This window comes from Panthera onca, chromosome B1, assembly GCF_046562875.1.
Source record: "Panthera onca isolate mPanOnc1 chromosome B1, mPanOnc1 haplotype 2, whole genome shotgun sequence".
Taxonomy (NCBI): Eukaryota; Metazoa; Chordata; class Mammalia; order Carnivora; family Felidae; genus Panthera; species Panthera onca.
This window is the reverse complement of record NC_138342.1, coordinates 105,738,033-105,810,121: the sequence shown is the minus strand read 5'-3', so window position 1 is coordinate 105,810,121 and position 72,089 is coordinate 105,738,033. Positions and strand designations below refer to the sequence as shown.

Sequence of the window (72,089 nt, the reverse complement as noted above, 5' to 3'; positions counted from 1 at the left end):
GGAAGAGAGTTATTTCCTTCAAGAATATGATTTTCAACTTGGGCTAAATGGAATCATTCATCAAAGAGTAACTCTTTAATTAAAATCTTTTTTTTCTATTGTGGAAGTAATAACAATAACCAAAAAAACCCAAATAGCAAAAGAGTATACTTCTACATGAAATTACATCCTCTTCCTTGGTGGTTGGTGATGAGTAGAGAATTTTCATGTCAGGAGAGCAATCCGAAACTTCTAGGTCCAGCTCTTGATTGTCAAAGCCTAGCCTCCATGTGGCTGCCGCCACCCTAGTGCTTCCCTCCAGTACGATCAGAGACGTAAATGATACAAGACTAATGGGTAGTAGGGTTACCTACCCAAAAAATGAACATAGAACACAACATATAATTAGATTATTCGCTTAAATATAATGCTTTATGAACTTAAACTTGTTTCTTTTTCTTTTTTTAATGTTTATTTATTTTGGAGAGAGAGAGCACAAACAGGGGAAGGGCAGAGAGAAAGGGAGACACAGAATCAAAGCAGGCTATAGGCTCCATGCTGTCAGTACAGAGCCCCACGCTGGGCTAGAACTCATGGACTGCAAGATCACGACCTGAGCCAAAGTTCGATGCTCAACCAACTGAGCCACCTAGGGGCTCCATAAACTTGGCTTCTCCTATAGAATGCCATTCTTCTCAGCTCACCCTTCTGCTCAGCTAGTTACCCTTGAATAGTAAAAAGTCTTAGCAGACATTTGGAACCTAGCCATTTCCTCAAAGTCTAGAGACAAGAGAAACAGTCTCAGGAAGAGAAAGAGGGTCCCTTCAGCACGTAGATAATACCTGAATTTGATGTTTCAATATCCTATCATAACATTTGACATCAGTTGCTTGACATTAAGAATAATCCTCTTCAGGGTAGACCTTACCCTATAGCCAAGGGATGGAGCCCTGCTCCATTTGCGATGTCAAAACAATTTACGATGAATGTAATATCCATCCAAGAGAGACATATGGAATGGGGTGGAGGGTAATGTTTTTTGTATTCCTAATAAGATTTAATTCTTGAAAAAACAATATTGCAAAATTTAGGCCGGTAGAAATAATTGTGAAAGCTGAAGCTGGTATTTAAAAGTATTTTAAGAAATGAAACTATAAGTGATGCCTAGCTACACTTACCATTTTACAGCACTTTAATTTGATTTCCACTTGAATGATCCTTTGGAAGGAAAACTCTAATGTCTTCTTGTTTTAATTATGTGTTTGTTGTCTAAGAGAATACTGTTTAACTTATCCTGCTAAACCACTAAAATAATGCCCTAGTCTTCCACTTTGTAATGATGATAATAATATTCTATTTTTGCCATGAGTAGTTTTCCTGTTATGTGTTTATATCTCAGTTTTAATCTTTCATTTTCTACTCATTCAAAAGTATTCAATATTAATTGGATTGTTTAGTTCCTTTACATTCAATATAATAACGTAATCATTCATGTCTTTCACCTTACAATTTGTTTTCACTTTGTTCCTTGTTTCTTTATTTCACCTGTCTTGACTTATTTTGGATTAATTAGTATTTTTAGTCTATTATTTCCCTTGAATTAGTCTCTTAATAATCAATTTTTATATTATTCTTTTATATTATTCTTTTATATTATTCTTTTACATCTACCTTATGTAAATATTTTCACCATTCTCCATAAAATGTAAGACATCTGACATGATTTAATTTCATGCATTGTCTCTTGTCCTTTTTGATGTTATTGCCATTTATTTTATTGCTGCATAAGTTAATTTCACAGGACATTGTGCTATTGTATTTTTTATTGAACGATAAAATACATAATGGTGCATGAAATACTCTGATCTTAGGTTTTCACCTTGATTTTATACACACAAACACACATGTACATACACACACACATACACTCACGAACACACACACACATACACACAGAGGTGCTATTGTATTCGTCGGTAGTTCACTCTTTGTAATTGCTGTATACTGTTCCATTGTATAGATATACCTCAATTTTTATCCATTATTTTGTTGATGAACTTTCAGGCTGTCTGTTATAATTGACCACCTTTATAAACATGTCCTTTTGTGAACATATTTCATCATTTTTCATTGATATATGCTCAGAAATAAAATCGCTAACTCATAAGATGGATGTACTTTAACTCTAGGAGAGAAAAAAAGACAAAGTAGCACATACATTATTTTTATGGTCATACCAGCAATGGGATAGCTTTAGTTCCACATTCTTGCTGGAACATGGTTTTAGTCAAATTGTTAAATCCAATATCTGGATTACTCCTGGAACTGCTTCTATTTTTTTCTTTTAATTATCAGCCATTTTTTCCTGGGTATTCTCCTTTCCACAAATTTTTGTTAAGAATACGAGAACTATAGAGCTTCAGAAGACATTGCAATTTATTTCCTAAAATAGCTCTTTTTGCTGTCAAGCCTCTGTCTCTATCTTTCTTGTACATGAAAAAGATAGGCTAAAAATCATAAAAAGTTCACTGAGTTAAATGAATAAACTCACAATTACAATGTACAAAATCCATAGCTCTGTCGATGTTAGAGTCATTTTGCTTTTTAAAACTTCTGGGGCGCCTGGGGGGCTCAGTCAGTTAGGTGTCTGACTTTGATTCGAGTCATGATTTTGGAGTTCATGAGTTTGAGCCCCACATTGGGCTCTGTGCTGATAGCTCAGAGCCTGGAGCCTGCTTCGGATTCTGTGTCTTCCTCTCTCTCTGCCCCTCCCCTGCTCGTACTCTCTCTCTCAAAAATAAATAAACATTAAACAAAAATTAAAACTTCTGAAGAAAATCAGGAGAGAAGGAACTTCAAAACTCTAATCATGAGGAGATTTATAGATATAAAATTGACATTCTAATTTTTCAGACTCCTCTAGGATAATAAAATAGTAGACACTTAGGAAGGATCTTATAACAAAAGTTATTACATATCTGGGAACATTATTAATGAGTTAGCTTGTTAACTACAAAATGTAATTAACATTTGTGTAGAAGATCATAAATCCAGACCTCCCATACTTCTCAGTTCTCATCCTTCCCATTTATAAGGATGCAATAATCAAATAAGTTTCTCTGTTTGTCATCTTCTTTTTCATTAATCATTTTTAAATACTGAATATTTTAAACATTGTTCCTATTTACAAATTTGTTTTCTTACTCAAGTCACTGATCTTTAACATGTCTTAGCTTCCTTATCTGTGAAAAGAAAAAACAAACAGTCAAACTATAACATTTTAGGTCTTTGGCTTAGAGAATATGTTATTTCTAATGATGTGTCAAAATGGGATATATGATACCACTCAGGCTTAAATCTAAAGTCACCCACAGCTTACTCTACTTGATAACTTTGAATATGATACTATTTTTGATTGTTAGTTGGTATCCAGCGGTTAGTGGTATAGAGTCCTATGGGTAAATTTCATTTTTATGGTGGCAGATCACATTCCATGTGAGTGTAGCTTTTCATTGCTCTGAGAATTTCTGTATTCTTGAACACACACCTAAAACCAAAACTGAATCCCAGGATGCTTTTAGTTTTTGAATATATTTCAAATGCTGTATTTCTAATTTTTGAGTCAAAGCAACACCCTCTAAATATACTCCTTTTACTTTTATGCTATATTTCTTAACAACAAATCACTTGCCACACTGCTGTTGTGCTTCTTGTTAAATAACTTATGGCTTCGCTCAGCCTTAAGGCCATTAACTGTACGAGTGTTCTTGTAATAAGGTATTATTTGTACTATATTGGAGTGAGTTATAAGGAAAGATCATATATCTCTCCTCTCCCCTTGAATTTGGCAACAGGTTGGCTCTTTGGAGCAAGTTTGACTTTGATGCTTCGTGTTAGCTGGGTCACCTGAGAGTGGTAAATCTCCATGATGGTCATGTGAAAAGGGATTATATGTATGAACTTATTACACAAATCTAGAGCATTTCCTCATATATACTAATGTGAATTTTGTCTTTCCACCTTTGGCTCTTCACTCTACTACCCACCCATTTTTCCCTAAGAGAAAGTCTGTTCTTGCCAGCCTATGTTCCAAGCTTTTGGTGACAGAAAGTAGAAAATGTAAGCATGAAAAGATAAGATCAAAGAAAGAGTTGAAAAGACTATAGTAGTGTTATTTGTTGGAATATTTCCCAGGCCATCTTAATTGCTGAAAATGGGAATAGAAATCAAAGAAAAGAGAAAGTAAAGTTTTATTCCTTCAAAACGAAGAATAGAAAACATAAATGAAACCAAACAACAACAGAAAAGCCAACAAAACCCCAGAAATTGTTAATTTTATCTATTAAAGTAAAAAAAGAACCAAGACAGAGAGGATCTGCAAGTGAGCAGCCTAAGCAAAGATTTTGAGGATGTGAGAAAGTTCAGGTGTGTGAGAGAGTACAAACAGAGAGAATATGGGATTATAAGAACTTTCATTTTAGATTATGAATTGGATATCCTTTAATATTTTTATATAAATACACTTCAAGATTTTTAATCAAGTATTATTGTTAACTCAATTGTGTTTTTAATTGGATCACTAAAATGAGCCTAAACCACATGGGAGTCCTCTGGAGTCCTCTATGACTTGAACACATCACCACCGATTTGCCTGTTGCCAAATTCAGTGGTTTGTTTCTCTTTCTGCCCTCATATTTCTTGATTTCCTGACAGAATTTGGCAGGAGTCACTCCACGCTCCTTCTGGAACACTGTTCTTTCTCACTTCCTATAACATCATTTCCTCCTAGGTTTTTTTTGTTTTGTTTTTTTTCCCCCAACTCTGGCCTCTCTTTGAGCACTTTCCTTTCTCCAGTGGTCCCTCAAGATCAGTACTAGGTCTCTTCTCTGCCTCCATACTCCTTCTCTTAATTCTTGGTTTTAGAGACCAACCATCTGTACTTTGATGGTTCCCAAATTTATATCTGTAGTCCAGAATCAGATAATTATACACTTGAAAATTTCCTTGGATATCAGCTAGGGTCTTGATATTAAAATTCAAAAGCTAAATTTCTGCTTTTACCCTTAAAGTCTCATCTACTGTATTTTAGCAAATGGCGCTACCATTCAAACAGTTCCAAAATCTAAAAATTCTTTTTTATTTGTTTTAACTTTGATCCCCAGACACAATCCATTAAGTTCTGTCAATTCTCCTTCCAAAGTATATCTCACATCTGCACCCTTCTTTCTGTCTTTCCCCACATGCCCCTGGTAACCTCTTCATGTCTCTACATTCTTCCTCTATCACTTTCATTCAACTCCATTCCAAGCAATTATGGAATAATATTTTTTTTTAAAAAAAGCATAAATTGGACCATATGATATCCTAGTACAATTTCTCAATGGCTTATTTTTTTTAAGTTTATTTATTTAGGGGTGCCTGGGTGGTTCAGTTGGTTAAGCACCTGGCTTGGGCTCAGGTCATGATCCCACAGCTTGTGAGTTGATCCCCACATGGGGCTCTGCTGACAGCTCAGAGCCTGGATCCTGCTTCAGATTCTGTGTCTCCCTTTCTCTCTGCTCCTCTCCAACTCATGCTCTGTCTCTATCTCAAAAATAAACATTTGGGGCACCGGAGTGGCTCAATCGGTTGAGCGTCCGACCTCAGCTCAGGTCATGATCTCACAGTGTGAGTTCAAGCCCGGCATCAGGCTCTGTGCTGACAGCTCAGAGCCTGGAGCCTGCTTCGGATTCTGTGTCTCCGTCTCTCTCTGCCCCTCCTCCGCTCATGCTCTGCTCTCTCCCTCTCTCTCTCTCTCTGTCAAAAATAAAAATAAACATTAAAAAAAATAGCTTCAAAAAATTAAACATTAAAAAATAAATAAATAAATAAATAAATAAATAAATAAATAAAGTTTATTTTTTAGTTTTGAGAGAAAGAGCAAGTGAGGGAGGGGCAGAGAGAGAGGGAGAGAGAGAGAATCCCAAGCAAGCTCAGCACACTCAGCACAGAGCCTGACGTGGGGCTCAGTCTCACGAACTATGAGATCATGACCTGAGCGGAGATTGAGTTAGATGCTTAATCGACTAAGCCACCCAGGGGGCCCTCAATGGCTTCTTGTTTTCATTTAGAGGAAACCTTAATTTCTACTATTGGCATACATGACCCTAAATTGTCTCCCTCATCTTAACTTGCTCAGTCTCATATCATGTTCCCTCTTTCCACATTCCACCTACCTTGACATTGTTTACTTCTTAAAATGTGCTATTTCTCTTGTTAGAGCATTTGAAAAAAATAGGTTGTGCTCTCATAAAGCTTCCATTTTGATTAACTATTGTTAAAGAACTGTCAAATAACTGGACAAAAGTGAAATATCACCTTTGATCTTCCTTGATCAATCTTAGTAAAAATGACTTCCTTCTATTATTCTTTCAGGGAAATCTATGTACTTCATAGCATTTAGGCATTTATAACTGATATGTTGGTTACTTGCTGTCTTGTTCCTGATTGAATGGGAATTTCCGAAAGAGAAGGGAGTTTGTTTAATTTACTGAGCACACTGCTTGGCACAAAGAAATCATGCAATAAATATTAGATAGATAAAAAAAAAAAAAAAACTTTTTAAAGATGAATTTGTTTCCTTTGGTCTACATTAGAGGGTGTTTGATGGGTCTTCAACACATAGGTTTTTAAAATAGACATTTTTTAGGAGCACAGTCTTTTTCAGAACTAATTAATTACTCCTAAAACCACTGCAACCAATTATATAGTATAAATTCTCTTCTAGTCACTGCATGAAGCTCTTTTAGATGCTCTATGCCATTAACTAGTATTGTTTCTATCTCCATTTAATGGAAACATAAATTAAAGCTTAGAAAAGTTAAATTAAGCCTTCTGGATTTGAGGGGCACCTGGGTGGCTCAGTCAGTTGAGCATCCAACTTCAGCTCAGGTCATGATCTCAAGTTCCTGAGCTTGAGGCCTGCATCAGGTTCTATGCTGACAGCTCAGAACCTGAAGCCTGCTTCAAATTCTGTGTCTCCCTCTCTTTCTGCCCCTTCCCCATTCATGCTCTGTTTCTCCATCTCTCTCAAAGATAAATAAACATTAAAAAATTAAAATTGAAAAAAAATTAAAAACCTTCTGGATTTGAATCAGGAAAATAGAGTTCTATGATGCCATAAAATCTCATAGTATTTGCCCTTTTAATCTTTGAGGCAAGCCACTACATCAAGCAAATATCCAGGGAACATAATGACTGAATTTTTCCATTTTTCTTGGTGGACTTCCATGGTGTTCAGCTGTAGGGCTCATCACTCCCTACCATAACAGTCCACATCCAAGGATCAAGAGGATGTAGATACAGTCTCCAATCTCCAACTTTTCTTTTTTTTTTTCTTTTTTAAACTTTTTTTAATGTTTATTGTTTTTGAATATTCTTAATGTTTATTTATTTTTGAGAGAGAGAGAGAGAGATCATGTGAGTGAGGAAGGGGCAGAGAGAGAGGGGGACACAGAATCTGAAGCAGGCTCCAGGCTCTGAGCTGTCAGCACAGAGCCTGATGCGGGGCTCAAACTCAGGAACGACAAGATCATGACCTAAGCTGAAGTCAGACGCTTAACTGATCCACCCAGGCACCCTCCAATCTCCAAATTTTCTACCTTTCATAACTAACATATGAATTGAGGTTGACTTGCTTATCATTTAAGTCTCTTTGATAACTTTTGATTTCCTGATGGGGAAAATTTTTAAAGAACTAATTCTACCATTTAATCTGGTACTCCAAACTTTAAGTTGATATTCTTACTTCACAATGATTAATGTGTCTAGTGAGCCAGTCAAAATTTTCTGTTCAACACATTTTGATTATGTGAAAACATTGTTTTCTCATTTTAGAAAAGAGAATAGCCAACTCGGAGGGATTGTCCCATTGTTTGGCAGTCTTGCATTTTTGTCTCATCTGATCAACAGAGAAAAACAATTTAATCTGAAGTGAGTTTAGTTTTTTATAAGAAAGTCAGTTGTTAGTCCAGAAATCCTGGAAAGAGAAGATCTGTGTTAACATATCTATCTTTTGTTGTGCTAAGTAGCACATGATTGAACTTAGCAGCTGCCTACTCTAACAGTGAGATAAAGTTCATGATCACTAAAGTAAACCTAAAGCATTCTTGTAAAATAAACAGTGTATGTAGACACATCAACACATTAACTAAATTAAAATTATTATTTAGCCAACTTTTTAAATTTAAAAATTTAAAAAATACACCATTTATTTTTTTAATGGAGTCCAACTAAATCCTTCAGATAGGATTTGAAACTGAGTTCTTCCTTGCTTTCAGTGAATCACCTCATTTTCTTTTGCACAATTTTTCATTGACCAAATAGGAATAAGTAATGTTTCTTTTAAATGAGCCAAATTGGGCGTTATGAAAGTAATTAAGATATTTTGAGTTTCTTCATAGATCTTAAGGGTCAGATTTTAGTTTTATTCATATTCCATATAGCAGCTAATCTTCAGAGATGGGCCATACTTTTCTGGTGTGTATTCCCTTGTGTGCTCTCCCCTACTAACTTAGATCTGGGTTGACTATGTAACTTTTTTGTTTTTAACCAAAACAATAGGGGGAAAATGATACTGTGTGATTTTCGAGGCCAAGACACGAGAAACCGTGAATCTTCTGCCTCAGTTTCTTAGAACACTCCCTTTGGGAGAATTTAGCTGATGACATGGAATAATCCTTACCATTCTGAAACTGTCATGCCATGAAGAAGGTCATGTTAGCTATCTGGAGATGTCACTTAGAAAGAGAATACCCGGCCAGCCCTCAATTCTTCCAGCTATCCCAGCTCTGATCTAGATATTTGAGTGAAGAAGACAACTTAGATGTTTAGTGCACCACAACCTTCAAATACCTCCAGCCACACCCTCCACCTGTATGTAACGCCATGAGCGACCTTCCTGTGAGCACCAGCCAGCTGAGCCCAGCCAACCCTCCAAACTTGAAAGACAATAATAAATTGCTGTGTATACTTCTACATTTGAGGTGATTTATTACAAAAAAAAAAAAAAATAGATAACTAGGACACTCTGTTACTAAATGTGAAAGTGACAATAGTTTTTCAGAAACTACTTGTTGCAAATAGGCATTAAGTAAATAAATAGCAATTGGAAATGTGTCTCATCATATCTCTAAACTTGCACACATTTTTGGTTCTTGGTAATAAAGATAGAACGTACACACATGGTCCTGGGAGGAACATGGACATAAAATTAAATCATATGTCATACATAATTCAAAGCAAAATCAACAAAAATACTCAGATTTAGAAGTTAGAAAAGAAAAGCTACTGGATTTTTCACTCTGCTTGGCTGCTAGAGGAAGAAACATTTTCTTATGCTTTCTTTTTTCTACTTTAAAGTTTGTGAGAGGCTATTTGATTTACAGTTGGGAGATATAATTAAATAAATGTGCTCGAATATCAAGCATGAGCAGATTCCTTTTAACATTCACTGTTTCTAAGATCACAAGTAACTATGGTAGCACAAGAGTAGATGACACATTCCTCTGTGGAGGCATTGCACACATAGTCTTAAAAGAAAATTGTCTTCTGTTCAGGAGCAATTTTCTGTCACAAAATCAGAAGTGACAGAAGGGAATTCAAGGCCCATAATATAATGTTACATTTTCTCCTGATGAATTATAATTGTGCATGGAAATTTCAGCATAAATAAAAAATTAAGTATATGTGATATAATCAGTTTTAAGACATATTTTATTGAATTCAACTTTAAAAACACTTTAAGAACAGGTAATCTATTTTTATATGTAAGATAAACCTACTTGTATCCCAAAGATATATAACTTCTATGTTAGCAATATTAACTATAAAATTATTTTAATGTCTGAGTCCATACTGCTAGATTTATAGCAGCTGTTAACATATTAATATTGAAAGTGGTGGGTTGGCTTAAAATTGAAGACATATTCCAAATTCCAATGAGTGTTTCAATATGCAACAAATATTTTCTTAGAATTTTGGCTGATGGGTTGAGAAAATTCTGATTCTGAAATCAAGCATAATTTGTTGATTTTCAACAGTTGTTTCCTTTACTCGATTTGGCTTTCTGCTTCTAACACGGAACAGATGTTGTGGATATAAAATGATTTTTTTTTCAGAAGTAAAAGTTTTACAAATTCATTTTTAAAGGTATGTTCAGAATCTTTCACCTGACTATAGTTTCCAAATAGCACTCCCAAAATGCCGAACAATATTTCTTCATAGCCACTGTTAAGAATTAACTTCAGAATAAGATTTGCCTCCAAGAGAAATGTTTTATTGTTACAATTAATACTCCAAACTTAACATACTTAAAACTCTGTGGTTTGTAAAATAACTGCAAACCAAAACAAACCAAACAACAAACAACTAACCAGACCCCCCCCCCCCCACACACACACACACAAAAGAGAGTGAGAGAGAGCTCTAGTTGTGAATCCTTGTGCTGGTATAGTAATACGTGTTCTAGCTTAGCTAAGCAAACAAACTCTTTAAACATTTACAAAGCCATTTCTTTGTTATAAGTAATGGATATGTAAATCAAATAACTATACTTTCAGAATTTGCCCCCGACTTAAGAGATGAAGTAGTTCTTGCATGAACAGGGAAGGGGCAGAGAGAGAGAGGGAGAGAGAGAGAGAATCCCAAGCAGGCTCCATGCTGTGAGCATGGAGCCGGACATGGGCCTCAATCCAACAAACCATGAGATCATGACCTGGGCCAAAATCAAGAGTCAGACACTTAACTGACTGAGCCACCTAGGCATCCCCAAAGTACTTCTTTTGTAAAAAATACAGCATACATAATCAGAAGCCATTACTAGTATCCTCAGATATGTTTCTAAGGGTTTTATATGTATCCATTCGATCTGAAAATACCTTGTTGCATAGGGACTGACTCAAGTTTACTCTGATTTTCTATTACAAATGTTTTGTATCCCCACCTACAACTGTAAAATTCATCTTTATGCAACTCAAAATTCCAGTAAAAGCTACTCCTGCAATAACAATGAAAAAAAGATAGTAAGAGATGCAGCCATGCCCTGATGAATCTTTGTTTTCTAGATGTTCTTGACTCGGCATGAATGGGAACCATGTGTAACATTGTGATGTGAACAACAAAAGAGAATCCATCTCTCTAGGTCCTGTATGGAAGGACAAGAAGCCTTGCTGATGGGCTGTTTCATGTAGACTATAACCTTTACAATTTCACAGTTCGTACAGAAGAGGTTGGATAACCTTTGTGAAGGTTTGAATAAGATTCATGTTCATAAAGTTCTCAAGCTCCATCGGGGCAGATAAAGATCCACTTTAAGACATTGAAATGTATTGCAAATGACCACCCCCCCTCCATGTTTTTTACTGTTTATATTAGAGGTTCTTTAAGTCACATTGAGAAAGCTATTATCATGAAGAGTTCCCTCCCCTTAGAATACCGCCCCCTGAAAAGAGGAGTCAAGAGAGTTTTGAAACCTCAGAATTGCTGAAAGAGATGGTACACTGCAGTCTTGAATATGTTGTCAATATGTGGCCCAACAAATCAGAGTTCCTTACTGCCTATTAGCTTTGTGTGTAGACACACTCACTGCTTATGACTCTGATGTTGTGTATCTGGAAACAGCTATGTTACGAACTTTAGGAACAGATTACAAAAAAAGTAAGCTCAGGGATGTCTACAAAAATTGCTTAGAAATCTCTTGACTCCCATGAAAATATCAAACAATCAGCTTGTATATAGTTCACTTTTCTATATGACATTGTTTTTATGAGGTAAACCATCAATGCCTTGACAATTTCTAGCATCTGGTGGGTAACCAGAGTCTCCTCCAACAATTTAAGTTGAAGCAATGGTGGTAACAAGCAGCCATTAGATCTTCTTACTATTTTCTTTTACAGTAACAACTATGATACAGGATACTTTGCTCTTCAGGGGAATTAAACACAGTATTCTTCTGGTCAGTGTGAAGAAAAGTCTCATTCTCTCATGAAACAAACAAGACTAAAACCTGGAAGAAAAAATATGGAACAACTTACAATAAATTAGAAATTTGCAAATGTACCACAATAAAGCCTCTCAACGCTCCAATTTCTTTGGACAGACAAAATAATTTAATCATATTGTGGGGCTTTTGAAGGTGCATTTATGACCAATAAATTTAGTCTTTGTTCTAATTGCAAATTTACAAGTATAATGAGAGGACATTTATTCTGTTACAGAGTTATACCATCTGTTTCAACATTACAATTTCTGTAACTATGTAGATAATTAAGTCTTTCATGAGAATGTACTTTATTGTTCTAAAACTTTATTAGGTTAAACCTATTCAAACTCCCTGCACTAGCACTAAAGAGGACAGTGGATAAGAGCACAGGCTCTGGCAAAGACAACTGTGTTTCAAGTCTGAGTTCTGCCATTTTGTACCTGTGTCTTCTTGGGAAATCGCTGAACATCTCTAAATCTCAGTTTTCTCATTTTTAGAACAGGTATAACAAATCTTAAATATTTGGCATGTAGTGAGAGTGCATTAAGTAATAGTATTACTAAACACTCAAAGCAAAACACCAATAATGAGCAACCCTTAGCGGCACTTGTGTATTCTTTAACATTAAATCGTTTAAAAATTAATGGTATTTTGCCACAGTTACTAAAGGAAGGTCTGCGGAGTAGGTCACAAAACAAAGCAAGTCTGCTATTATAAAAACCTAGAATTTGGATGCTTATGTAAGATGACAATCTACTCTGCACACAAGGGAGCAATGTACTTACTATGAACCACGATATAATGCACAGTACTTTGTTTCCAAATCTTGTGATTCATTTTCAAGTTCTAACGAGACCTATAGAGAAAAACTAACTCGTCCACTCTAGCACTGAATAGGTGCCCAAATGTTGATTGGATGTAGGAAGAAAAGAAGGAAGAAAGGAAGGAAGAAAGGAAAGAAGGGAAAGAAGAAAGGAAGGAAGAAGGGAAAGAAGGAAGGAGGAAGGGAAAGAGGGAGGAAGGGAGGAAGGAGAGTAATCTCAGACTTTGCAGTTATATTTTTATTCTAACAAGTTCACCACCAGTGGAGGGAGAAAATGCTTCCCAGTCTGATTTTCTGTGATCCACTTCGGTATTTGGAAGGATGTGAAAGTTATTGTAGTATAGAGGGAGAATAACATTGCCTTTGGAATCAGATGAGATCAGAGTGCAAGTCTCCATTCTGCTACTTATAAGCTTGTGCAAGCAATCCAGTCTAAGACAGCCACCAGGTTATTCATTTGTAAAATGAGGATAATTCTACCTCTGTGAAGTGTAGTTATAGGTATGAAATAAGATAATGATTTCAGACAATTGTGGTGATCCAGCAAATATAGAAAAGCTGGTCTCTGTTTTTAAAAAAGTTACAGGCAGTTTGGGAAGAAACACTGCATGTAGCTAACCGAAGAATAACCCAATCACCCCTAAGCAATATAACGGCAACAACAAATGTCTATATTAGTTCATGCTGCTGATTAAAGTTAACGTCAATAATAACACAACATCATTTGTTTTACTTTTTCTATATGTAATATGTTTCTTGAGACAGGATTTATTTTGTATCAAAATCATGTTATGCAGTGCCAATGGTATAAGAAAATTTTACTAAGTGCATGCTGTTGCATACTTACTGTATACCTCTACTCTGAGGAATAAATGTAAAACATGTTTATTATTTTATGTCATCTATGTGAAAGTGATCCTTCTCAAGACACTGGAAGCTTAAAACTCTGAGTCAAAATAAAGTTTTATATAAAACAGAGGTTGAAATCTATTCGTATTCAAAGATCTTTCCACTCTGGAGTTAGTTATGTTTTCATTTCAAAAGATTTTATCATTTGCTCTTTGTGGCCAGTGGATTTGGAGGCTTATTTCACTTTTGGATAACTTTTGCTTGGTGAGATTCACAACTGAAAGGAAGGATATATTTGGATGAAGAAAACAGAGAAAAGATAGTATTAATAAATCCTGGAGTAACTAGCAAAGTGCAATTGTATCTATATTGTCCTGCCTGCCAAATCAGCCATATTCACATAGTTTATACAATTCAAAGAGCTCACAAAATCAGCAATTTTGGTTATTTATTTTCTTTTTAAATTGTGCAAACTCACTTCCCTTATGTATTTATTTTTATGAAAAATTTAATTCTCAACATACGTAGTAAGTTATGTATGTATAGTAAATTTAGGTTTTTTTTCAATATAAAATGGTGAATAAGCCTATATATGAAAACAATGTTCTCTTTCAAAAGTCATTTTTGTGTTTGATTAAATTACATGAAATAAAGCAATAATCATCCAGCCCGGCCTTACATATTTTAACCTTGGAGTTACTCTATCCACACAAAATAGATGACCAAGTAGGCTACCCACACCTACACCTATTGGGAGGATTTTCCTCGGTCATTGTCTTTCAAGACCAAGTGAAGGGTAGCTGCTGTCCATTTTTGGCTTGTACTCACATTTTTGGCTTGGCTGGTGACTCATCCACCAAAACGAGCTTGGGCTTTTTTTTCTCCTCCAAAGGTGGAGCATGCCATGGGGTCCAGACTTGTTTCTCTGGCAGCTTGTTTTTGCGTTCTGATCCTGTTTGTACTTAATACTAAATGTTACATTTTCGTCTTACATCGGATGGTTGCTGAGTCTTTTTTATTATGTTCTGGTGGGTTTGATAGGGCTTAATACATGGAGAGTAGCTCTGGATTCATGGTTACTTGTTCTGTGTTCAGACTTTCCATCACTAACAGGGCCCAGCAGTATGCAAGCAGCTGTTTTTGAAAAGATGCATATAATTCTTTCCTCCAGATGTCATGTCCTTGCTCTATAATCACAATGACTCTTCTCATTTGGTGTGCCATAAATTCCACATGGGTACCTTTTGCCGTCTCCAACAACATAGAGCCTTAGTCTCTTATGGCCTAAATCACAAGACTGCTTGCACTGTGGCTTGGACCTGAGAGAGAGATACTTCCTGCGCAGAGCTACCAGTATATGGGCTGGAGTAATATCCCTAGCCTGAATTCTTGGACCATTCCTGGTACCAACTGGCACAGATCAGGTACTCCGGAAGTAGAGCTAAGATGGAGTTTGATGTGCAAGATATGGACCCCCTGCAAAGGACGTGGACCATGGCTCACGGAGGCTGAGGTGGACTCTGAAGGGGTTGACAGTTGGCAGAGACAAGCATGTAAACAGCTGTTGAAAGACAATCTCTATGATTACCAAACTTGTCTTAGACCTTTGCTGAATGTATTCCCTAAGCATGGAAGGCTGTTTCCCTGATTCATTGTAGGACTTGTTCCTATTCATGATTCAGGTGTTAGCTAAAACTTCATCATTTTATTTATTTAAGTTTTTTAATGTTTATTCATTTTTGAGAGAAAGAGAGAAACAGAGAATGAGGGGGAGAGGGGCAGAGAGAGAGAGAGAGAGAGGGAGACACAGAATCTGAAGCAGGCTTCAAGCTCTGAGCTGTCAGCACAGAGCCTGGTGTGGGGCTTGAACTCACAAACTATGAGATCATGACCTGAGCCTAAGTCAGACACTAAATGGGCTGCGCCACGCAGGTGCCCCCAAACTTTACCTTTTTAGGTAGACCATTCGAGACCAAGTAATTTAAAGTGGATTAACAGTCTTTCCCTTTAATCTTTATGATAAAACTTTGTATTGTTGTTTATGCTACTCACTGCAGTTTTTAACTATAGATTCATCTAGTTCTAAACTCTTCAATAATATTTTCAAAACTTATTGGAGACCACATTGGCCTAAGTTACAGGGATGATACATACAAAGTCCGGTTATACTGTTCTCCATCAAAGACAACTTAGCTACCATAGATGATGTTACAAATAACTCACACTGAAGATAATTCATGGTACAATTTTTATTCCATGGGCTCTAATATTAAGTCCTCTCTCACACGCACATATACATACATATATATGGGAATATATGTGTGTGCACACGCATACAGCAAAATCTATGGGGGCGCCTGGGTGACTCAGTCAGTTAAGTGTCCAACTCTGGATTTCAGCTCGGGTTTGTGAGATGGAGCTCCGCACCCGGCTCTGTGCTGACAGCTCGGCACCTGCTTGGGATTCTCTCTGTCTCTCTCTCTCTCTCTGCCTTTTCCCTGCTTGCTCTCTTTTTCTCAAAATAAATAATAAAAATAAACATTTTTAAAAAATAAAGAAAAGTTTATGTAAATTATTATGAACCACATGTATTCAAACATTTCTTTCAGGCCTAGTAAAAATAGATTTGTACTCTACACTTATGTCATTTTAATTCACAACTAGTAAAATTGTAATAGACCCTAAACTTAATATTGTTATGAATTCTTTGCATACTGTTTAATGGATACATCACCTAAGATAATGAATGTCTATCACTCTCTATTCCCTCATTTTACTTCATGACCTTTATAGCCTTATCTATTATATTGTTATTGAGTACTTGCTTGCTGTTCATCCTCTTACACAAATGAAAGTTTCTGGAGGGCACGGGTTTTCTTGTTTTAGTCACTGCTTAGTTCCATTGCCAGGAATCATGTCTTTCCATAATGGATACATAATAAATATTTATTGAATAAATGAATGAATGAATGAATGAATGAATGAATGAAATAGCATTTACTCCTTTCTACAATCTCTTCTCCCTTCCTCCTGTCATAGTATTCCAATTTTATTTGGGAACCACTGTTTCTTTGTTCTGAATTCGTGCCTTACTCTTTCTAGGAACCTCACTGCCCTAGCTATCTCTAGTTACAGTGATAAGTGTTGGGACACAATGAGTCAAGACAGCCAAGTAAAAGCAAATGACGAATCTGGAGTTTCTGTTGGGAAGAAACCATATCTACTGTACTTGAATCAGCCAACATTTGGTCAGATCTAAGTACCAGTGAAGCTAACAAAGTACTGATGACATTGTTTAAGCTTGCCTACACAACCAAGCTAAAAACGATCTGTCCAGTTATGCCGATAAATAGTCTTTGTTGTTGTTGTTCTTTACTTTTTTTTTTTTCTCTGATTTGGTTTTCCTTAAGCCATTTTGAGTTTGTTGCTATTTCTTGCTATGACTTTGGTTGTTTTATGTACATATGATATGACCAGGGAATCTTTCATACCAACTGTAATGCTATTTGTCTAATTACTAAAGTTAAATCCATATTAACATTTCCCAAGGTAAAAACTGAAGCAAATTTATATGTGAAAAATACATTCAAGTACCGTTACATTTTATTCTATTTGAACTTTTAAAGTATCATGTTAAAGAGTAAAGATGGGATTTTAGGGAAAAATATTATATTTGATAAAATAAAATTATCCTTTTTATGCTTGTTGAACAACATCTGTAATGGTATTCAGAATTCAAATTATAACTGATAGTATTGCTGCTACCTGGTCTTGGGAATATGAAGATAGTGACATTGAACATCAATGTTGTCATTTAGTGTCATTATTCATACAGACAACCAAAACACCGAGACAGTTATCTGTTGTTAGCCTCTCTTTACTCACTTTTACACGGATAGCATGGTCTTTCTAATAAGGACACACACACAATGAACTATTTTTAACTTCCAGTTTGAACAATACGTTATGGTACCTGTAACATTAAATACCTAAGAAATTATGTGTGAATGTTCACACCTATATCATAAGCATATGCAGGAAAGTAAACAGTTTAATATGTAATGGTAAAAAAGTCTGTTTTATTTTGCTCAGACTTAAGTCTAATGATTGAAAACTCTACGAATTTCTGTGGGGAAGGTTGAACTAAGACATCTACACTTCCCATCATTCTATTAGGGGAGCCATTTCGGAATTTAAGAGTTTTCTCTGTTAGTATGGGGAGAGGTAATAATTCCTACCAAAGAGAAAACACTAAATTGAAATAGTGTGGAGGGGCTAGTAAGACAGTAGAAAAAGAAGTGGGAATGACAGTGCAAAAGAAAAGAAAGTGTTTGAGAGACAAAACCTTGTAAAAGAGACTCTCCTACCTACAAACAAAGCCTGTTGTATTGTCTGCCTATGAAGTCTAAGGGAACAAGTGGCAAAGTGCCATCCTCTGGTTCATCTCTACTGGTAGCTTCGCAAAGGTCAGCTTGAACCTCAATAAAAGAATCACGCATGCCAATGTATTTGGGCTGTTTCTGGGCAGATTTCTTCTGGCATCAGAAGCCAATGACCAACAGTGAATAATAGAGCTTCCCAGGCATCTCCAGAGGTGAGTAAGATGCAAGCTTCTAAAGTTCTAACCTGGGTTGAACTTGGATACTATATTTAAAGAACGTATTCACTAGACAGTATGTTGGAAAAAACACTGATTGGTAGTCCGGAGGCACCAGATGTAGCTCTAGCTGTTCTGGTAAGTAGTTGAGTAACCCATAAAACCAGTCTCATCTGCAGATGATGACTCTTTTGCCTTCACTTTTAAAGAAAGCCTACAATTTCTATGCTTGTAGAAAGCCTACAATGCAGCACTAATTAATCACAGAGAGCTGAACTAGTATAAAAGTAGATTTTCCTGTTCAGCGAAAGTACTTCCAAAGACACAAAGGAAATCTTAGAAATAGCTCAAAGCAGAATTATTGGCTTGTGTAAAAGGAGCTTGAATTTACCTGAAAATGTGAATGAATCAGGGGTACTAAAATGACAGTAAGTTTGTGTCTAATTATTAAATTGTCTGTACTATAGTACCATTCCTTATCAACACTATTCCAAATAAGATTAAAATACAATATATTCATGGATTATTTTCTTCTTTGTGAATTTCTGCATTTATAAATTTCCTACAAAGGAAATACACTAATTTGGCTTTCAGAGATATTTTTAATAACTTTTTTCAAATAACTTTCTATTAAAATGTATCTCTTCCTTTGTCTTCACAATATACACATATTTCCAAACTTCTCAATATTTATATAGTGAGATCACATATTTACACCTACTATCATCCTGGTGGGAAAGAAAAAGGCAGCCCCATTCATTTCTATGATTTATTTACTATTCTACATGAACCCTACATCTGTTGAACAGTAACTGAGGAGGGAAGAGACTTAAGAATGTGGCAGTATTTTAGTCTCTCTACGGTTAAATCTCTCCCAGTTTCAATCTTCTTGTCGGAATGTCTTGGACTTGTTTGAATAAAACTGTTAAGATAAAAACTCATCCAAATTTATGCATGAAAAATATACTAAAGTATTTGTCATATTTTATTTCATTTGAACATTTAGAGCATTGCATGAAACACAGAAGTAAAGACAGATGGTCTCAGCTTTCCCCTTGTTCTTCTGAGATGATATTTGGGTAGATGGGGCTTTTATAAGGTTAGCAAAGGAGAACCCCCACATACTGCCTGGTTTTCAATATTATGTTTTCTGAGCCTGCTTCAGACATCCCTTGATCAACTGCATAAATCCTAGATGTTTATTGACTCTGGAAAGTCTTTGCCCTTCTTTGTCTTTGCTCAATCCCAAGGCATTCATGGTCGTGTTGATCCTCCACTGGTCTACTGATCATTTCAGCATTTCCTTATTTCCTCACCAAAGAAGTAGAAACTACAACCACCAATAATTGTCACACCACTGTAGGCTGTAGAAACCAAGAACGCAGTCCCCGACTGATTTGTCTGCCTCCATCTGTGCATGATTCTGATCCAACGTTGGACTTCTTCAAGAGACTGGCCATGCAAGACATGTTTGAGAAACAGGCCTAGAGATTTGATATCCACAGTTGCCTTGTAATTATTTATCTAGACGTTACCCAGCTTCACACTTGCTACCCAAGGTTGATTTGCAAGATGGGAAAGGTTATGGCATCTTACAAGTTAGCCCTGCTTCCATCTTCTTCTTTTCACAGTCCACTGAAGTGAGCTGGTAGGCTTTCCATTGCTTCCCACCTGTAAGAAAATTACCTTCCAGCATGTCTTTCTCCCTTCCAAGGTGATATTAGCTGTTCCCCTTTCTGAGAGTCATAGTAGCAAAAGAAATGAGAGGCAAAAAAACCCCAGCATCCTATGGAGAAAAATTCCAGAGTCAGCTCTAATAGATAAAAGTAGATGGATACATGTAGACAGATACAAACTATTGAAATATGGATACGGATAGATATACAACATTCTTTTGCACCTGAATGTCTCAATAATTAAGAGGTGTGCCCATTCTCTTTGGAAGAATCAGGCTCTATGTTAATAACCTGGAAATTGTTTTGAGAAATCATGAATATGAATTAAATTGTCAGTGTTCAAAAGAACATTATTTGATTTCCTTATTGTAAATAACACAGCATTCATAGGGAAATGGTATTTAAATGACAAGTCACAAGATAATGTGTGGCAGACTACCTCATTGTCTTTCCGAGCTAACCCACCAGAGGGAGAGAAATGCATAAATAATGCATTTATAATCCCATCCTTCTAGTCTCTGATTTACTTCAGCAACAATGGAAATTGGCCCTCTTACATGGAAAAATTATTTTGTAGCAACATAAGGGCCAAAGCAGTAACAAAGACTTAGTTAAAGGAAAACAACTGTTGATAGTTTTGTGAATATTATCTAAAGATAATTTAACAGGGGATTTTTCCACAACGTTAATTGTTACAAAAAGCAAGGCTGCATGCAAACAGCTAATTGATATAAACCAAGAAGAAATTCTAAGAATGTCTTGCCTAATGAGCTTTCTGCAATCTTAGAAGTTTCAACGTTGCTTAGAAAAACCAATTTTCCACCAACCTTCAGAGAACGTGTAAATCTCTAAGTCTAGTTTATCTAACCTAGTTCATTTTATCTCTTCTTTTTGAACTTTACAAAACCTTCAAAGAATAACTAGTTATTAATTAAATATAGAATGTTCTTTCCAGCCCACTCCATCCCCATCTTTCCTGGAATTCCCCCAGGGCAGAAAAGACTGACAACTACTTTCAGTCCTATCTCCTTCCTCATCTAAACCGGTGTTTACTGACCAATATACAGTCCAAAGCAAATTCCCTGTTATTCTTAAGAAGTAAATATGAAACTGTCTTATTTGAAGTGCAAGCAGTGATAATAAAAATTAGAATTAGTAAACTAACAGACAAAATTCCCTTACTTTTTACTTAGCTTGAGTTACAGTTTATTCAATTTTTATAAAAGAAGTGGAAGAGTAAAAAGATAGTAATGCAAGTATGGAAATCACCCTCTAGGAAAACGGTCAACTCTTCATTTAAACACATTCCTCTGTGCATGTAAGTTTAAGATAAGAAAACACAATTGCTTCTAAAAATAAAAACAAAGACTAGGATTCCTTATTTGTATGCTCTTTCAGTTTCAGAATCTATTCTCTTCAAAAAGGCAAGAGATTTTCTTCAGGATTCCATTGTTTTAGAATAATGCTCTTGACAAAATAATGAAACAGATACGTGAAACATGTCAAATGCTCACTACTGATGGTACCTCTAGGGATTATCTCTTTCTTTGTTTCTTAAACACACTAGACATAAATGACAGAAAGAGACACCTACCTCCTTATGTTATCAATGAGGGAAGGAAAGGATACTGCAAAGTAATTTTGTGAACATGTTGTATCTGAAGAGTTGGATATTCTTGGCTACTTTCAGTTTATAATATTTTGAATAAAATAAAATAATGAAAATGAAGGTCAGTGTTAAATATCCAATAAAAGTAATAAATAATAGTATGAAACACCTAAATTCATATATATATACACAAAATTTGCATAGTAAATTTATAATACAAGTGTGAACTATACTAAACATCTAAATTTATGTATATTATATACTATATATAAATTTTTATGTATGTATGTGTCATACAACTATTTTTATATATACAGTTTTTGATATATAATTTTTGATATAATGTAGATATATCTATATAAAATTATGAAATATATACATATATGATATAATCTATCATATTGAAAATTCTGGCAGAAATATGATGTATACATATGTTGCACAGATAGATATGTATCTACATATCTATACATATATATATATTATATATGACATGCATACATAACATATATCAAAAATTCGGGTGGATTGTGTGTGGGTATCAAATTGTGTCACCTCTTTATTATCTAGGATCACTAAATTTTGTTTTTAAAGGTTTTGCAGGAATTATCTTCTATTCCCTAAATAGGAGACATTGATGTCCCCTGTATTAAAACAGTCTGCTGATTCAAATTGGATTACATTAAAATCAATTTTTGTTCCACATTTTTGTGGGTTTTTTTTAATGATTAGCATATAAGGATGAAATCTTGAATAATGAGACAATGAAAGATAGTAATTTCAGGCCATGAAAATGAACATATTGAGAAACATATTCCAGTTTTAGTCAGATATAATGAGAATCCCTTTTATATCCCTGTTTTTTTTTTAAATAAAATATGCCAATGACCACTAACTAAGAAGACTGAATTATAGTGTTTATAAAATCTATTAAAAACTTGGAAATAAAACAAAAGAGAGCACCTATCATAATAAGGCCCTATTTCACAGGCACACTAGAGGATTATTCAATTTTCTAAATACACCTGTGTTCCAATTGCTCAGGACCCACTCACTGACAGATTACATGTCAACTTGCTCATTTCTGTCCAGTTGAAAGGATAATTCCAAAGGTTATAGTTTTATTGTTCTGTAGACCACTGATCTGTTTTATTTTTAACTTAACATATTTAAAAATAATGCTTATAAATGCATGGTTCCCCAAGTGTTCTTAAAACCTTGCTTAACATTTAACTTACTTCCTCATTAATGAGTTCTAAAACTTTGTCATGGACATTCTATATTTGTATGAGAATTATGGTTTTAACTTTAATTTGTGAAATTCTAATTAGATACTTTTGCAGAACTCACCAAGATACTGAAGTCCTCCGGTCTACGCAGATTTACCTGATGGAGCCATTAAAGTTCACTGGTTGAGATGCTTCATGGACAATTTAATCTTGGGCACATTTTCTTGGCTTTCAGAGTGATTCCCAAGTAGGACTGAACTTTACCTTTGTTAACATTCTATTTCTTTAATTTTTGTCGTTGCCGTTACTGATACATTAATTTCCTGTGTCACTTTTGTTTTTGTTTTTGTTTCTGGTGAAATCTATTCCTTCTCTCTATTGTCTAAGTCATGGTCATTGCAGTGCCTCTTTCTACGAGTCTGTCTTGACTCAAAACATGGAGTTAGTCTCCTCTGCACGGAGAGAGAAATCTCTGTACAAATCTGATCCATTAAAGGTTAATAAGTTGTTCATCATTAGTGGATGCAGGGGTTGGGAAACTGGTTTTATGACAATTTGGTGACTTCTATTGGGATAATAGATGTCTATTTTCTGTTTGAGGAGGAAAAAAAGAAAATATAATTTCTAGTTTTGGTTACTTTGCCCATTTTATTTGTGAACTGCAATCAGTTAAGAAAATATTTTGTGCCTTCTGGCAATAAGAGCAGCTCTCTGCAATCTGATGGAGTTAGTTTGGTACTTAGTGTTCACTTGTGATACATGTGTGAGGTTGGACAAATGAAACTATGTGCACTCTATGTCTATAACGCAGAAAGCCTTTACCTTTTGTTTTGTGTGTGGATGTGAAATATCTTCCGACTTCCATAGATATGAAACATTATTATTCCAACCAAAGCTATGTTCTGACTAGTATAAAAAGATTTTTATGTACTCATGTAAACCTAATATTCCCTACCAAATACCTAAAAAATAAAGAAAATAAATGTCTAATTCTTTAAATGTGACAGACTTTTAAAAGATTGTTTCTTACAGAAACTGCTAGCTCAGAGGTTTTATGTAAAAAAGTTTTATGTAAGATTTCAAATAAATATGAGAGAAGCTGAAACTTTGGACAAATTAGACTGAACTAACAATTTTTTTTTTCCTTCAAGAAAAGAGCTATATTTTTCTCTGTATAGAGTATTATCTAGAATTAAAAAAATAAGGTTCATATTTTCACTAAAAACCTAGTTAACCTGCTGAGTCTTTAAACTTAGTATATTGGTTTACCAATTAGTTAAGGTAAGATAATATCTACATAATATTTATGATGTTGAAATAGTTAAATTTTTTGAACTAAATTTATATGTAATTATAAACACACTTTATATGAAGAGTGGTTCAGCAGCATATTAATGTAATTTCCAAGCCAGTTAAGTTACTTTGAGAACTCAAACTAATAATACATGAAGGTAATTTATAGATATTATTTTGATAACCAAATACTTTCTAAGTGAGGTAGAATACTGACACCTTGGTCAGTAAGTAATTAATTATGTCTCTGTGTGTGTGCGTGTATGTGTATTGCCTTCTTTATGATGTTACAGAGTGCATATTCTAATGGATCATATTTATGGATTTTGCTACTTCAAAAAGATGTAGAAGAAATGTGGGAGGATGTAAGACAACGTATCATGTACATCTATGGTATTTTTGGTCTGCTAATTGTTTGCATAACAAACAATTATCAAACACCTACTTCCCAGTTTTTTTCTGTGAAGTAGTAATTATTTTGAATACAATTTATAGTTAATATGGGTGATTAAGACTACACTAGAAGAGGGGTACCTGGTGGCTCAGCTGGTTAAGTGTCCAAGTTTGGCTCAGGTCATGGTTTCATGGCTCATGAGTTCAAGTCCTGCATCGGGCTCTGTGCTGACAACTCAGAGCCTGGAGCCTGCTTCAGATTCTGTGTTGCCCTCTCTCTCTGACCCTCCCCTGCTCCTGCTGTGTCTCTCTCAAAAATAAATAAACATTAAAAAAAAAGACTACACTAGATGTAATAGTAGCAAAAATGTTTACATGTGTGTGCAAGACAATGTAATATGTTTTATTCATCAAAGATATTAAGTCTAGTAAATTAATAGATAGTGAATATGGTAAATTAGTAAATTGTCTAACCACATGAAAAAGAAGATAGTGAAAAATCAAAATCTTAATAGATATACAAAATTGTAAGTAGCAGAAAGGAACTTTTACTCATCTGGATTTATTATATTTATAAATAATAAGTCTGAAAAGAAGCAAAGAAATTTCTTACATGTTAATAAAATTTGTTCAGTTTTAATAGGTTTATCAATTTATCAATAAGAGACTTTTAAAAAGGAGTTTGTGAATATTTTAGTGCCAAATATTATATTGTATGTAATATATTTATATATATATACATATATTTATTTACATATATATACATGTATATATATACATATATATACATGTATATATATATATTTACATATATATACATATGTATATATATATACATATATTTATTTACATATATATATGTGTGTGTGTGTGTATCACAAGCTTTGTTATGTTTAAGATCAGGTTCTATTTCTCAATAGCTAGCATGTCTTTCTCCAGACTTCAGATTAATTGGCTCCCTTAAAACCTTATTTCTCTAATACATACAAGAAAAGTTGTTAACATCTGCAGGCTTTTTTCAGCTTTTTTCTTTATTTAAGGATAGAAGCAATGTTCTTTCAAGCTCTATATCACTGCCCTGAAACTGGAATTCTCAAGTCTGAACATTTTAAATACTGAATTTATATATATTCTACAAATATATTTTATGAAAAAATGGGATTGTATTGCCTATAAATGATTAGAAATGCCTTGGGTCATTCTTGAGTTTTTATCTATAGAGAAGAACAAAATTAACCCGACTGAAAAAAAAAAAATCAAGTAAGCATTTGGAGGCAAAAAAATAAAGGTGGTTTATTGTTACATCCTTCAAGTTTACTCTGGTTTAATGTAATATGAACATTTATTAATTCACACCAGAAATCAATAAATTGCATTTGTTCACTCATTAAGGGAGAAATAAAGAATCTGATGACGTTTAATTCACTAATGTATTTACTCAGGAAGAGCTCATTAAGCTGAAATCACTGAATTAACAGTAGTTAAATAAAAAATAATCAAAGTAAGAAATATTTAAAAGAATTAAATTGGAGGGAAAAAAATGCCCAATCAGAAAATGGAGCTCTTGGCACAGCTATCTCGACGGCCTTCACAGCTGGAGTGAAAGAGTTACAGTGAAAGCCCAGGTGTGGCGGAAGGCGACGTTGGCAGTAACACTGGGCTTCAAGGCTACTGTTTAGCTCACCTCTGATTCCACACCCCTCCTCTGGGGCAGCACTGCCTTTCCATGTCCTGCACGCGGATACTGCAATGTCCTATGAGAACATTCCCTTCTGCACACATAGGGGAGATTTGTGCCTCTTCTCCTCTTTTTTTTTTTTTTTTTTTTTATTTGTCCTTCTTGTTTTCATGTGCTTGATTTCAGTTCAGTTCCATGTGTTAGGAGATTCTTTCCTGGAAAAACAGAAAGCCTTTCTCTTCTTTTACAACATTGTTGGGAGCAAACTGCCACGTGGCCTTGGTACACATGAATTACACAAATCTTTTCCCATAATTTCTGTATTACTTGTATGGCCGCTCAGATCCAACTTAAATTAAGAGTTACCACTATTATCCATCCATTTTCTGATTCCTCCTAAGTGTAGAAGGCATGGAAAAGAGGTCCTAAAGGGACGTTTACCAAGTACGGCCCTGATGGAACTGCTAAACCATACTCCAGATAGTTGGATTGGTGTTTTTTGACATGTGATGTGAGGAATGTTTATGATTCTCCCAGCTTCACTGAGATGCTGATTCATCTCTCAGAGATTCCATTGTGTTCTTAGGCATCCTGGATACTTGAAATAAAAAATAAAATGAAATAAAATGAAGTAAAATGAAATGAAATAAAACAAAATAAAATAAAACAAATAAAATAAAATAAAACAAAACAATCTTTATGGCTTAACTTAGATTTGGAGCACTTAGGTGACTTCCCAGATATGCTGCTTTAATGTGGTAGAGAAATCTTGGGCTTCAGATTCAGAAACACCTATTTAACAGCCTCCCCAGCTCTATTACCTATAAGTGTAGTTATCTCCTCTATGAATATCATATGTCCTCTATGAACCTCATTTTCCACATAGCTAAAATAGGAGCAATAACTATATCAAAAGAATCATTAGAAACCTGATACGAGAATACCTATTAAATGCCTGTTACAAAGCATAGTATACTGAATGCATGCAATATGGTATGTATTATCATTAACCATATCGGAAGAATATTATTTTTACTCAGGAATCATTCTCATGCCTCCAATGTACAAGTTAGGTTTTTGTTCTACCACAAAACATCTATGCCTATCAGGTGACTCAAGCAAGTTGAGTCCTTTAAAGCCAGTTGCATGCTCTACACACATACACACTTTGCCAGAAAGGTAATTTTGATGCTCAGGGGAATTTTCTTCATTTCTCTTAATATTTTCATAATATTTTAATCGGTCACTCTTCTTACCCTTTTGGTCATCCCCTCACACATAAAAAAAAAAAAGTCAAGACAAAGTAATAAATGTCAGTAGTTGTGTGTCATTACTAAGATGCCACCAGGGCAAAACTATCGTGTGCATGAGTAGAATATAAAAATTTGCTCTGAGTGAGAGAGCTAATTAACAGAATTATGTAAGTTTTCTCCTATAATGGTTTCCTATCTCTGGTTACCTTAGCCATTTCACTGGGTTCTTAGCTGAATTCTCAAATATATATTTGACACTTTTCCTCATTCAGTTTTCAGGCTCTCCCCCTAGATCTCTGAAATTCCTCCCTGACTCTGCCCCATGATTTGCCTTTGGTTTGAAGTTTAACATGACACCAGCTTACTGATCATTAAACTGACATGCTCCTTGCTGACACTGATAGATTTCTAGGTATGTAAGTATTCTGCACAATTTTACTTCCACAAGTACTTTATTTCTTTCAAATGTTTATTTATTTTTGAGAGAGAGAGAGAGAGAGAGAGAGAGAGAGAGAGAGACCGTGCACAAATCCTCCATGAAAAGGAGGAGCAGAAAGAGAGAGAGACACAGAATCCCAAGCAGGCTCCAGGCTCCGAGCTGGACACAGAGCTGAGACTGTACCCAAGACTCACCAACTGTGAGATCATGCCCTGAGCCAAAGTCGCACATTCAACTGACTGAGCCACCCAGACACCTTCCTCTACAAGTATGTTAGAGGAATTCTCTGCATCAATCTTTAAAAAAAAAAAAAAAAAATTAACGTTTATTTATTTTTGAGACAGAGAGAGACAGAGCATGAATGGGGGGAGGGTCAGAGAGAGGGAGACACAGAATCGGAAGCAGGCTCCAGGCTCCGAGCTGTCAGCACAGAGCCCAACGCGGGGCTCGAACTCATGAACCACGAGATCATGACCTGAGCCGAAGTTGGACACTTAACCGACTGAGCCACCCAGGCGCCCCTCTGAATCTCTCTTTAGAACACCTTTTTTCTGTCCTTGTGTAGAAGAACTCCGTGTTTAACTGAGGCTAACTAACCCAGAGGCTGTCAGCCTCCCCTGTGTTGGTCATCTCAGGCTCCCAGGAAAGGTGTACCATGTAATACGATGCTAGGAACTAACTCAGGTTTTGACAACATCCTTTTCTCTCCTGCAGGTACCATGGATTTTGAACTCTTCAGTATGTGTTTACTCATCTTCTTCTCCCAGGGGAAGCTTTTGCTGCCTCCTCACTAGATCTTCAAATGCAATCTCTGCTTTCCTGAAGTCCATGGTTTTTGTTATCTAGATACAGTTCCTGGGATGACGGATACAGGTGTTAAGGGAAAGATACAAATTTTCTGCATACTTTACGTCTGGAAAGAAAGATGGAAGAGGGAGTGGATCTGGCAGGAACACTTGTTCCTGGCTTTCCATCATGTTTTATTCATTAAAAAAACAAAAAACAAAAAAACAAAAAACAAAAAAAACCCCAGCCATTAATCACTTTGGAAATGAGAAACAGGTTAGCATCTTTGCAGTGAAAAATAAAGTATTTCAGATTTGTGCAGGCGTTTATGCAGATAAGTTAGAATTAAAAATCATCCCCCCCTCTGTCATTTTGCTTGACCAAAATATACCAGGAATAGTCCTTAGCAGCTTGCACTGACGATTTGTACTTTGGACCCTGGCCTTGGAAGTCTGCACAAGTAATTCTCCAAGCTGGTGACCTTAACTGCCCCTGACTAACACTGACATTGGAAGCCACATAGTGAAAAATCTCCAGTACTTACTTTGTGCTTTTTTGCCTTTCAGCTTTTTAGTCACAGCTATAAATCTTATAAGGTATATTCCTGGGAACAGCATGAATAACCTCTGGCCTATGTCCCATTGTTCTCTGAACCATGATCCTAGGCCTATGGAAATTTATTTTTACCTAGTTTTGAGTAGGTCTTTGAATCTATTGAATACATTTGAAAAGGCGAGCAGCGTTACTAAGGAAACTGGCATTTGCTAAATGCCACCATGTGGGCACCAATGTGCTACCTGCTTTACATGTTGCTCTGTCCTCTGGTTTCAAGTCAACCAGGAGCTTCCATCAGTATCCAGGAACCCGCTGTGGAAAGGAACTTGAAAATCCACATCCTTACTCACCTCCAACACTGGGCATGAATCATTTCCTTCTTTTGCAATAAGATCCAGGGAAGGACTTTAAAATAAGATGCATCAGCCATCTTCATGGCATGAACAAACATCAACAAATCAAGTTCTAACAGGAGTTCATAGAAAATGTCAGCTGGTATCTGAGAAGGCATTATGAGACAGAAGGAAGAGAAGTAAAATTGTAATGACTCAGAGGAAAATCCTCCATGAGAAGAATTTAGTTCACAAAAGAAAATGTAGAACACATTTGTTTCTGATTCTGAGTAATATCAAAGAAAACTTTAACCGCATTAAATAAGGTCAGGGTGGATATGAAAAGTATGGAATTCAGTGAGAAATCATTGCCAAATAAAATGTTCACTAGGAAGGGTAAAAAGCAGATTTACACTGAAGACATCAAATTAAAGTACATAAAATAGACATACAAATAATTTCCAGAAACTAAAAAAGAAAAGAAAAGAAAAGAAAAGAAAAGAAAAGAAAAGAAAAGAAAAATATGAGAGAATGAATATACACAGAAAATTAACCATAAAAATTAAAATTATGATTGAAAAAGAACAAGAAAACTTAAATATAAGTAATAATCTAAGATAAAAGTCAAGAAGCCTTTATGATCAGATTAGCACTTGGCCCACTCTGAGGGCCTGAAGATTGTACACCATGCAACTCCGGGGTAGGCCGTTCACATGGAGTTTAACATAGATGACCATGATGTGGACTTGTGAAAGGTGTGGGAACATTCAAGAAAACAATTCAGTGATCAAAAATGAGTAGGAGAGATAATAACGAATATTTTAAATATATTTTAAGTATAATTGCCAATAGAACACTAAAACCAAGTTGGAGTCAGAGCTTCTTTCCTTTGGTAAAATCAATTCCTAAAGAAACTCATATAATATTTATAAAAGTTTCACTAAAAAAGAGTTGAGTCATGATCATTTCAAATATTATCAAGCATCTCAAAATATAAACGTTCAGGTATGAAAGCCTCTGGGAAAATGCTCAGTGAAACACTTTAGACCATTATGAGAGAAATCAGAAAAGAAATAATGCTATGAGATAATTGACATCACAGTGGGGATGAAAAGATATAGAAATATAGAAATAACTTTTTATGTCACTAATAATTATAAGAATTAAAAGTCAATGTTGATAAACCTTCATTTTCTTATACCATAGGAAAAAAATAATTTAAAGTGTAAGGCAGGCAAGGAAAAGATGTCTGAAACTGGAGAGACCATGGATGTGAGCTTGAAAGTGAAGGTTTTATTTAATAATGTATTAGTTGAGGGACACCTGGGTGGCTCAGTTGGTTGAGCGTCTGACTTCAGCCCAGGTCATGATCTCGTGGTCCATGAGTTCGAGCCCCGCGTCGGGCTCTGTGCTGACAGCTCAGAACCTGGAGCCCGCTTCGGATTATGTGTCTCCCTCTCTCTCTGCCTTTCCCCCGCTTGTGTGTTGTCTCTTTCTGTCTCTCAAAAATGAATAAATGTAAAAAAAATTTTTAATAATGTATTGGTTGACAACTTGTTCTGATGGATAATGTTAAGGTTCGACTTTATTCACACCTTGTAATAGGGGGCCCTCAATCAAACTCAGAGACACCACTCTTGTTCGGATAGGACCCACCGAGGACAAGAGCGACCTACACACTTTTGAGAAACACAACTACTTAGTTGAGCTTAGTTATTCCTATTGTTATCCACAAGGTTTGATTTTCAACGAACCCCTTTGGCTTAGATTTATTTCTACCTAGGGCAGTGGGTGTCTGCAAATTGAAGGAAGTATATCCTGTTGTAAAAATAACATGAGAAAGTAGAAATTAAAAAAAAAAAAATAGATTTGTGACCTTACATAAAGACAAATTGGAAAGTTGCAAGGGTTGAAAATGAAAAAAAGGAAAGCATAAATAGTGTCTTTTGTCACAGGGTTAAAAATTGTTGCTTTGTTTTATATTGCAGTGATTGAATGATTGTAAATTTAGGAATGCTTGTGATAGCTTTATGATTAAATTAAAAGCACATTAGCTAACCTCCACATTATAACACACAGGTAGCCATTTGAGGCAGACTGCTTGTTCATTATTTTCTAGTCCCTTCTCCCTTTGTCCTCAGCAACTGCACCTCAAAATCACAGCTAGTACATGACTGCCAAGGTAAAGGCTACATCCCACTGTCCCCTTCGCATCTGTGTGAGAATATAAGTAAGGTTTGGACAATGAGTTATAGATAAAGAGGCGAGTGAAACTTAGGGGAAGTACGTTAAAGAAAGGGATCATGCTTTTCTCCTTCCTGTTTCTCTTTTTTGGCTCACTGGAATGAATATGGTATATAGGTGACATATGGTTATCTCTAGGGAAAAATAGTTATAAAAGAAAAGAAACCGTATGGATATATGTGTGCATGCAGGTACACACATGAACACTTACACACACACACACACAAACATTCATTGCCCTTTCACCTAAAAAGAAGCAATCCATATCGCAGAAGATAAAGACAAATAAAGCATTAAGCACAAAAAAATATAATACAATGACAATAGTGAAGCCAAATATTGCTATTAATTCATAAACTAATTGTCAAATAAAAGGCTTAGAAATTACATAAAGAATTAAACTAATATAAGGTATTTAATAATTTTTTTAATTTTTTAAAAATTTTTATTTTAAAATTAAAAATTAAAAATTTTAAATTTAATTTAAAATTAATTTAATTAATTTAAATTTAAATTATTTATTTAATAATAAATAAATAAATAAATTTATTTAAATTTATTTAAATTAAATAAAATAAATAAATTTAAATTTATTATTAAATTAAATTTAATTTAAAATTTTTAAATTTAAAATTAAAATAAAAATTAAAAATTTTTTAAAAAATTATTATTTAAAAAAATATTTATTTTAAAAATTTTTTAAAAAATTATTTTAGAGAGAGAAAGAGAGCAAGTGGGGGAGAGAAATAGAGGGGGAGAGAGAGAAAATTCCAAGCAGGATCTGCACTGTCAGTGCAGAGCCCTAGGCAGGGCTCAATCCCACCACCCTCAGATCATGACTTGAGCCGAAATCAAGAGTCTGGCATTCAACTGACCAAGTCACTTAGGTGCCCTTATCTATTTAAGAAAATGCTATAAACTATTTTATTTTCCACGCACCATCAATGGCCAAATTCATACATTTAACTTTACCTGTTTACCCTATTCCCTAGTACTTCTTGGCCTTTTTGGTTTTGTTCTTACCATAGACTTTTTTGCAGATTTTCCTATTGATGCCTCAGATCATCCTTCATCTTTTTATATTCTTGTTTATATTATTTTTTAATGATTTTTATATCACTGAGCTTCTGTGATGATTGTTTCTCCAAAAACATGTATGTATGTATGTATGTATGTGTGTGTGTGTGTATACACATAAAGGAATTAAATCTCTAGTTAGGAATATAGCATAATCTAAATATGCACATACTAGTATTTTCTATATTTCTCAGTCTTTTATATTAAGAACCTCTGAAGTATAGTAAGCAATGGCAAATCTGTCACAAAAACAAGTCTAGGCAGGTGTAAAGGGAGGTTGGAAAGAGTTGAGAACATGAATTCAGGAAAGGAAATGAGCTCAGTTGCAATAGCGATCATTAGGGTAGGATCATAAAAAATAAAATAAAATAAAGAATGAAAAAGGAACCGGAGCTCTGAGAAAGAAACAGAAAATCAAGTCTGTCATATTTTTCCATGGTAGCAGAATATAGTCCCCACTCTCCATTGGGGAAATGGAGAACATAAGAATAAATAATAAAATATTGAATGCAAGAAATTCAAAGGAAAAAACAACAGCCCTCTCAGCATAATGAAAAATTTAAACCTTCCAAGTACACATTCACAATATATAGCCACACCACACCCACACACTCAGATTGCCATATCATAAAATATCATGCACCAAACAAGCTTTTTAAATATCCACCAAAGAGAATAGAAGATAGACTTTTGAGACAGCTTTTATTTAACATCATATTTTCTACTTTTACCTATATTTAACTTCAATATAGTAACTGTGGTAGTCTACATTTTGATCCATACTTGCTTTCTATAGCTGTTTATATAATAAATAACTTTACTCCAAATGATAAGTTTTGTCACTTATTTTTCTGAGAGATATAAGATTAAAGATCTTATTAATAAAATAATTCAATCATTATATTTAAAATTATTTGATTATCTCCTGAAATTGAGAGATATCTTTAATCAAAGTTCAAAAATTTCTCAATAATAAGTTGTACTCCTCTTTTATAAATGAAAATAGAGTTTGAATTAGTCAGATTAATTATATCAATATCATAATATTAAAATGCATTTCCTAATAAAGAGATATTTCTTCATAAAGTAAAAGCCTCAAGTAATATCATAAGTAATGTGTTGCATTTCATTAGCAATTAAATTGTTTGTAAAATAGAATAGAAAGGAAATCTAAATAATTTTCTCAAAATTATCACATTAAATTATACTGGTATGAGAAAACGAACCCAGGCATATTAAAACATTCTCTAACCATTACAATTTTATTATAGCTAAAAGGATAGAAAAGCTACATATATTGTAGTATTTTTGCATTCCAAAATATCTGCCTGGAAGCCCCTTTTCTCCAATGTGAGGATGATTATTTTTCTGTGCTCTTTCCCATAAGACTTCCATTGTTCTCCAGAGTTCTCACAGGAAAGCACTAGGCTAGTTATCTAAATATAGAACACTATTCTGATATTTTATCAGATAAACATGATATGTCCACCTGAATCTTTTAATCTCTGCTTTTGGAGTACAGCACATAAATTAAAAACAAAAAAACAACCCAGCTCGGCCACACAGCCAATTCAGTCAGCAGCAGAAGAGCCAGGCAAGGATTCTGCACTGAAGATATGCGATGTGGCCTCCATCATTTTCTCTGTGATGACTCGGTTGATGTGGTATTAATCATCTCCTCATTTGTGCATCAGTGCATCCAACTTCACACCAACCCTTTTTGTACAGTGAATTTAAGGACTTACGTTCCCTTCCAGGTAATTTCTGGACATGATTGAGCTTTCCTTGTATTTCAGAGAAAGAATGGGGAGGATGTTGATACAGGAAAGGAAAGAAGTGCCTTTGTCTCGTAACTTTCTCTCAGCATTCCTCCTCAGTCCACAGGGGTCAGAAACGTAGACCCTAAACGACCCTAATTACGAAGGATGCACTTTCTGCCAGGTTAACATAAGGTTTTATTTTCCATGCCAACTCTCCTTGTTTGATATGCTTTTTTTGAAGCTATTTCTGATATTATTAGAAGATAGTATATTTAGTAATTTGAGTTTCCATAATGGGCTAGGAATCATCATCTTGGGTTTAGCAATTAGTATGTCTGATATAAAAAAATATTTTACAGGGCATTATATGATGGCATAATTTTTAATAATGATGTTACTAATTAAGTAACATTAAGTAAGTGAATTTATGTTGTTAAGAAAATAATGATAAAAGCCAAAAAAATAATAATGGTAAAATCCATGCTTACAAAGTGTCATAATGTCTCCTTCTGGTCTTCATTTTTAGCCATTTAAATAATAAATTCAGGTCAATGTATCCCTACGTCTCATAAACCTTCCATGTGCAATAACTGGGTTTTACATTGAACATTATCACTTTAAAAATAATGAAATATTTTAGTACTTAATTATAGTTCCAAAATATAGAGGTAATTCTAACTTGTACTCTGGTGGTTAGTACTATGAACTATGAGATTTCCATTCTCTTAACACATTCTAATTTTCGTAATTTTTTCCATGATTCCATGGTATAGATAAAGTTTGGAAAGGTGATTTTAACACAATAACTTAGGAACTTGTGGCCCCTCACTCTGTTAAAATGTATTTGCCTGGCTGGACTTAACTATTTTAACTATTTTAAATATTTTGAAATAAAGAAATAAATACTTAAGAGTATAAAGTAACCTAAATAAAGAGTATAAGTTTTTAGTAGAGAACACCCTGCTTTGACACTGACTAAATAAAGCATATGGTTCACTTTCAAGTGTAATCCATGGCTTTTAAATTTTCAATTGAATGTAATGAAAAAAAATAAGCCTCGGATATTTGGTTATTTCCTATATGTTAAAAACAAAATAAAACAAAACTAGGCTTTGGGCAAGATTTCAAGGGTGATATGATCACAAAGATCACACACGCACACAAAAGCAGCTAGAAGAGAAGAGGAGTAATTGAGAATGGTATAGCCACTAGTGATAATACAGGAATATATCTTGTGGATGTTTTTTTCAATGTGGAAATCAGAGATGATAAATCTACAGATTGAGAGCTGAACTCTATTTTTGTCACGTTGTTCGCCCTGTTCTGCTTTCTCTTTTGCGCTGTTATTGAAGCGCTCTTCTTTATACATGCAGTCACAGAGTGCTGTTCCTTTACTTGATATACCCCTGACTTCTTGAGAGCAGCAACTTACCATCTCTTATTGATTTCTTTTGTTACCAGTTCCTTGAGCAGAGCCTGATGGACACACTAGACTCAATGAATGTTTGTCAAATAAATGGCTCAGTGCAATAAATGTTTGTTAAATAAATGGCTCAGTGCAAAGGTAGCTTAGTAGAGTTTATGTCTTATAGCATGGTTTGTATTTCAGGACTCACTCATACATTGCTGACCATAGAATTTTTTTTTAAAGTTTATTTATTTTTGAGAGACAGAGAGGCCAAGCATGAGTGGAAGAGGGGCAGAGAGAGAGGGAGACACGGAATCCGAAGCAGGCCCCAGGCTCTGAGCTGTCAGCACAGAGCCTTACAGGGGTTTCGAACTCACAAACTATAAGATCATGACCTGAACCAAAATCAGACACTCGACCAACTGACACACCTAGGCAACTCTGGCCATAGAATTTTTTTAAAAATTTACTTCAAAATGACATGGAAAGGCCAGTATACTTTGGCAGAAGCAGCCGGATTCTACACGTTTGGAACTGTATTTTTGGAAAATGCCATAATTGTAGCCCTATACGTTTATGAACTATAATTAGCACAAGCAGCATATAAGTTATGGAAGTTGGCCATCTTAATAGGACTATAATTTCTCAAGATAGAAAAATAAATGCAATGTAAATAAGATAATTTTGCAACCATTCAGTAACACTGGTTTTCACCCTCCAAATAATTATTGCTATTACAACATTAATTCATTTCATATGTCAAGAATTCTGTATAATTGTTTTGATAAGCATTTAGTAAGATTAGTATTTCAACACAATTTTTGGACGATGTTAAAGAAACATTTCTGTTCTCATTATGACTAAGGCTGCTTTTATTCAGATAGGTTTATCAGGGTAAAGAAAAAAGAAAATCAAACAAAATATTGCAAAAGTAACCACTAAAAACTGATTAGATGTTGCCAAATTTATATTTATGATTTCAAGTTTTTCCTTCTCTTATGTGTAGCAAGAACTTATAGACATGTGTATAACAATTTGAGTTGAGAATCCTTAGAAATTTTTATAATTTTCCTGCTGATATATTTTATGGCTCTCTCACTCATACCCATTTTATCAGCAATTTATTTTCAAAAACATTTCCATCATTTGTTATTTTCATAATATTCAATTTAATTTTTATGAAAGAAATTCTCTTCCGACAACCATGTATCATTGTTTTGTGTAATACTGAAGCACATTGTGTAACTGCAGTATTAAGTAACTGGTACTAACAACTTTGAACAATTAATCCATATTCAGAAAATTCCAGTAAGCGAATACTTCCGGTGTTTCAGAGCCTACTAACCGTTAATGTTCAGCATTTTATAGGTGTAATGGAGACTTGGTTCTGCAATATTGTGATTTAAAAGAAATATTTATTTGGGGCACCAGGTGGCTCAGTCAGTTAAGTGACTCTTGATTTTGGCTCGGTTCATGGTCTTATGGTTCGTGAGTTCAAGCCCTGCATCAGGGTCAGCACAGAGCCTGCTTGGGGTTCTCTCTCTCTGCCTCTTCCCTCCCTCCTCACTCAAAATGAATAAATAAACATTAAAAACAGAAAGAAAGAAAAAGAAATATTTATTTGGTGATTTAGAGGAGCAGCCAAGGTGTCTTTTGTTATGTTAATGAGGCAACGTTTGGAATGCACCTAAGGCTGGGGGCTGGTTGCCAGAAGAAACAATCACATGATTAGAAGGCTGGAACTTTCAGTCTCACCCACTAACCTCTGGTGAAAATAGAGGGGATGGAAGTTGAATCCATGGCAAATAGTCAATGATTTGATCAACCATGCCTATTATAATGAAGCCTCCATAAAATTCTCCAAAAAGACTTGGGTTTGGAGAGCTTCCGGGTTGGTGGCGAGCACATGGAGATCTGGGGAGAGAGGTGTGCCTAGAGACAACACAAAAACTCTGTGACCTTTCCCCATACTTTGTTCTGTGCATCTTTTTCATCTGGCTGTTCCTGAGTTATACCCTTTCATGATAAACTGGTAATCTAGTAAGTAAATGTTTTTCTGGATTCTGTGAGCCCAAGGTGAGGTTAATGGAAACCCGTGATCTATAGCCAGTAAGTTGGAAGTACAGGGAGCAACCTGGACTTTGACTTGCATCTGAAGTCCAAGGAGAATGTTTTTGGAACCTGAAAACTGAAGCTGATCTGTCAGAAGCACGGGCAACAATCTGCACTTATGATTGGCATCCGAAGGGGCAGGGCCAGAGGCAGTCTTGTAGGACTGAATCTTTAACCTGTGGGCTCTGATGCTATCTGTGGATAGACAGTGACAGAATTGAGGTGATACCTTGCTGGTGTCTGAAAATTGCTTGTTGGTGGTGAGGGAAACTCCTGCTTCTGTGCACTTTGGAAACTGGTCTCACAACACAAGAGTTACTCTTGGCAACTAGCTAGGCAGAACTCAGTGGGAGACTTTCCAGAATGTTTTCCAAATTCTTCAAAACTTATATGTATTACTTTGAGAATAAGAAACTAGCAGAAGAACTTACCTATTAATGATACATAATATTTTTTTCAAAAACCACTAGAAAGAAACATACTCACAAGGGTCACAGATGTGATTGACGAATATCAAACAACCTGTGTAAAAACTAAGAGGTGTGTTAAACCTCATAAGAGATTTCTATGTTAAAAAATATTATAGAAATAATATTCACAGAAGCATATAAACCAGATTTATTGTATCTTATAATCACTGAAAATTACTATTTTAAGTAACTCTGTGATCTTTACAAAAACAAAAATTACTCTGCATCACCAGATACACTAAAATATAAGTTAAAAAGGAAGTTAACAAGGAATATGCATGTGAAATGTGTCAATAACAAAATTAAGAACTTTTTATACTGAATCAATGTTTTGTGTTCCAAAGATTTTTAAGCATTTGGAAGTCTCAGGAAAATGGCAAATGTACTTTAAAATTCTGCCACATTTATTTCAAGGTTGCCAAAGCTGACCCAATATTTATTACTGGGAAATGTTCTCAGAGTCCTTTTTGAGGAATCATAAAAATTCTAACAAACGACTTAGTGCTGAAATGCAAGACAGGAGTCTCAGAGGAAAAGAGTCTAAGGTCAGTAAAAAGAATCTAACAAGGTTGTCCTACTCTGAAAAAATGAGGGCAGAATCAAATAAAACCACTTTACAGTTCCACTCATACAGCTAATCAAAAGATTCATTTGATTTTTGTTTAACTTATTTGGATAGGATTTAAGCTATTTTTATAAAATAATTTAAAATATTTGTGTTGTTCTCTGTTAAAACTAATCTGGATGCACCTAATATTAGTTTTACTTACATTATCAAGCTTGTTGCTAGATTTTATCTTTTATGAGAAATACTCATGATGAGGAATAGATAACAAAGAAAGGTCCTCTCACTTTCCTCATAGTTGCAATTTTAGTAGGATTTAAATCTGATATTTACTACGCACTTTATAATATTTTGTTTCAAAACATATAGAGTTTTGAAAGATTTACCATTGATTTTTAATGAATTAATAAAGAAAAGGAATATTTTAGCATCATGAAATTAACATGACTTTCAAACCAAAAAACATTAAGAAGTAGCATTGATTTCTGTGATAATCTTAAGTGCCCAGTACTTAAAAAACCACATCACATATAATAACACTCCCACCAAACTGCCATATATGACAAAAATATGCAAATTATATGTTACATATTTTCATAAGTATACATGTGCATATACATCCAATAAAATATCTTATTTTTGTCTAAGAGATAGGAAGTGTGTTTTTATTACGTTTAAACAAATGACACAAATGGCTTGTTGACAGAATCATGGACTGGACATCATTTCCAAAATTGTGACAAGGAGAGATTTGTAGCAGCCTGAGAACTATCAAAGTTTGCCAAGGAAAGGGTGATTTGTCATAACTGAATACGAATGTAACTTATATTCATTTACTGAAATCCAGTTTCTGGGGTGACTTCTGAGTTAAGCCGACTGGTAGCTAATAAAATGTCTGATCTGCTTTCACTGTTTTCATTCAAATTTTCATAAAAGCACAAAATAATAAATGTTTGAAACAGCTCCAGAAACTAAATAATTAATTGGATCAGTTTGCTACACACCATTGGAGGTTCTTGGTTTCAACGGTCAATCTGGTAGCATAATTTTCTCCACGTTCACAGAATATCCATTCTAGATGGGAGCGATAGAAGAGAAATGAACAAATAAATAACAGTAAAATCCTTCCATAAAATACAGAATGGTGCCCCCAATTTAATTATGTAAAATGAGCATTGTATTATATCAAAATCAATGGTTTAAACTGCCTCAAAATGTACAAAATTAAAGAGACTGATAGGCCTTGTCTTTCCGTTGTAGCCATTTAAAGCACACTTTTGCTCATCAAATCCGGCGTTTTCCCAGTTACATAGATCCAATAATACACTTGTAGGCGGCCCATCTATTTCATTCCTAGCGGCACCAAGATCACTTAGTCTCCGTCGGAGATCCACGCAGATAAAATACTCTGATTGCCAATTTGCCTCTCCTAGCCATTATAGTAAATTTACCCATTTTGTCTGTTACTGTTATCAGCTACTTTAAGAGGCCTTTGTCATGACCCAGGATTCCAGAAAGCCCATTTCAGTGGTGTTCTCTCCCACTACCGTGCTCTGCCTTTAGAAGACAGCCACTGCAGAGCCTTTTAAGGCTGCTGGGGCTCCTCATAGCCGTGTTCCCAGGGCTTTAGTGTAGCAGTTATCCTCCCGGCCCTCCCCACAAGTGCTTTTTACTGGGCCAAATTATCAACAAACAGTTGGCAAGAGAGTCTGGTAAATGTATTTGCAGAACACAGTTTCCTAAGATAAAACCAATGCTGAGGAAGTTCAGAGAATTAATCATAGAGCAAATAGGTAAAAGAGCACCATAATCATGCATAAATCTTGTTTGTTTTAGCAGATAAAGGTAGCCAAAACTAGTCAGAAGGGGGTGAGGATTAGCCACTTCCTCCACCATCTCAAAACCAGATAACAAAATCAGATCGCAGAGCCAAATTTGTCACGAATTCCAACATTGCTCTACTTCATCTTCTTATTAAGCGATATAAAATCATTCATACATTTCTTCCGCAGGCTCGATTATGTTTCAAGGGTTTTTTGTTTGCTTGTTTTTTTATGTACTCTAAACCCATGTTGATGGAAGGTCACTTACAGATGACAAGACACCATCTTACAGACAAATTCTATGATACTGGTAGTCGACACCATGCAGCCTTCTGGACACAGGATCATTTAGAATTCAAATTACAGCACTATCCTTAATGATACTTACAAGGCATTTTCTAGAATGTTATCCATATGCACGCAAAAGTGAAATGTATTCTGTTTTAACTGAACCTGTTTTAATTGGTGAGCATATTGGCTATCTCCAATATGACCTCTGAGAGCTCATTTTTTAACAGCTATTAAGCTAATTACAAAACTACAAATACCACTAATTAGATCTCCCGTTTGCAAGATTCATTATACCAGGTTAAAAAAGTCTGTCATGTTAAGGACAGAAATAATTGTTGCTGTCGTGACCCTGAAGTATGGCGTTTCAGAATAATTCTAGCTAACCACCTCTTCGGTGTGAATTCCTCATTAGATCAGATTATTGTTCCTAGAATGTAGCTTAACTAATGAGTATACACATTTCAATTACTGTCTGTGCTGAAATAGTTTAAAATAAATTAGAGGCATTGCAATGATTTATTTTTCTGCTTTGGTGGTGGGGGTTGGGGTTTCTTAACTTTCCAAATTGAATTCAATCCCTCACCTTTCCCTCCCCGTTTCAATAATGGAGGGGGTGATGTGGTGTAATTAAAGAACCCACACAGTGACTAGAATCTTAGCTTCACCAATTGTCCTAACTTCTTTCAGACAGAACTTCATTATCTTTTGCATAGTTGTCTGCCACTGAATCTTATTTCGTTTCTAACTTTGTGGTCTTCCCAACTTCCAGTACATTAATTATTTGTTTGTCAATTTCTTTTAATTTCAATTCAGAGAATTAATTATAGAGCAAATAGGTAAAAAGGCAATCTCCTTTTAGAAATTTCTCAACAACTTCTTGCTGCTTCCTCATAACAACTAAATCCTAAATATTACATTCAATGCTAATAATGATCTAACCTCGATCTCTCTTTTGATTTTTATTGCTTACCATTCTCTACCTCTTTTTTCCTATATTCCCTCTATTCCAAATTATTTATGTTTCCCCAACATGCTAAATTGTTTTAAATGACAAAATATTTACATGCCTGTTCTTCTTGCTTGAATTCGCTTTTTCTTCTTCATTGGGTTGATCTCAATTCATCTTTTAAATTTAAATGTTACTTTCCAAAATATTTTCTTCTGATAGCCTGGGTCACAATAGGTCGGATGCCCCATACACGAACCTCTAGAAATCACACAGTTCCTTAAAATATAAAGCTTCACCACTACATTATAATTATCTTTATCTTTTCTTTTCCAATTGTCTGTGAGCTCTCCAAGGCCATGGATCTTATCTATGACTTTGAATCCTCAAACCTTAGAACACAGTTTTGCAAAATAGAAACATAATGATTGCAACTTAATTTGTTTCAAATAAGTTTGTAGGTCTGTGATTTGGGGCCTGTACTTCCATTTTCTTTACCATGGTTTCTTTATCTAGAAAGCTGTGGGTAGCTTTCACCACATGTCTAATTTATCATTTTCTTTATCAAGATCAATGCACCAAAAATCTATTTATCCATTTACTTTACAATGCTATGCTTTGAGGGGCCTGGGTAGTTCGGTTGGTTAAGTGTCCGACTTTGAATCAGGTCATGATCTCACAGTTCATGGGTTTGAGTCCTGCTTTGGGTTCTGTGGTGACAACTCAGAGCCTGGAGCCTGCTTCAGATTCTGTGTCTCCCTGTCTCTCTGTCCCACCCCTGCTTATGTTCTCTCTCTCTCTCTCCAATAAACATTAAAAATATTTAAAAAATGAAATGCTTTGGAATATTAATGCCCAAAAGATTATTTTGTTTGAGATAAGGAAAAAAGACATGAATCCTTGTTGCTTTAAAAAAGCATTGAAGTTTCTGAAAGTATGGAAGCAAGATTAAAATCTCATAGAAAAGAGAATTGGAAGAAAAGAACTTGAAATATATATTTAAAATAACAAATAAAAGTTGTAAATGGTGTTTCTTCAAAACAACCAAGATGCGTTGTCTTTAAGGCCCGAAGTGGGGCTCCAGAATTCTACTGCTCAGAGACATTAGTACTGAGCTTTAATGCATTAAGAGATTTTCCACACAAGCTCTCAATTATGCAGGCTGTGCCTCTCTTAATGTTTTGAAAGCCACCCCACCTACACTGAATCGTCGTTTCTTCATACTGGCATTCTCTTTATTGATTTTTTTGCCTGTCTTATCCTAGGGCTTTTACATCATGTTTTCACATCTGCCTGCCTTACACACACACACACACACACACACACACACACACACACACGATGGTACAAGGATGCTTCTCTGGGGGATTTAATCATCAATTTATATACTGAGAAATCTCCTTTCTCCATACTACCTTATAGGTTTCCCAAAAGGTTTATGAAAGTAGTATCAAAATTATTACTATCTTTTCAGTTGAGGGGAAAAGCCTGACCCATCAAATCAGATCATGGAATTTATATATACATTCATTTACACACAAACATAATACTTATGCATAGACACATGTATATATGGTAGGACTGACACTTTCTAATACACATTATTAAATGTTATATAACATTGTTACATATTAATTATATATGAGTAATATATTCAGCATTCTGTATTCTAAAGTCCTTCCTTACATATAACATATGATCTCAGTTCATAAGATACTTACAAATAATTAACAAGTTGGGAAAAACACATACATAAATACTTCAGACACTGAACTTCTCTCAATTTCTCAAACAAGTCATTCTTTTTCCCATTAAGGGCCTTTGCATGTGATGCTTTCTCTACCTGGAAGTGTTTTAATATTTACTCTTCTTCTGCTTTAGGCTAAACCTTAACTTCTCAGGGAGGTCCTTCCTGAACTTTCAACCTAAATTTTGCTTCTCTCTTTTGCCTCCTCTCATAGTACTATAATCTGTCTTTATGTAGTGCATATCAATTTGTTTGTCCATGGTCGTATACCTATTGGCTAGCACAGTGCTAACTCATCAAAGATGCTATTATATTTTCTTCCTTCCTTCTTCCTTCCTTCCTTCCTTCCTTCCTTCCTTCCTTCCTCCCTTCCTTCTTTCCTCCCTCCTTTCTTTCTTTCTTTCTTTCTTTCTTTCTTTCTTTCTTTCTTCATTCTTTCTTTCTTTCTCTATCCTCTTCCTTCCATCTATTGGAAGGATGAGTACATGAATCAATTAATTAATAAGAGAGAAAAATATAAAGAATGAAGAATGGTGGGAATTCCTAAACTACAGCCATATAATAGCTTTCAACTTTTCTTTGAGACTGGGTCATGTACTGCCTGAAGAGCTGAGATGACCTGGGAGGCAGAATGACAAGATAAATAAAGGCAGTCAAGTGCACGTACAACTCCGATGATTATAATTTCTCTGCTGTAGACAGAGGTGATTCCATTGCTGTGTAAAGCCTTCATTCTCGTCTGAGACTTCTGCCTTGGAACTTTAGCACTCTTAGGGTTGTACCTACCTACCCACCTAAAATCAGCATCCCTCAGTCACTGAGCTAGTATTAAAATGTGCAATGCTATTTAATATGATAAAATTTACCTTCATCTACTTTGGCAAATAAAATCTGGGATCTGGCCATCACCTGGCCTGGCTGTACCTTCCACATCTAATCTAAAACACTTCATTCTGCTGACAGAGCCTTACCCCTGTTCTCTCGTAATCCTGGTGCCACTCCAACTTCTCGGTAGCCTCACCAACAGTCCTTTGAGCTCCCCATTTATTTCCATTCTGTCAGCACCACCATTCCTCATCCTAGCCAGCGTGGACAACCCATGCAGCGGACACTTGTCTTTTGGTTTCATTTTTTCTTTCCTTTGGCTGCTAAGCCCCTTGGACATGTTCCTATGGCCATTGTTATAAAAGCCAGATACTTGCTTTCCCAGGTTCTGGTGTAAAGAGTTTCCTAGCCTGTTCCATTCAAACACATCATGTAAAATTAAAAATTAGTGATGTAAAACGCGGTGAGAAAAGTTGGCACCACAAAGAGTCCATTCTGGTAAAGGCAGCATGAACTGCGTCCAATTTCAATGGAGCCAGTGACTGAGTTTTCTACGCACAACAACCACTACCCAGTGCTGGTTCTCGCTGTGCAGTTATTTGTGTAGATCTGTGTTGTCACAGATGTTATCTGTGGAATATCTATGCTGAAGTGTGGGCTCTGAAAAGATAGCTGCATACCTCCCCTGTAGAACTTTGAAGGGTGACCCTAGTTGCTTTTCTCTTTTAACCAGCTTTTAAGCCTTATGTTCTGGTCCACCCTTAAGAATTTCCTTTTCTGATTAAACTAGCCCAAACTGATTTCAACTACGTACACTCCCTATAGAGGCATTCATCTGCTGGAATTTAAGAATACAAGATTTGTACTCTTCGGCTCAAATGCTGGCTCTACGACTTAGTAGCCATTGGACCTCGGACAAGTTGTTTCCCCTCTTTGTGCTTTGGTTTCTTCATCTGTCATGTGAGGATAAAAGCTGTAGCTACCTCTGGAGGATTCTGTGAGGAGTGCTTGGCACACTATAAATATTATGTGAGTATTTGCTATCGTTCCAATTAGTAATTGCATTTGGTCGATCATATAAACTTCTTTCCCACCAGCAACTTTTTTATCGTGCCTTTATTTTAATGCAGTTACTTACTTACTTGCCTGTCTTAGTATTTATTGTAGCACTTATTTGAGGCATATTTCTAATAATGTCACCCAGAAAACCCAAGTGTAAATCTGCATCACAAAATCAGCTCCCATTTGACTTTAAGGGACACTTATGAAGACCAGGCTGACTTGTTGCTGTGTCACACAAGCACCCGTGTGGGTCCTGATGACCAGCTTTCACTGGTGACTGCTCAAAGCCTCTTCTGTTCCCTGAAATGACTATTTCAGAGCATCATCTACATGTCCATTCTTTTATTTTGAGATAATTTAGACCAACTGATATCAGCCACTCAAATTGCTTGAATGTGTGACTTTCATGCTTTGTCTCCACTTCCTTAATTAACCCTCTCTAGTATGTCTTGCGACTTCATTGTACTGAGATCATTCTCATTAAAGTCCCCAGAACTCTCCCAGTTGCCAGGCTCCAAGGATAATTTCAGGCCTTATCACACTGTAACTTGCTACATCATGTAACAGCATTACACACATCATCCTTATAACTCCTTAACCCTTTGATTTTCATAACCACATGCTTTCCTGGTTATTTTCATATCTCTGTGCCTCTTGTGAACACTTCTTCCATTGTTCATGCTTGCATTTTTAAAAATGTTTTTAAGATTATTTATTTATTTTGAGAGTGAGAGCAGGGGAGGGGCAGAAGGAGAGGAAGAGAGAGAATACCAAACAGGCTCCCTGCTGTCAGCATAGAGCACGATGTGGGGCCTGAACCCACTAACTGCCAAGATCATGATCTGAGCCTAAACCGAGTCGGATTCGTAACTAACTGAGCCGCTCAGGCGCCCCTCATGCTTATATGTTTGGTGTCCTCATGACTGAACACAAAGCACAGACTCCTTGACCAGTCTCCCAGTTTCAGTTACCACCAACACACTGATGTTCCCAAATTGATATCTTGAGTCCATACCTTTGCCTGAACTCCATCGTATATTCTGGGCATTGTGCACATGCACCTGCTTGAAAGCTTATGCATGGTTAGTTCTAGGGAACTGGGATAAGTACAGGGCTCTGTGCTCAGCAGAGACAGAGAATTTAAAGGTGATATGTGTGACGATTGAAGCAATGCTATGAATACCTTGAGCAGCAGAAAGTCAGAAGATTGAGAAATGTGAAAAAAGAATTGTCTGGTAATTGATAATCTAATCTCTTTGTAAAGAACTCTCCTACTTTAATGCCTTACTGTAAAGAAGCATGTAACTTCGATGGTCAGGACTTGTGAATGTAAGAAAAATGATAGCGAGGATAAAATGATTACACAGCAATGTCTACTGCACCCAGAAAAACATTGTTTAATGGTATTCAACATAAAGGGTTAAATTCTATTATTTCTGCTCAGCAAAAGATCTGATTTTCGCTCAGAGCCCCTCAGGAAGTTACTTCCTCTCCACGAAATGGAATATAATAGACTTCTCTGTCCCTGTAGTGTGACCCAGAATGTAAAAGGAACCAATTATATTAGCACATCAAAAGTCTGAGAGAAACAGCATTTCATGATATCTGAAATTAGGAATAGGCATTTTCCACAGCATTTTGGGTAGATACAGTTTCTTTAACAAATATAATTGGTACTTTTTTATTCAAAATCTGACAGCAGAATAAATGCGGTAAGGTAGCCTGAGCAATCACTGTTCTGATAGAAGAAAGTGACATCCAGGGCAAACCACACCAGAATGGGGACATTGTGCGTCACCAGAAGATGAGCAGCAGAACTTGCACAGAGATAGAAGGCGAAGAATTTTGACTAAAACAGAGATATTATGTCAGCCACTAGTGATGCGCTTTACTAAACCTTAGTAAAGAAAAAAAAAATAGGGACATCTGGGGGCACCTGAGTGGCTCAGTCGGTTAAGCATACAACTTTGGCTCAGGTCATGATCTCACGGTCTGTGAGTTCGAGCCCTGCGTGGGGATCTGTGTTAATAGCTCGGAGCCTGGAGCCCGCTTCAGATTCTGTGTCTCCCTCTCTCTCTGTCACTCATACTCTGTCTCTCTGTCTCTCTGTCTCTCAAAAGTAAATAAACATAAAAAAATAGGGATGTCTGAGTGGCTCAGTAGGTTAAGCATCAAACTCCTGAGTTCAGTTCAGGTCACAACCTCACGGTTCATGAGTTTGAGACCCACATGGAGTTCCATGCTGGCAATGCAGAGTCTGCTTGAGATTCTGCTTTCCTCTCTCCCTCTCTTTCTCTCTGCTCCCCACCCCCTCCTCGCCCACCGTCCCCCACTCATTTGAACTGTCTCACTCAAAATAAATAAATAAACTTAAAAAAATAGAATATGAAAATCACGCATATAAGTTATATATTTTTCATATTGTTATGACTAAATTTCTATACAGTACATATTTCTCAATCACAATCTGGGTCAAACATTAGAAGAGAAACTTTTATTGTTTTTGTAAAAATTAAGTTAAATGACCACTGCAGGGAATGAGATGTGGGCTAGGTAAGATATTTCCTGAAAAATGCAGTGAAGTTTCACATACTCAGAGCAGACAAAGCCAGCCCAAGCAAGCAGGAAAATCTATAGTTTTCTGTGTTAATAAGTTGATTTTTATCTGAAAGTTCATTTCTGTGTGCTTGACAACATCTGTAAGGATATTCATTGAATGAAATGATACCCTCCCCTCAATGCTATTATTGTATTATAACTTATATAAGTTTAAATGCTTTATGAATATATTTTACACTAAATTTAAAATAATGATTTATAAGTACACAATTTATATGCAAGATTTATTTACTCATTCCTTTTTTGTATTAATGTTGTATTGAATTCCTACTAATTGCATACCCGATTTTTGGTGATGTGTATATATCAATAATTAGAACAGGTGTAGTGTCTGCTTTCTTGGAGTTTTTATTCCAGTTGAGTGGAGAGTAAAATAATACATGAGTCGAAATAAAAATCAATATATGTTGTAAAGCCAACAGTAGTGAGGAAAGATAATAGTAATTAGGCAGGTCTTCTCTGAGCAGACGAGAGTTGGGCTGAGACCTAATTAGGTAAGGGAGTGAGGTGTGAGAATATTGAAGAGAAGAGCACTATAGGCAGCAATAATGCCCTGTGGTGGAAAACACTGAATTCAGGGGACAAGAAGGTTATGTGGGAGAAATTGTGGGAAAGACGGGTGCCATCAAGAACGGCTGCCAGATTTGACTTGAACTATTGCATAAATGAAGGTCTTAACTACAGAGACGGAGCAAAGTTGCAGAGGGCAAAGCTCTGGGTTAAATTAGTTAAAGTTCGGTCAGGGAAACAGATACCATTCTATGACTTATAAGAGAGCAGCAGATTTTACACAGGGAATTAGAAGATAACAAAACAACAGGAGGGGCCCAGGGAGCAAAGATCTAGCAGCAAAGAGCTCCAAGACATCAGGGAGTGCAGAAATGACAGCAAATTGCCATTAATGATTTCTATTTCCTGGAGCACCAAAATGAGTGATGCAGAAGGAGATATCCCAACACTCCCTCTATGAAAACGCCACTCCTATTGTCTGCCAAAGCCTATATGGATCTTTATTTTTCTGCCTGAACAACATTGACTTTGGATCAATTGTCCCATATCAGGATATGTGTTGGTTACTCCAGTCAAGAAACCACATCTGGTACCATGGCCATAACAGAGTCATCAACTGATTGTATTTACGATAATCCCTGTCATTTCTCAAGGCATATTTAAGCATAACAGGTGAGTTAAACGAAAACCTACCATGAAAGACATCTTTCAGGTGTTTCATGGTGGCCTTCAATTCTGTCATTCTTCCAGGGATGTAGTACTGGTTTCAGTTTTCCACTTTATTAAAACGTAAATTAATGGTGGAGGGAAATTAGTTCCAGGAACTTCCATTTGGTCCTTCCTAATATAATAGATGTTAATTCAAGGGGCAATTTAGTTAAAGAAGGAATTCTGCGAATTTCCAAATAAGGAGAAAAACTCATGGATGAATCCACAAACATGCTGCATGCACTCTAACATAGACTCTGTCCAAAACTCCAATTATCGCCAAACTGCCACAATCTCCTCTGATTCACGGGTCACAGTGATGTTTTAGATCCCTAAAAATTTTTATTTCAAACACAGCATTCATTAATTCTTCAAAATCTTGAGTATTTTTTTTTCTCTAGACCGCAGTCACCCTTTTAAATGGCCACAAGAACATTGTGGGAGAAATGGAAGATTTGGAGAGTAAGTGCTTGGCAATGTCTCTAGTACTTGTTCTAGCAGATCCATCATCCACTTCTTTCATGGGATATGGGACAGAAAAGTTTCTCATGCCTGAAATGGAGAGAGAATTCATGACTGTCCATTACGGTGATCCAATCAAGTGAATCAGTGACTCACCAAACAAGAAACTATTTTCCGACTACATAAATTAAGGAAGAATTTAGTAGTATGCTCATCTATTTCAGTTCCACAAACCCCGTGATCAATTCAGGATGGCCGGATATTGCTGCTCGCCCAGCTTCCTCACGCTGCCTCCAGCCCTGCTTCCCATTACACCTGTCACGCTTACTGTGTCATCAGGATTTGAGCACAAGCACATGGTTTCTGTCCCTCCAGCATCTTGCCTTTCATATGAATATCAGCAAACTATCTTCATGGCAACATTTCTCACTTCTCTTCCTGCTTGCTGAGTATAGTCCCAGAGGTTTTTTAAGAATGCCCCTTCACCATGGGGTGCCTGCGTGGCTCAGTTGGTTAAGTGTCAGACTGTTGATTACCGCTCAGATCTTGATCTTCCAGTTACAGGATCAAACCCCAGGCTGAGCTCTGTGCTGACAGTCAAGAGCCTTCTTGGGATCCTCTCTCTTACTCACTCTCTGCCCCTCCCCTGTGCTCTTTCTCTCAAAATAAGTAAACTTAAAAAATAATATGTCAAAACATAAAGAAAAAAGAAGAATGTCCCTCCACCAATATTCTTACTGCTGTGGTCAAGTGAATTGTCCTTTGGTCCCTCCAAAGGGAAATAGTTGGGTGAGCAGTTCACCATCACTGATCTGTGTAAACATTCCTATCACTCTAATTCTTTGGATTCCTTGCTCTAAAAGACACCACAAGATTTCTGGTATCTCACTTTTTTCTAATGAAGATCACTATGGTGTCCAGGTTTTTGTTAACCAACTAAGCAAACTATTATTGCCATTCCTAGATGGTTGAACTAACATGGAATTCTGAATGTGTGGCAAATGTTCCCATGTTGATAAACATGGCTACTTTTAATGTTATATTCTTCCTCCTTATTCTCACACCTTTCAAACCCATTCTAATTTATATTTTCTAGATTTCTGCTGATACACATTTGTAAAATTTTGCAATTCTTTTGATGTGTAAGTTATCTTGACCTACATAGGATCTCATTCACTTTATTAGTTTCTAAGTCTTTAAATAAAAATGCTAATATATGTGGGATTTATAAAGAATGGCTATCCCCTTATAAGATAACTGTATTAAGTAAGGACATTGGAAGTATTTGAGCAACGAGAGTATAACCTTAGACGGGGAAGAAGGTGGCGACTCTAACTGCAAATGAATTTGAAGTAGATACTTAGGTTCATTGGCATTCACTCAAATCTGCCTCACTCCAATTCACAGTTCCCAAAATGAGACCTAAAGTTTCATATAAAATTACCAATAACACTGTGAATGAATTTGTGCTATAATTCAACAGTTCATAGTTGACTGATTGTTCTCCACAGAAGTATGTGGGAAGAAGGAGGGGATATTAATCATGGAGTCCCATTAGTCCTCTGAACCATGTCTTTGTCTATGAATGTAGACCAAGCTTGTCATTTTCTTTCTGTTGCCCTTCAGTGTATTCAGAAGCAGTCAGTCCTTCCCAGATTTTTGTACTCATATTTTCATGATAATATTTTATAGCAATAACTACTTTATCATCCCAAGCAAGCCTGCTTCTGATAGAAACTTCATTCCATAAGAGGTAATTTACCTAATTAATTTGCTACTTCATACCATGGAAAAACAGTGTCTCTATTCCCACCAGTGATGAGAACATTACTGCTTTCATGTCTAACCAGAACAAGGAATCAATTAATTCTATCTTTGATGGTCTATTTCCTCACTGATTGAGAATTCAAGGTTGGACCAAAATATAAGAATTACTCTCATATTATGAACAAGAAGACATTCAAATATATGGAATGAGAAATTATTGAATGGCTGGAGACAAAAAGATCAGGGGAAGTCACCGCTCGCTTTAGGGAATCACTAAGCACAGACATCGTGAAAAGTGCTTGCATTTATCTTAGCAGCTTCTTGCAACAAAGTGAATAATTCACAAGAGAACGCAAGGAAGGTGCTGAGCAAAACCACATTTCCTTATAACTACCATAAAAGTAATTGCTTCTCCTTCTATACCATCACTTAAATTCCAGACAACTGTTTCTCATTAGCAGAATCTATATTGAAACTCTGGTAAAGGATTTTCAGAAATAAACTTCCAATTTCTCTAGGTTTTGATTTCTGTATTTAGAAGGGGGAGAAAAGAAATTAGTGAAAATGAATACTGATTAAAAAAAAAAAAAAAGACAAAGAAAACGAAGTTTGGAATACCTAGTAAGCATGGATGAGGTGATAAACTAGAAAGCTGGACATACACTCTGGCAATCAGAAGAAAGGTCCAGGATAATAATCCACAATTTCAAGTACAGAGTGTAGATACATTTTAAAGTCACTGTTGCTCTGCAATGAGAACCCTTTGAAGTGCGTATAGATAGAGAATAGAGAAGGTTCCCTGACTGTGCCTTAGGCCATTCCAATATTATACATGAGAGAAAGAGCATGGATTCGTTTATTCCACCCAGGAAACAGAGACCAATCAGGGTTTGATGAGAGAGGAAAACTAAGAAAGCATGGATCCCAAATTCAAGCAAGTAACATGTTTCAAGAAGTAAGAGGCCATTAATCATGTTAAAAAATGCAGCTAAGAGGTTGCATAAGTTGAGGACTCTGAAATGACCATGCGTTTTAGAAAACTAGAGGTTCTTTTACGTAGGCAAGAGCACTTTTGGTAGAATGGTGGGAGAATGAAGACCTTTTGTAAAGTTAACCTGGATTTAAAAAGTGATCACTAATCACTATACAAGACACATATGTTAAGATCATATAATATGTGGATATCTTTCTCTTGTCATAAAAACGAACTATGCAACTAACAAAGTAACAAATCCTGTAAATCCATTATCACTGTGACCAAATGCCTTAGAAATTAAATAAGACTTTCAATAATCCAGTTGGTGAATGATAGGGTCTTGGACTGTCCTGGTAGAGAAAAGTGGGCAAATCACGATATAGGGAGGCAAGGCACCTTAGTGAGTAAATCTGTTGACAATGATAATATATAAATTCTCCCGTTGGCTCAGTGTGAGGTACTAAAAAAAAAAACTTTAAATTATTTGTCACGGGAGAATTAGTGCAGATTCCCATGTTATCAACCCAATACCTTCTAACTGAATAATACACCCTACAGAAAATAATATTTAGAGTCAAAAGTAAAGGAAAATAACTTCTGAACTCTGGTATGTATTAGATTTATGCATATTTACTCCTCCAAAATCTTCTCTGATGTTAATCCCATTTGTCAAATGATGTAACTGAGGCTCTGAGTGACAATTTGTCCCCAGTCTAGTCAATGCTAGACCTGGGGTTCAAACGCAAGCCTAAGCCAACTCTTTCCACTTTGACTACTCTTGGTTTTAATTTTCTTTTATTATTGGGAAAATGGTGTATATATATATTATATATGTGATTAAATATATTTATTATATTAAAATATAGAAACATTCCCCCCTACAACATGCTAGGCTTTATGACAGATAAGATTAAATGAGACAACTATGGACCAGTATTTTATAAACCACAGACCTACAGAACATTAGAGACACAACAGGATTTACAGATCATTTTTTAAATATTTTTAAAATAAGGACTTTGAATTACATATACCAATTTTTCAAAGGGGGAGATTTTAAAATCAAAGTCAGATATAAAACAAACAAAAACAAGTATACTAGAATTATAATGACCTGGTGAATTTTAGGCAAATCCCACACTTACCCAGGAAAAATTTTGAAGATGTTCAACTATATATTCTCAACAGTCTCCCAGTTCTGTGAAGATTATAGAGATGAATAAAGCATCAGAAATGTAGAGCAAAAAGCTTGCAAGAGTGAAGGAGACTGAGAATTCCAGCTAATGATAGCAACAAAAGATTCCAGTGACATTCTGAACATAATATCATTGGTAAGCTAATAAAGTAAAATGTCTGCACTCAGTCTATTTAGAGAAAGAGCCTTATGCATTTTTTAAATAGAACTTGGGGAAGGAGTTCTGAAAAATCAATAGGCTTAGCAATCTGAAATGTCAAATTAAAACTTACTTTATAATTAATCGTACTGTGAAATCTATTGATCTGGTAGCCAAACAAATACAATTTACAGATAAGGTAATATCACGATCTACCTTTTAATGCATTGTTTTTTATTAAAATTCCAGATGTGTTATTTCAAACTGAGAACATAAGATTATAAAATAATGATCTGATTTCTATCATCTCAGAAATTTTAAATACCATGAATTAAATGTCAGATGCTTAAATTTTGGCATGAAATCAAAAGCTGTTTTATTTCTTGTTCTGTTAAAATCAGTATTATTTTTGTTCAGAACATATTAAGTATATCAAATAAAAGAATATTTATGTAAAAAGACTGCATAAATTTAAAATCAATATTTGATTTACTTATACAAATTTTCTATGTCACCTCTCCCTCCCACCTTATCTTAAATCTTACATCCATTTTTCTATTTACTTAGAAAATGTTTGGTCTAGAACAGAATGACAATAAAGAAGGACCAGCAAGCTAATGTCACAAAACCTGTTTGTGACTCTAAAACTTTGATATTATGCTCTATGCCTAAGTGTCAATGGTTCCTTAATAAAATAGAAAAAAAATAGAAAGTTATGAAAAAAATATCTTAGTTTTAAACCATATGTCTCCAATAAAACACTTGCATAATTAGAAACACAGCTACATTTCAGTGAAGTTAAAACTAGACATAATCAGGAACAGAGCAATTAAATTATAACCGAGTATGGGGCCCATCTATACCATAACATAGGTGGTAGCAGTACATTAGAAATATTGGTAACAAGGGGCACCTGGGTGGCTCAGTCGGTTGGGCGGCTGACTTTGGCTCAGGTCATGATCTCGTGGTTGGTGAATTCGAGCCCTGCATCCTGCTGGCTGCTGTCAGCCAGTCAGCGTCCAGCCCACTTCGGATCCTCTCTCCCCCTTTCTCTCTGCCTCTCCCCTGCTTATGTGTGTGCTCTCTCTCTCTTAAAAATAAATAAACCTTTAAAGAAAAAAGAAATATTGACAATAGATTTCACATGAGACGGGACAATAATGACTTCTTTATTGTTATTTTCCTGGACATTAACCAAATTTGTTACTACCAGATTCTCCAGCTTTGCCTTGTTATATTTTTCCAGTTGTCAGCATTAAATGTTAAAGGCAGTGTACTGAGACTGGGTTTAAAACAGTCATGACAAAGGATGTTTCCAAACTCTTCCAAGTAAGTATTTGCAGAAAGCCTTTAGCAGACTTCATACAAGTTTATTCACACTATATGATTTGTCTGGTCTAAGCAGTGGAAAAAAGAAATAAAAACAATGCACCAAGTGTGTTAAGAATTAGGGAGCATCAAATTGTTTAAACAATCCAGAATATTTGAAGAATCAGAGAAAAGCAAATTCTGATTCGTAACCTACTCACTATGGCAAGTATGAACTATGAGCGTATTTATGGCCAAACTCAGAGGATTTGCTTCTTTTGATGGTCTTATTGTGTTTATTTCTGTATGTGAACTGCCACGTAGCATCAAAACCAGAAAACACATCCTGAACCTTTGGGGAGACATAGCATCCTTCACATATAAATCTTGGTGCCTCTTTTTCTTGATGGCCAGCGTATGTATTTTGGGCATCACAGTGATTTGTGTCAAACGTGCCTCTTTATTTTAATTCCTCTCAAAGTCTATAATGGACACTAACGTAGTAAATGCTGTGGAACATTATAATAGTCTCTATTTCTAGGGACACTGGTCACTTGGTATGATTAGTGGTGAGGAAGTTTCAGCTAGGAAGATATTTTGCATCTCTTAAACAACTTTTCCTCATTGGTAGCACATAAAGGAAACAACAAAAACTTAAAAAAAAAAAATAGAGAGCCAAAGGAATTAAAAAGAGGAAAAGTAAATGACAAATCATAACCATTATAATTTTAAACTGTTTTTTTAGAACGTATTTATGATGATCAACATAGAATGAAGCAAAATTGTATGCGTTTTCACATCTTTAACAAGTAATATCAATATAACTTTCACATATATTATACATCAATATAATAAATTCCAACAATGGGAGTAGAATAGCTAACTTAGAGTAATGATACTGCCAAAGAAGAGAAATTATTTCTAAACCAAATGTCTCATTTGAGAATTCATGGCTACCTCCAGACCTAATTCTCTTAACTCAACTAAATTCTTTTCAACTTTTCTCATCAGAGAAGATAAGGAAATTTGACCACTGCTTGACCACATTTCACTCAGGAAAATTAAATTGAAAAATTAATAAAGTTCCAGTAAAATCCCTAAATTTTATCTCTGCAGTTTTGTTCCCCCACTATCAATATGAAATTAACTGAAAAAACCAAAAACCAAAAACAAAAGGTCTGTTTTCCACTGAGTAACTTTTCTTTTTCTTTCAATTTTGTTAATCGTTGGGCTTTGACATGATAGTGAAAATAAACCTGTTGCCCATGTTTACTATGACACCAAAGAGTAATTCACATTGAGTTAGTAGTAATTTCCTAGTGAATTTTTAAGATGGGCTATATTTTTAAATGCCAATTTGTGTTTTATAAGAGGTATGTGTATAATGGAGTAATCTGCTATTGTTATGACTGTTTTTACATATGTCTCTCTTCAACCAGCTAAGGTGGCATTTCAAATTAAATGTGCTTCTTTGAATCAGATACACTATGGCTTCTAGTCATTCTTCCAATGTTGGGTAGATTTCCTATGCAAAAATACCATTGAGTAGAAAATTCTTCATTTTCTATGAGCAGCCACCATATTTTTTCCCCCTAAAAAACAAAGACATCAGTTCAAGTCAAAGTGATGCATTAGAACTTTCTGGGACTTGGTAGCCACAGACCTGAGTTTCAATCCCCATTCAGCCACTTAAACTATTGTGTTAAACTGTCCAGCCTCAGTTTTCTGTAAAATGAGAATATCTATGATAATGCCTATCAAATAGAGTTATGATGATTACAGACAATTTACTGTTTCTTAACATACATAGCACCTGTTGCTTAGTTGGCATCCGTTAAATGGCAATATTTTTTACATGTTTTCCAAACAAGAGGAATGAATATTTGAAGATTTTCATATATCTATTTATTTAATGCTGAAAAACATGACAGTTGAATATAGTGTGTTTGGTATCAGTTTCTTCTATTTTGCTACTCTTACTTATCCTTTTCCTAACTATAATTCCTTTAAATATTTCGTGGGGTCGCGACTATATGCAAGGCCTATATTTGTATAAGTGGAGGCTTATAGAAGTATGGCCTCTATAAGTAGAGGCTTGGAGCATCAGTTGTTCTAGTTTGGAAGTCACAGACAGTGGAGACAGAAGAGAAAGGCTACTGGTTTCTCACCACCTTGCAAAGAGGCATGCTTGGGCAGGACCCAGAGAGGTGTCCTTGGGGTCTCTCTAGAAGAGAGATTCCAATCTTCTGTGGCTTTCCACTTTGTGCACGGGCACAAGAATATATTTGTAAGGGGGGTGATAAATGTTTAGGGGTCAAGAACCAAGAAGAATAAATTTGGGGGCCAATAGTTGAGAATGTTGGGGAATGCCAGCAGCCCAGAACCTGTAACACTTGTGCTCTAGCCCCAGACTATATTGAGTACAGGTGCAGCCCCTACTGCCAGGTGTACTTAGTTAGACCATAGAGGACTTTGACCAGACAGTGCTACTGGTCTCTACAGCTGAGTGGGTGGTGATAGTATTCTTTTAAGGTCTCTTAGTTTCCTTTTTCACCACTACTAGTCCTTCAGTTTAGTGAGAGGGAAATCCTACCATTCTTGAAAGTGTTCTGTGAACATACATCCTCCAATGACCTTGGAGGGACAAAAATTATAAGAACCACTGGCAGCAAACCAGTAGTACAAAGCTAGGTAAGAGTGCCATGGGGTGCCTGGGTGGCTCAGTAAGTTAAGTGTCAGACTCTAGATTTCAGCTCAGATTATGACCCCAGTTTCGTGGGATTGAGCCCCACATCAGGCTCCCAGCTGAGTGTGGAGCCTGCTTAGGATCGTCTATCTCTCTCTCCCTCTCTCTTTGCCCCTTCCTCTGTCTCTCTCTGTCTCTGTCTCTCTGTCTCTCTGTCTCTCTCTCAAAATAAATGAATACCATTTTTAAAAAGTGCCAAGATGTTCTTTATTAAGGTGAAATTCTCTATATGATCAATATATTATATCAAACAAGATTGGGCTGTTGGAACCATGGGAAGTTTGCATGAGAAGCTTCTCGTTTTCTTGGTTAAAGCGTGTCTCAACCCAAAAGCTGTAAGACCTTTTGTGCAGCCCTGCTTGCTCAGTACTCTGTAGGCAACATTTAAATGTCAAAGGTGCCATTGAGATTATATACGAAAATAAATTTTTTCAAGTGCTGTGCTGTGGGTGGCTCAGCCGGTTGAGCGTCTGACTTTGGCTCAGGTCATGATCTTGCAGTTTGTGAGTTCAAGCCCCACGTCGGGCTCTGTGCTGACAGCTCAGAGCGTGGAGCCTGCTTCAGGTTCTGTGTCTCCCTCTCTCTGCCCCTTCCCCACTCATGCTCTCTCTCTCTCTGTCTCTCAAAAATGAGTAAATGTTAAAAAAAAAATTTCAAATGAACACAAATTGAATGCTATGAAACATATTTGAGAGTTTTTTAAAGGTTTCTTATGAAACTATGTATTTATATATAATATTTCTGACATATTTTCCTGAAAAATCATTAAGTCATGAAAATCACTTAAGAATATAAACCGTTACCTTAAACAGGACTTGCAGGTGGTGTGAAGCATATTTAGATAATTTTCGTAACAGTTGAGATGTGCTTTTAAATTGATCTTAGGAGCCAGAATAGTCCTAATTTGGTGGTTCTTCTGTAGCTGTTGCATGTAAGTGTTCCTGGGTTGTTTATAAACATCCTAGTCCACTGGACTGTTCTTTCGCTTTATGGCCTCTATTGAGACATTTTAATACAAACATCAACCTACAATTCATTACTGTATTAATTCTGGGGCTATAAATAAGGACCTTTTCCACTACATAACCCCAAACCCCTTTTATAAGAACCCACGTAAGATGCATCTTTATTTAATATCAAAGAAAAGTTGCTCGTAATTACACTGGTGTGTTTTAATTTAGAACATAATGGAGAAGTTTCATGTCCCAGGATTTTTTGAATGCCCTTGCTGGTAGGAACTGTACAGCCAATCTATAACCCTCCTCTAGCAATGGGACAGAGCCTGGTTTTATTGAGTGTGTCCAATTAGTGCATTCCTGGAGGACTTCTATACACTACTAAAATTTATTTCCATTCACCCATATTTATAAATTCATTTAATATTTTTATCTTGCTGCATTATACTTGTCTGTATAATTCACCTTATATTTCTTTTTAAAGAGAAATGTAGTAAAATAAGTAACAGGGAGGATTGTGCCCTTTTTTAATAAACAAATTACATACATGTTTTCATCAAAATTTCTACTTGTTCCTATTTTTAAAAATTGAAACAATCACATGGGCTATGGCATTGTTCCAAATATTTTAAGCAAATTCATGTACAAAGATTCATTCAAGTCACTTGCCGGCTCTTAAAGTGCTTTCTTAAATTTGTGTTTTGTGATTATTTTATGTTGATAGACAAGGGAAGAAGAGAAAGAGTCAGCATATTTATATACTTCAATAAATGAAAGCAAAAGCTTTGCTTTTGTCAGTAACTATTGATCATAGAATTCCATTAGTGTTTGATATTGCCATGTAATCTAGAGGCAACAAAGGAGGAAGAACTGATGAGGTTCTTGACACTTTAGAAAGGAATGTTTGATTTTCACTTTTACGTAGCAACTTTGGTGACAATGGATCAGTCATCAGTCGGTTTCTTCTGTCTCTAGGAGAAAAGGAACCTAGCCATAGGTCCCTGTGAATAACAACAAAAAGGAAGACCAGGAAAAACTGATCAGTCCCAGGAGAGTTCCTACCATTTCGCTGTAAGGTAACTGTGGGATCTTGAGAGAACCTTGCCTCATAAATTAGAGCAAGTGATTAGAAGGAGGAGATAGTTGATGACTCGGTATTCTTTGGTTACTTTCTCCCCTCTCCCTACTGATGTAGGTTATAGAAATGTTTAATAAAATTTACCTGTGTGGCTAGGGGGGTTGGGTAAATTATCTGCCTTCCCCCACCTTAGTCTTTCACTACCTCTGGGACTTTTGGAACATTGGATGAAACTCAGATTGCACAAAAATACCCGAATCGTGTTATACACATTTATTGAATGTTTGGCCAACAATGATTTGTAAGTAGATTAGGCTCTTTCCTAAAAGGGAAAACACAGCATCTATATTCCTTGGGAATTACTTATATAAATATTCGTCATATACCATCAGAGTGGATTGAATAGTGTCCGTCAAAAATTCACGTCTACTAGAATGTCAGAATGTGACTTTATTTGGAAACAGGGTCTTTTCAGATGTAATTAAGGTAATGAGTGAGGACAGATTATACTAGAATGGGGTAGGCTACATCCAAAGAAAATGTTCTTATAAGATATAGAAAAGGACACAGAGAGATAAGGGAGGAAACCCATGGAAAGACTAAAGCAGACTGGATTTACAGTAGCACAAGCCAAAGGAAGTCAGGAGCTGTCAGGAGCCAGAAGAAGAAAAGAAGAATTCTCCCCTAGAAACTTTATAGGGAAGCTGGGCCTGCTGACATTGGATTTTGGACTTCTAGCCTCCAGAACTGTGGGAGAGTAAGTTCCTGTTTCAAGCCACTACTTCGTGGAAACTTGATATGTCAGGCCTAAGAAGTTAATATAGCCATCTAAAGACCACTTAGACAAATTATTTTAGGTGTGAAATGATCCAGAAAGGACTTTGATGATAATATTTTAGTTTTAAATATTTCTTTACCACTACAAACATTTAAAAGGTAAGTTACTTATACATATTAGTGGTTCTTACCATTTTTGTCATGTTATAGTTGAAACATATTTCCGGCAAATGGGCCCTGGCTTGTGTAATATCTCTGGAGTTCTCATATCCACAAGAAAACCAATTAAAGTTTTAAAGGCACCATAAGTTCATCTGAAAATGAAGGGTTGAATAATGGGTGCAAATAAAACCAGAAATGACAAATAGTGTATGCTTAGAGCTTATTTATTAGAAAAACTTTCAGGTGTAGGACTAGAGAATGCTCATGGCCCCCTGGACTCCATCCAGCACTTGGAGAAGGGCCTTTGAGCTGCACATGCAGGAAGGAATAGGAGTTGTGCTTCAGGAAATGGACCCAGAGCTTCTGATGCCTCTCATATTAAAAAAAGAGTGGGAGTTGGCAGGGACCCCCTAATTGCTTTAAAAGACTTTGTATTTGCAAGGGGGCCCCAGCTTTGCTGGCATAGGAAACACCCACTCATGGAATGCCACTGTCCAGGTCAGCTTCCTGACCAGCCTAGATTTCTTTTGGAAGCCTTGAAGGCCTCTGCTGAACTAACAAGCCTGTTATAAAGATGTTAATAATGGATTCAAAAAATGGCAAATAGAGAGAGACCATTACCTGAATTTAGTAGGTACCTTTAAAATGATGTCCACTCTAAAAAATAAAAACCAATGTTATCAATACTTAAATCAACGGCCTATTTAAAATTAAACCAACATACCGATGTACCTGAACTTCTTTTTCTCTCTATTATGTATGACACTTCATATTAATATATTGCCATAGATAAAACATCTAAAGACATTTGACACTTAAGACATTATTTGGTATGACTTTATGTTTTACAGATTTTCTTAGACGAATAGACCCTTATTATTACCTTATGTTTCCATTTCATTTGATTCAAAATAAACATTAAGTAGCTTTAAAGCTCTATTTATTGATGCCAAAAAAAAGAAGGCTGTAACACTCTGAAGTTCACAAAAATAAATGTCAAATGTTTACAAAAGACTTCAGTGTTACTATAGATCTTGGTCATAGAATGTCATGATACTTGTGTTTTTATTCTTTAATGAGTTTTGTTTTTTGCTTTTTCAAGATATTAGGCTACAAAGGACTGAAAAGCACTGGAACATAAATAATAGGAAATAAGGAAACACTAACTTTAAAATTTTAATATACTTAAATCATAATTTATCCTTTTAGTTCTGTGACCTTCACTGGATAGCTCAATGACTTTATTTTCCTATGCCCTGAAATGATAGCTTCTTTGTAAGCTTAGAACTTCTTACCCTTCATTTCTTTTCTAAGATGCCTTTGTATAATAGTATCATTCCTTATAATGGAAAGCTGCAACTACGTTGCTAGGCAACATTGTAATAGAGACTTACAGTCATCACTTGATCCTATTTCAGTTTTATCAGTTGAAAGCTTTCCATCATTTATATTCTGGTTCAAAATTAATTTCATCCAGTAGGTATTGGACAGAAGATGGTAAGATCATCAAAAGTGGTTTCGCTCAAAGTGAAGACAAAGTAAAATAGGTAAGCCTATTTAAAAAGTCCATCAGAATATGCTAAGAAAGAAAAGGCTGGTCATCCCATTAAGTACTGCTTTCATTAGAAATTTCTAGTCACTGAGATGTCTGGATGGTTCAGTCGGTTAAGTATCCAGATCATGAGTTTGAGCTCTCCATCAGGCTTTGTGCTGATAGCCTGGAGTCTGCTTGGGAATCTTTCTCTCTCCCTCTCTCTCCGCCCCTCCCCTGCATGTGCTGGCTGTCTCTAGCTCCCTCTCAAAACAAATAAATACATTTAAAGAGAACTTTAAAAAGAAGAAATTTCTAGTCACAAAACAGAAAAAAAAAAGCATTGAGATTAGAAAAGTAGTTGCTATATTCAATTCATATTTTTGGCCTCTGTTTTAGTTAGTGGTGACTGTCTTGAAGCTATAAAATTCAGTAATTTAGGGTGCTGTTTTAATCCATAATATACCGACAATTTGAAGGTTCCTCTTCTGTGATAGGTTGAGTAATGCCCCACCGCCAAAGCTATCCACGTCCTAATCCCCAGAACCTGTAGTTGTTACCCAACATAGGAAAGAGGCTTTGCAGGCGTGCTTAAGTGAAGACTTTTAAGGAAGTAGCTTAGATTATCCGGGCGGCAGCAGGGCGGGGGGGGGGGGGGGGGGGCGGGGAGGGGGGCAGTGTAATCACAAGCATCCTTATAAGAGGGCAGCAAGAAGGTCAGAGGAAGAAGGTGACATGATGTCAGAGGCTGGATGAGAAATGATGTGATGCTAGGCCATGAGCATGTAATGTTAGCATATAGGCCACAAGGAAGTTAGCACCTCTAGAAGCTGGAGGAAATGGATTCTTCTCTACAACCTTCAGAAGGAACTAGGCCTGCTGACAACTTGAGACATTTGCACTCTTCAGAATTCTAACCTTCAGACTGGAGAGAATAAACTAGAGTTGTTTTAAGCCACATCGTTTGTGGTAATTTGTTAACAGAAACAATAGAAAACCGATACATATTTCTTTGGTTCCTCCTTCTTCTAAACCCTAGCAGTTAGCGTCCAGTGCCCAGGCGTTCATGCTTCCTCCCTCACAAGTGGTCCTCCCTCCTCCGAGGCTCTGAGAAGTCATAGACTTTTCTTCTATATTTATGAAAAACCCAGCTTAGTGGTGGGCAGAAAATAGCAAATCTATTATCAGATCATCTATATCAGAATATAATTAATAACTAAAAATATTAAAACTATTCCTCTTAATGTTTCAACTGAAGTCACAATATAATTACACTTAAACATAGAAAAAAAAAAAAGCTTAAACATTATCTTATTCTTTTCCAATAATAATCTCTTTCATTTGTGGAGCATAAAATTTCAAAATGTTCAGAGGTACAAGGTCTCAGGTGCTTTATTAGGGAGGCTGTCCAGGCACCAGTAGCCCTACTTAAAAGATAAAAACTACTTCACAAAGAAAAGGTAAGTCAACTGCCTTAAACTACAAACCAGTCAAACAAGAACCCAAATCCAAGGTTTTCAATTAAAACTCTCCTCTTCTCACAATCTCATTAAAAATCTGCTTCCTTTATCTCACTGAGCTGGGTATAATTCACTTACATGTTCTTGTTTATTCTCCAATTTACAGAACATAGAAAGCTTTTTATCGAAAGAATGGGCCTCTCGTGATCACCCAGCTAATTACTTACCAGAATCAAAACATAAACTAAATTTTACGATTTAACAAAAATTGAGTTAAAACTGGATCAACCGTCACATAAAATGAATCTGACATGCTTGTCTTGGGTCATTGTCAAAGATGAGATATCTCTCAGCAAGACTACTCAATAATGTAAGATGTCACCTTGCAGGTGATGTAAACAATGTATCATAGTGGCACATCTCCTAGGTTACAAAATAGAATTTGCCGTCCATAAATCTAGGTAGCAATGGAAAGTCTTAATGAACAAGCCAAGAATATTAGATAGTTTTAAAAAAATGCATACTATAAACACTAGTCCTGCTATGATGCACAAAATTAACAGATGAGTAGTTTCAGTAACAATGAAAGGACTACCCATATTTGTGTATACATCCTTATATTTATAACATCTTTATCTTTATAGTATAGTAATTCAAACTACTGGACTCAAAGATTAATGGGAGAGATGAGGAATCAACACTGTAAGCAAAGAGAAAGGTCAGGAGAGCCAATCATAGAAGGAAAAGTGTAGGGTCATTTCAGAAAATAGGTAATTCGATTTAATTTATGGGGAAGATAAGTGTAAGGGACAGTAGAAAATAAGATTGTAAAATTAGGTTGAAAGAAGCCTTGAATACCAGGCTAAAAATTATATATACCTAAAATTAATTGTGTGTGTGTGTGTGTGTGTGTGTGTGTGTGTGTGGACAGTGGACATTTTCATGTATAGATCTGACATAACAAGAACATGTTTTAGAAAAATTTTTCTGAATGGAATGTATGTAGGATGACTTGTAGAAAGGATTAGAGATGGAGAGACTACTATAGTAGTTCAGATGAGATAAAATAAGGGTATGATGTTATTTCCATTTCTAATAATGTAAGAGGCAATAGTAGCTAACATGAATATAGCACCAACAATGTAACTTCTCTAAGCACTTCTATGAGATAATTCATTTAATCCTCACCACTAGTTTATGAGCAGCTATGATCTTTTTACAGTTAAGGAAATGATACAGAAGTGAATAGATTTACCCAATGTCACACAACTAATAATTGGTAAGGCTACCCCCTTGATTAACAGTAGTCTGACTTTAGAAGTCATAACTCTATACACTACTGATAGGTGATAAAGAATATACAATTTTGTAGACACAAATGGTCTCTTTTGATAGCTATTTATCATATCATTCCATTCTATGGATGCATGTATGTATGTTATATTTTATTTATTTTTACTTTTGCTCTGAAACAATGTATCTAGGTTCATTGCTTAGAAGCGAAACATTTTCGAAATGAACAACGTTCAGGATTGTGGGTGATTATTATCACTCTTTTATTTCTCCTCACTATTTCAGTGATATGTGTTGAGCACTTACCCTGTGTCCACCATTGTGCCCCTCCCTGAGAGAGATATATAGTTCTTGCTCTCATGAAGCATGAGCATTTTTAGGTTTTAAATTCTCTGTGTGTCCCAGTACTGTTGGTGGACTTGTCATATTCTTTGTAGAGCAATTTTTGCTGTATCTGTCTGTATTTTCAAACTGGTATCCTTTTAAAATTATATTTAACATGTTAACATACTATACTATAGGCAAGAGGTGTTCAAGGTTATAAAATGTGGACTCTCAACCACTTATTTTTTAACTCACATATAAATAACATGCAGTGTTATATTAGTTTCAGGGTTACAATGTAATGATTCAACAATTCTATACATTTCTCATTGTCCATCACCATAAATGTACCCTTAATCCCCTGTATCTATTTTGCCATTCCCCACCCACCTCCCCTCTGGTAACCACCAGCTTGTTTTCTGTATTGGAGTCTGCTGTTTGGTCTCTTTTACTGTTTATTTGTTTGTTTTGTTTCTTAAATTCTACATATGAGTCTTTCAGTGACTTTCCAGAACCTGCTGGGACTCGGCCATCTTTTGATCATCTCTACCTCACACTGAATGACATGATTCTCATGCAGTGGATTCTGTGAAGTATGAAAATCACAGACTGGGGCACCTGGGTGTCTCAGTAAGTTAAGTGTCGACTCTGATTTCTGCTCAGGTCATGATCTCATGGGTTTATGAGTTCGAGCCCTGCTTTGTGCTCCTCTCACTGACAGCATGGAGTCTGCTTGGGATTATTTCTCTCTCTCTCTCCCTGCCCCTCCTGCACACACACTCTCTCTCAAAATAAATAAATAAACTAAAAAAAAATAAATTGAAAATCACAGATTATATGCAGCTTCAAATAATGGATTGTTATTACCATTGTTTAATACTACCTACTAAAACATTCTAATTTTTAGCAATAAAAGGTAAAGGTTTCCTGTGTTAATGGTCATGATACCGGAATTTTAAACGACTTAAAATTGTTTTGTCTTCTTTGTCTTATTTGCTGTGCATTCAACTTTTATTTGATGATTAATTGCTTAATTATAATTCTTTTTGCTTAACTAGCATGAGTTTAGGGACATTGAATGTATATGACTTATTGAGAATTTTTGTATGCATCAAAAATTATGACATTTATGACATTTTCATACCCTACTCCATGTATTTACCTCACTTTTAAAGTTTTTCTTAATTGACTATCCCTTCTTATAACATGGGAAAGATACTTTTCACTTATATATTCTTCATGCCCATTCTTTCAACTTAGGGCACAGAAAAAGCATTTTATGGAAAGATTACAAAAAATATATAAATGACAAATGCTTCATAAGCTCCATTATACACATATCCAGACTCTGAGACTTCATTTTTTCCCCATACCTTTTCCATATGTCACATTGCTAGACCCTGCTAATTCAGTAACAATAGTCTCAAAGTTCCAAAGTAGGAGTGAAAATTACTCATGTCAGGGGCTAGGCAGTCTCTGAGCCTTAGTATACAAATAACTCTTCCTAGTAACTTTATAAGCTTCCTGAAACTACTCAATTATGAAAGAAAGCATGATTATTTTGTCTTCAAGAATTGCTTCTTTTATAATAGAAAGTAAGACATAAATAATTTCCCTTCATTATCTTTCTTTACAGAGTCTTGATTTGCATTTGGCTAGCACAACACTTAACGATCTTAATTGGATCATCCTTTTATTCACCTAAAAATAGCTATTGAAACATTATACACAATCATTTTGTACCAGACCAAGCAAGTCATTTGCGAAAGAACAAATCCTTCTATAAGCAGTGTCATGTAGTCTAGTACACGTTAGGAAAAAATGACGAATGATGAGTAACAAGTCTGTAGAGAAAACTACACTATGTTGTATACGTCTAGAAAGGAGAGAAAACCAGAATTGTAGGTGTCTGGTACATTAATCAATCAAGAAAGTGTTGAAATATATATTTTGTTTTGAGGATCAGTTTTATACTGTGAATATTGCACATCAGTTCTTTATACGAGAGAAAAGAAATTCCCTTCACTCAACTCCTTACTACTGACAGCATATTATATGAGAAGACAGTAGAACATGGAACAGCAAAAGTTTCCGATCTCAAAGCAGTTTCAAAGTCTCTGACTTTCAAAGTCTCTACATTTTGTTCACCTTACATTTCCATTTCTAATCACTAATTTCTGCAATCAGGTATGAGGGTGATGAACTATAGAACTGGGAAAATTTCATTTTCCAGAAACCTGCTCATAAAAAACATGCAAAAGGAATCCATTAACCTCTCTGCAGAAGTAACAGAAGGAAACTGATTTCTGTCTGAGTAGCAGTTGCATAATCTCAAGAAGTACATCTGCAAAGGGTCCTTTGCCTGATCAGCTACCTAAGGGAGCAGGTATGTTTCTTAGAAAATTTTCCACAAGAGCAGACTTTCTACAGGAAATGGCTCACATTAGAAACTCTGAGCGTTTGGTCTGGGTTGCCTAAAAGGTTTTTGAATAGTTATTATGAATAATAAGTACCTGGATTTATTTGATTCTATCCTAAAGTGAGTTTCCCATTGAGCTCTACACCTTGTCTTATCTACTCTTCACTTCTTCAGACCTTTAGAGGGATGTCAATGTCTCCACCGCATTGGTCCTGATGCATTCAGCTTCTCATCTCATGTTAGATATTTTCCTCTTTGATCTCTCTCAGCATCTTGTTCTTAATTCTAATATAGTTCTTAACATAATCCTATGTTTATTTTCTTCTGTCTCAGTATTGAATTCCAAAATATAAATTTTCCAGGCATGGATACAATCTTCTATTCATTTACCCCCCGTATCTAGTATAGTATATTATTTGGGGTTTTCCCAAAAGTGAACTCTGAGTCAAGGATTCCAATGCAAGTAATTTCTTTGGGAAGGGCAGAGATGCTGGCATGAAAACGGGGCAAGTGGTGCAGGACAGAGAAAATTATTAAGTGGTGAACTATTACCTATGTTAAATGTTAGGGGAAACTTGAGAAAATGGCCCAAAACTTAGTCCTCAGAATTATCCTTCCTGGGGAGGGAGGGAGTTGGGTAACTGAACACCAACGACTGAGAGTAATTGACTGAGGACTACTAATTCCTTGGCACTTCCAGACTGCTGCCTCGCAATCATGAGCCTCACAGCTTTTTGGAGTTTAAAGGAAAAGCCCCTCAGGCACATGTTTACAGACACTGATACTTGGAAGTCTACCTGAACACACAGACTATCAAGGGATGTGAAATATGTAGTGGATGTTAAAGTCTGCATTTTGTACCGCTCTGATTTACTCATGCCCTGTGTTCTTTAGTATGGTTGCCAGTTACAATTTCTAGGGAGAGGAGAGATATAATAAAGGAGGGTTCGCAGAACAAATTACAGTTTCCACAACTGCAACCGACACCCGTCATCTTTCTCCTCTTCTACCCATCTCAGATGCCCCTCACTCTAAACCGGCACTTCTGTTTTGGAATGTTTGGCTGGTGGCATGATGCAGACCTCATTCCTGATGAGTTGGGACCCGTTGCTATCATGTCCTTGCCAGGCTCAAGTTGCTACAGGTGCCCGGTCACAATTACTACTGGACATAGAAGCACAAAGAGCTGTTCAAGTGAATCTTCTTTCCCAAATTATACAGCAGCAATCTTGGCACCTCATAATAACCAGGATCAATTTTCTATTCTGGTCTAAGAACTCGTTTGCCTTCTGCTAGTCAACTGGCCAATCGGGTATAGCCATGACTTTCATTCCGGCTGGATTTAGTGGTGCTGCCAATCCTTCCTAGACAATTCATCTTCTCCCTTTTGTTCTGCAAACCCCACCCCTGCTGCGGATGCTCTGTGGTGACTACCAGCTTGAGACACAGGAATCCATTATCTCTGCGTCTAATCCTATAGGTACATCCAGTTTTACCCCCAAAGAACAGTGTATCTCATGTTCCAATGCCATCTCAGGTCCATGACCAGCCAGCCAAGCCATTTGCGGCTGCTCAGAATTTTGTGAGCATTTTTATCTCAGGTCAGGTCTCCGTCTACACAAATTTGATTATTTGAAACTCTACTCACTGAGATATAGTTCTCTCCTCCCAGTCATTCAGAGATATGCTTTAGTGGGACTCTCACGAAGCAGCAGTGCATTGTAAGCTTCTGCCAATATATCTACTCAGCCATTAGGAACAGGGTCTTAGTTTTTCTTTTTCCAATAGCTGGTCATAGGAGCTTCCTATGAGACCATAGGTATAAATTGTGGGAGAGGCATCCTGTGAGAGACAGGAATACATGGCATGGTCATCGGCACAGTAAGTTATTTCTATCCTCTAAACCTGACTGGGCCTGGGACGCCTGGGTGGCTCAGTCAGTTAAGGGTCCAACTTCGGCTCAGGAAGTAATGTCCCGGTTCATGAGTTTGAGCCCAGCGTCTGGCTCTGCACTGACAGTGCGGAGCCTGCTTGGGATTCTTTAAATAAATAAATAAACACATAAGTAAATACACACATCAGTAAAATCTGACTGGGCCTGCTTCAAAATGTTTAATTTCAATTGGGTGATGGATTATTCTGCATCTAATCACTTCTGTTACGTGGTGGTTTCTATAATATTCAGCTCGTGATGGGCTCGGGTTTCGCAGCCACTTAATTTCTCATGCTCAGTTGTCCAGCACGTGCTACAGCTAAATGACATGTCAGGAACTACTTTGAAATGGTGACTGCCTTTTTGCTGCGGTTGGCGGGTCCTTGCCCTAAAGGCCCCAGGTCTGTGCTGTGACGCTTCTACAGGGGCCTGCCAGAGATTTTAGGAAAGCATTTTAATATGGCAGATAACTTTCAATTGACAGCTTTCCAAATCATCTGTTAAGTGGAGCGGGGCTGTATTTTCAGATGTGTTATATGCTGTCTTCAAAATGTGAAGAAGCCTACTAAGCTCTGTGCATTTTTCTTGGTGGTAGCAGGTGCAACATGCAATAGCTCGTCTTTTACCTTGGAGGAGGTATCTTGACATACCTCCAAACTCAGGACGCTTAAAACTATATTTGTGTGCATATTCTAGAAGATTTTAATGATCGGTCTTCTACTTTGTGATACACATGGGTGTTACGAGGGCATTAGGTACACTTGCCACTTACTTTTCACTAGGTTAGGTTAACATTTTGTCTTCAATATAGTAGATCCGTATGGTGTAATGTAAAATGTCCTGATGATCAAGGTCCCTTCTAACTTTCTTGTGACAAAGACAGTCAGCCTTATCTGAGGACAAAACTGAATCTATATTGCTATTTATTCCAGATGAATGTAAATGATTCTGATTCTCTGTGGCAGGGATTAAAAGAATATATTTGCTAGATCAATAGCCATATGCCAAGTCCCAGAATTTATGTATAGACCCTCTTTTTAAGGATTTTTATGTATATATATTTTTTATTTTGAGAGAGAAAGACAGAGAGCAAGCAGAGGAGGGGCAGAGAGAGAGGGAGACAGAATCTCAAACAGGCTTTGCACTGTCAGTGCAGAGTCTGATATGGGACTCAAACTCAAGAACTGTGAGATCATGATCTGAGCTGAAGTCAAGAAGTGAATGCTTCACTGAACCACACAGGCGTCCCTTCATGTGTAATTTTGTAACAAAGATACCACCTACAACACAATAGTATGATTAGGACTACCACTTAAATAATTAATGGTAGTCTGTCATTGCTATAATCCATGTGGGTTTTTTTAGGGACCAGGCTAGCAAATCGGGATATAAGTGGTATCATAACCCTCGGATCCTTTAAGTTATTGAGAATGGCCCTAATCTTTGTCATTTTACCCAGAGTAGAGCATTAGTTCTGATTTACTACATCAGCCAGGGAAAAAGTCTTTCTTACCACTATGACTCATGTACAACTGCAAAGGATCTCCAGGAGAAATACCTAGTAGGCATGGAAAACAATTGGACACATTGTGAGACAGGCTTTGCTTAGGATCCCCTTTATCTCTAACGGTAGGCCCATGATGGCATTTGAGTCTTCAAGTACTGTTGTCATTTTAGATTCTTTATTCAAATATCTGAAACATTTTAGTATACCCATTTTCCCATTGTATAAATACCCTAGTAAGTGACTAAGAGTTCTTTCAGGGAATAGAGAGGGAAATCACTACTCAATATCCTTGCCATGGTGTTTTGGGCCATTACACTTTCAAAAGACACTGTATTTAAATGTGAGCTTTAGGGGCGCCTGGGTGGTTCAGTCGGTTGAG

General features: G+C 35.9%; 1 long non-coding RNA gene across 1 annotated transcript; it reads right to left on the bottom strand.

The window, feature by feature from the left end:
- Nucleotides 1-29,534: 29,534 nt before the first annotated feature.
- Nucleotides 29,535-64,587, bottom strand: LOC132692115 (uncharacterized). Its single transcript, XR_009616184.1, has 3 exons — nucleotides 64,546-64,587; nucleotides 40,151-40,220; nucleotides 29,535-29,677 (listed from the first exon to the last, which is right to left on the bottom strand). It is a non-coding gene; the product is annotated as an uncharacterized LOC132692115 (long non-coding RNA).
- Between the last annotated feature and the right edge of the window lie 7,502 nt (nucleotides 64,588-72,089).